The 55,898-nt window shown below is 35.5% G+C and overlaps 4 protein-coding genes across 4 annotated transcripts; 1 reads left to right on the top strand and 3 right to left on the bottom strand.

Moving 5' to 3' along the window:
• Positions 1-6,129: 6,129 nt before the first annotated feature.
• On the bottom strand, positions 6,130-17,490 carry LOC128015267 (protein-glutamine gamma-glutamyltransferase 5-like). Its single transcript, XM_052598971.1, has 13 exons — positions 17,410-17,490; positions 16,734-16,913; positions 15,793-16,035; positions 15,020-15,138; positions 14,808-14,936; positions 14,550-14,727; positions 10,633-10,768; positions 10,169-10,272; positions 9,714-9,982; positions 8,815-9,013; positions 7,625-7,788; positions 7,188-7,324; positions 6,130-6,335 (listed from the first exon to the last, which is right to left on the bottom strand). Exons 1-13 carry the CDS (start codon positions 17,414-17,416, stop codon positions 6,185-6,187), a joined length of 2,016 nt encoding a protein of 671 aa, XP_052454931.1. The 5' UTR covers positions 17,417-17,490; the 3' UTR covers positions 6,130-6,184.
• Positions 17,491-20,422: 2,932 nt separating this feature from the next.
• pxmp4 (peroxisomal membrane protein 4) lies at positions 20,423-24,231 on the bottom strand. The gene is made up of 4 exons (XM_052598969.1): positions 24,073-24,231; positions 23,716-23,778; positions 23,185-23,383; positions 20,423-21,634 (listed from the first exon to the last, which is right to left on the bottom strand). The coding sequence occupies exons 1-4, from the start codon at positions 24,183-24,185 to the stop codon at positions 21,374-21,376; spliced, it is 636 nt and encodes a 211-aa protein (XP_052454929.1). The 5' UTR covers positions 24,186-24,231; the 3' UTR covers positions 20,423-21,373.
• Positions 24,232-25,630: 1,399 nt separating this feature from the next.
• Positions 25,631-40,488, top strand: LOC128015263 (activin receptor type-1B). The gene is made up of 9 exons (XM_052598967.1): positions 25,631-25,795; positions 33,915-34,160; positions 34,247-34,495; positions 35,559-35,789; positions 35,866-36,033; positions 36,537-36,693; positions 36,768-36,892; positions 37,017-37,147; positions 38,062-40,488. Exons 1-9 carry the CDS (start codon positions 25,732-25,734, stop codon positions 38,185-38,187), a joined length of 1,497 nt encoding a protein of 498 aa, XP_052454927.1. The 5' UTR covers positions 25,631-25,731; the 3' UTR covers positions 38,188-40,488.
• An 825-nt stretch (positions 40,489-41,313) lies between these two features.
• LOC128015264 (5'-AMP-activated protein kinase subunit gamma-1) lies at positions 41,314-48,741 on the bottom strand. Its single transcript, XM_052598968.1, has 13 exons — positions 48,538-48,741; positions 46,571-46,622; positions 46,207-46,307; positions 45,387-45,468; positions 45,238-45,296; positions 45,114-45,159; positions 44,975-45,029; positions 44,765-44,891; positions 44,447-44,612; positions 44,297-44,334; positions 43,365-43,511; positions 42,724-42,823; positions 41,314-42,519 (listed from the first exon to the last, which is right to left on the bottom strand). The coding sequence occupies exons 1-13, from the start codon at positions 48,544-48,546 to the stop codon at positions 42,509-42,511; spliced, it is 993 nt and encodes a 330-aa protein (XP_052454928.1). The 5' UTR covers positions 48,547-48,741; the 3' UTR covers positions 41,314-42,508.
• Between the last annotated feature and the right edge of the window lie 7,157 nt (positions 48,742-55,898).

Genomic DNA, 55,898 nt, shown 5'->3' with positions numbered 1-55,898 from the left:
TTAAGTACAGATGCAAAAAAGAAGGGTTCTCAATCTGGTACACGGTTCTGGTACAATTTTCGTAGATGAATGGAAATTCTATTAGCTGATTCTACTGCAGAGGTACTTATTAACAACCATGTCTTGCAACCATTTAAATTAAGTCGTAGATCCCAACAAGGCTCACCACTTTCACATTTACTCTTTGTTTTATGCATGGAACCACTAGCAATAGCAATTAGATCCTATAAATTGAGGTATTCATTCAGGTGTTTTAGAACATCGTATTGCCTTATATGCTGATGATACTGTTGTATTTATATCACAGCTTGAAAAATCTATACCTTCCCTTTTTAAAGCTTATGGGCCTGTCTGGTGACTTTTCTGGTTTTAAGGTAAATAAGGATAAGTCATTAGTTATGTTTCTAAATGAGCAAGGGAGAATAAACCCAAAAGTAGTACACCCATTTGTTAACGCTGTTAATGGTTTTGATTATTAAATAACCCCCAAAATAAGTTCCCTTAGCTAACCTAACTAACCTTTATTATTGAAGGTTTCTGAGGAAACTACTAGATGGATGACACTTCCCCTGTCTTTAATGGGAAGAATAAATGTGATTAAGATGAACATATTACCAAGATTTTTATATATCTTTCAGTTGTTACCACTTGCCCCTCCTCCTGCTTTTTTTCCAAAAAGTAAGTAAGTGTCTTTCTAATTTTATCTGGAGTAATAGGAAGTCTAGGCTTCGACTTTCCCTTTTGTACTTGCCCTATGACAGGGGAGGGTTACAATTACAAAACTTATTATGGTATTATTGGGCTGCTCGAATGAGGACTGCAATGTTCTGGTTCTCAAAAGATACGAATATACCTTGGATACAGGTTGAAAAGTTGAACACAAAAGGCTTGACACTTGATAGCTTTTTATATTCAACAACCCTTAAGGAACTAAAAAAGAAGACGGACAATCTATTAGTAAAAAATACCATTATGATACGGTACGAAGTTCATACATTTCTTGGAGAGACCCCATTGTTGTCTTGTTTTTCTCCAATTTGGTGTAATGAATATTTCAGCCCAGCCAAAAATGACTTATGTTTTATGGTTAAATAAGAGTATTGTTAGATCGATGGATTTATATGAAAATAATATATTAATGTCAATTGACAAGCTGGTGTCTAAGTTCGATATACCCTGCAAACATTTATTTTTAAATACTTGCAGCTTAGAAGTTTTATTTTTTTGAAATTGAAAAATTCTGTACAACCCCCTTCGTTATCCACACTGGAAACTTTTTCCACACACGACTGTTTCAGTAAAGGGCAAATTACCCAGTTATATGATATACTGGTACAGAATCATAAAGAAAGTACTGAAAACAAAAGGCAAGCATGGATGATCTAAATAAAGCAAGATTTAAATAAAGACATTTCATTGGATGAGTGGGGTACAATATGTCTGAAAGCAAAAACCCAAACTATATACATATATATATATATCTATATTATAAAATATTAAAAGACTGCCAGGTCTATAGTGGAGGGGGAGAGATTTGAATAAGGTATGCTTGTATTGAAATGTATGTTATGTTATATTTGTTTGTTAAATGTGCAGTAAAATTCAATAAAAATGTGTTACAAAAAACAAAACTAAGAAGTTCATCTCTCTGAGGTTGCATGTAGATTTAATTCTAAATTGATATTTTTTTATAATTATAGTGTAGACTGAAGACAACATTTTAAGTCCATATCTGTATTGGTTTGAACAAACCAAGTGTGGATTGATTCTTAAGTTTAGTTTAGTTTATTGATTTATAAAGCACATTTAATAACAACAGAAGTTGAAAACAAAGTACTGTACAGGTAAAATAAAAGACTAGACTAAATGTAAAATACAACCAAGTGGAGAAACATAGAAAAAGAAGATCTGCTGTTCTGCAAAGTTCAGCTGCAAGAAGATCAACCCTTTCATCTGGACTGACATCAGAGAAAAAGTGTTGTAACAGCATTTAAGGTCTGGGTAGTTGAATACACATCATTAAAGGGGTGGGGTTTTTTCTAGGCTTTGTGTTTATGGGGTGCAGTCTAACATGTGTTCATGCTTTGTTTTTAAAATGGGTCATATGATGCAATTTAAATTTTTCCTTTCTCTATGGAGTGTTGCAAGCTCTTCTGACTCACAGCTTGTACATTATTTATATTTAAATAATTTGCCAATGATTATTCAGACACAAGTTTTGAGCAGTAGAGTAGGCTTGTTTGATGTTTCTCAGATCACAAATGCAGACATGGTTTTATGTTTACGAAGCACGATACACAATGCGTAAAAAGGCAAGTCATTATAATCAGTAATTATGTCCCAAGTGGATGCAACAAATGCCTCATTTTATCAACAGGAAATCTATATATGGCCCTGGTGGTCCAGGTTCCAGAGGAAGAGACACAATAGATTTATTTATACTTAAGCAGAAGTTTTTTTAATGAGTTAAACCTGTATCCTGTTTTCTGGGTAACATTGAGTATATCACTATATATTGTTGCAACACCTCCGCCACGACCAGTCTGACGGGGCTTATGCTTATAACAGTAGTTTGGTGGAGTCGACTCATTTAGACCAATATAATCATTTGGTTTTAGCCATGTTTAAGTCAAGCAAAGGACATCAAAACTATTATCTGTGATCATTTCATTTACAGTAACTGCTTTGGGTGTGAGTGATCTAATATTTATTAGCCCAAACTTTAAAAATTGCTTTTGTTCATTTACTTTACATTTTTCTGGTTTAATCACGATATGATTTTTATAGATCCTACATTAAATGTATATTTTGACCTCACTATTCAGGGAACAGACACAGTCTTAATAGATTGGACAGCACAAGTACTTCTATCATTTGAGCATGTAAAACAAAAGACATCATACTAGTTATTTGAGAATTGGCTTACTAGTCATATGGAGCGGAGTGTCCTTACGTTTGAACATTATTCTCAACATGACTTTATGAAGTTAATTGCACTCATGCAACCTCTGAGCCTTATTAAAAAATTCTGTAAATACCTACAAGCCACTATTGTGTTCTGTGCCACCTCTGTATTTGCAAATGAATTTTGTAAATACTGATTTCATTGAATTTGTCATGAAAGAGAACATACTTTGAAAAAAAAATGCCCCTGTAAATGACTTCGAATATTACTTTGTAAACGGAAATGCAAATTTTTGTTAATGTTAAGAATGTGCTCCTGAATTTTTTTCTGTGCTCTTAATTTTTATATATTTTTAATTAGCAGCAAATACAAATGAAATACAATACAATCTCACAAAATAAAAGATAGCTACATAAGCAGTTACTAGGGCAGTACTATTACAAAAGGTACATGTATGTACACTAGAGGTATTAATATATACAGGTGCATCTAAATAAATAAGAATGTCATGGAAAATATCATTTATTTCAGTAATTCAACTCAAATTGTGAAACTCATGTATTAAATAAATTCAATGCACACAGACTGAAGTAGTGTAGAATTCCTATTTCTATATTATTTTATATTCTTTTATAAAATAATTTTCTGATTTCCTCTCAGACCTTTTGGTTACAATTGATAAAGTGCTAATCGTCAAAATCGTAAAAAAGATTTTAATATTCACGTTGATAATACATATCCACACACTCATTGAAAATAAGCAAAACTATACAAGGTTTGTATTTAACACAGTGGCTAAATGAACAAATTACCCACGCCACCTGATTCAAATATTCCATTAACGTTTAATGGTATTAAATACTTAATGATTTTCTTAATGATTTAAGAACATAATGATTTTCTTCACTGATAAAATAGATAACAACAGAAATACAATAACTAATGTAGATTCCACAGCGTTTAATACTTCAGTTTCATCCATCCACCTGAAGGTAAACTGCAGTACTTTACAACTATAGGACAGGAAGAGCTCAATAAACCTATCACTGCATTTAAACCAACAACATGTTTATTCGATCCTGTACCCACTATATTACTGAAAGAGCTGTTACCTGTAGCAGAAGAACCGGTTCTCAATATCATTAACTCGTCTTTATCTTTAGCTCACTTCCCAAAACCATTCAAGCTGGCGGTTATTAAGCCTCTTATTAAGAAACCAAAACTAGATCCTAGTGAACTGGCAAATTATAGGCCTATTTCAAATCTTCCATTTATGTCTAAAATTTTAGAAAAAGTTGTGTCTGCTCAATTGAGCTTCTTCCTGTAAAAAAAATGATCTGTATGAAGAATTTTTGTCAGGTTTCAGGCCCCACCATAGCACAGAAACTGCACTTGTTAAAATTACAAATTACCTGCTTCTTGCGTCAGATCAAGGCTGCATCTCATTGCTGGTTTTACTAGATCTTGGTGCTGCGTTCAACATCATAGATCATGACATACTCATAGATAGATTACAAAACTATACAGGTATTCAAGGGCAGGCTCTAAGATGGTTTAGATCCTACCTGTCCAATCACTACCATTTTGTTTATTTAAATGGGGAGTCATCTCATTTATCACCAGTAAAATATGGAGTGCCACAAGGATCTGTCCTAGGCCCCCTTCTATTTTCAATATACATGTTGTCCCTTGATAATATTATTAGAAAATACAGGATTAGTTTCCACTGTTATGCTGAAGATGCTCAACTATATATCTCAACGAGACCAGATGAAACTTCAAAATTATCTAAGCTAACAGAGTGTGTTAAAAATATAAAAGATTGGATGACCAATAATTTTCTCATAAATTCGGACAAGACAGCAATATTACTTATTGGACCAAAAAAAAAAACAGTTCACAAAATCTAGTAGACTACAGTTTGCAACTAGACGGATGTACTGTTACTTCCTCTACAGTCAAAAATCTGGGTGTTATATTAGACAGCAACTTAGAAACATTGTCAAGCTACAAAACATGTTACCTGTTTCTGATGCAGAAAAGCTAGTTCATGCATTCATGACCTCTAGACTGGACTGTAGTAATGCACTTCTAGGTGGTTGTCCTGCATCTTCAATAAACAAGCTACAGGTAGTCCAAAATGCAGCGGCTAGAGTACTTACAAGGTCAAGAAAATATGATCATATTACCCCAATTTTACAGTCTCTGCGCTGGCTACCTATTAAGTTCCGTATCAGTTACAAATTATCATTACTTACCTATAAGGCCATTAATGGTTTAGCTCCTTTGTACCTAACTAGTCTTCTACCACGCTACAATACATCATGCTCCCTAAGGACACAAAACGCTTCGCATTTGATTCCCAAACTCTGGACTCCTTCCTGATAACGTTCGGTGATGAGACATACTCTCCCTGTTCAAATATAGATTAAAAACGCATCTCTTTCACCAAGGATTTGAATAATGCATCTCATAATTTGTGACTGCAGTTGTACCTGATCAACTGTGCATTGTTATTCTTTAGCTTCGGTTAAAACAATTTATTTTTACTTTGTTGGAACAGCAGCTATGCTAATGATGCCTCTTTTTGTTTCTATGCTTTGCCACAGGATTTACATCCCGTGGTAACTAGAATTACACAAGCTCCAGTCTGGATCCAGAACACCTGAGAAGAGATGATGCTTACCCCTCAGAGGACCCCATATGATGCCAACCCTGAATCAGCAAATAGAACTAACAAATATTGCTACAAGTGTGACTGCATCATATAATAATTCCTGTTAATAATGTTCATTGTCTGGTATACATAATTTTTGAAAATTCCTGTCATATGCACATAAACTGACAGTCACCACTCATAAGCTACTACTAAATATTGTAGAAACGTACTTTTCTGTAAAGTTGCTTTGCAATGATTTGTATCGTAAAAAGCGCTATACAAATAAACCTGAATTTGGGCAGGGACTTGTCAGCATTTTCTATATTTGTAATTTATCCTTTTCAACATGTTTCACTCAGTGACAGTGTCTGCTGTGAATGACTTCACTAGTCTGCCCTCTGCTGGAAAATGCATGTGAACAGATCACAAACAGTAAAATGCATGTTAAGAAATACTTTATTTTAAGGATTGTGCCTAAATAATATTGAATACACAATTCATTGGTTAATCAAGTCAAAAAAAAATTGTTTGTGAATAATTTAAAAGCATTAATTTCTAAATGTGTCTCAATCACAAGTGTGGCATTTCAAGTACACAATCATGTCTAGAAATGTTTCAATCTAAGATGCTTGAACATTGATGGTCTTGAATCCGTGAATGACGGTGGGTGGATTTGTCAGCACTAAACTAGCCGAAAGCATCTTGGAACCTGCCATCCTGGGAGTGAAATTTACGGGCCTCTTCATGGTTTCTCGAGGCTGGATCGTAATCCTGAAATATAAGGAACAGGACATTTAGAACAAAAACAGAAAAGCATCACTATTAACGCTGCTCATATTTAGGGTTAGTGATTTTTTTTTTAAGTGTGTATAATGGTGCAAATCTGGATGGTCACAAATGAACTGTAACATCATATGGTTACAGAAGTGCTTCAGAAATGCTGACTAACAAGTGTGTAGTGACTTTAGCATTGAAAATGATGTCTAAGATAATAATGCCAAAACTCTCAGAAACACCACTTTTTAAAACTGAATGTTTCAGACTCACTCATCATGTATGTGAACTAAATTTATCGTGAAAAGCACAGTTTCTTCCATGAGACCACTGTTACTACTGTAAAATCAAAATAATTGTAAATGGGATCTATTTTAAAACAGAGTAAGATTCGTTCTGTTATTTTGTTAATTACTTTTTTAATGACATTGCGGTATAATGTGGCTGAATTGTTCTATAAATCTCTATTCACGATGGCCTTTTCTTTGCAATGGTTACCATTGTAAATTCTGAAAGGGTTTTGCAGATGTAAGCCCAACTTGGGACACTTAAAATAACTGTATTTTCACAATAAAAGTACTGTGTGTAATTTTTTGTATGTTAAAATACTTTCTCTTATACAAGCTAATGATGATGAAACTGTAACACTGTGACTGATTCTAAACATTCTGTTTATTTGAGCATTCCAACCAGCCTGACACATTGTAGCAACCAATGGTGTGCATTTGGGGGCGGGGCTATCTAACCAATGGCAGAAAGGGGGAGTGTTTGGGAAAACCTGTTCGGAAACAGTTGATTTGAGTGAATTAATTTGTTTGATGCTCAGAAAAGAGCTTTAAAACTACGCACGTCATTTGAGCCTTCTCTTCCAAGAGTCCTGAACCGGATACAGTCAGTTCGCCGCTCACTGCAGCATTGAACGGGTTTGTGAAGGTCACCGTGGCAACTTGTGGTGTGTTGATGATGACCGAGAACTCATTCTGAATCTGGAAGAAAACACAAATAGCTTTGTTTGTTTAGTTTTTTTTTACTTGTGAATTAAGTTCTACAGAAAAAAAAAAAACTTATGTGTAATGCATTCTAAAGGTATTTCTAATGTGTACACACACACACACACACACACACATATATATAATAGATCATTAAAAAAATTGTTTTTACATATATTTATATTTAATTTTGTCTTGATATAACATCTTATTGTTTCTTACAGAGGGGCTCAAGGGTAGAGGAGGTCGTGTTTCTTTTAAAGCTTGTCTTAATGTCCATGTTGGGTCACTATATACCTGTACATTGAGGGCAGGGCTGCGGATGTTGAACTCTTCGGATGCCAGCACTCTCTCCTGAGACTCCACATCCTCCATAACCACTGCCAGGTTAACCATAAAATCCTCCGCAGCCTCCTTCAGCATGTAGTCTTTGAAGGAGATCTCATGTTTTATAGTCAGAGCTGGTGGAGTACAAGAAACAGGATTCAGTCTCATGACCTCGCAATTCCTAATGAATCAGGTCACCATGTTTTTGAGGTATTCAAAGTCATGTGGTCCAGATGGATGATTTAACAAGACTTGCAAGTAGAAGAATTTTGTTATGTATACCGGCTGTGTGCAATGTAATTCTACTCTGTCTACTATTATATAAACAGCATATGGTGTGCATTCCATGATAAATATTTCACAGTCCTATGCTAAATCTTGGTCACGTGATGAGAGATGTAATGATGCACACCGAACAGGTTGAAAATTTATAAAAAAAAAAAAAAAAAAAAAAAAAAAATTATAAATTAAATATGTGGGTTAAGATGTTAAACTATTTGTGATACAAATGGGTGTGGGAGTTTATATGAATGTATCTCTGAGTGGAACAAAGTGTTTTTTTTTTTCATCTTGCCTCTGTATAATGCATTTATGAAAGTATTTTATTTTATAAGACACTGCAAAGAAAACCCTGTATCACTGCTGTTCTGTAAGCGCCACCTGCTATCAGAGAGTGAATCTGCGTCTCATTCAGAGCTTCTGCTTTTTCTGTTTAATGCAGATGTTTTATAGTTACATAAAGCTAAAGTCAGACCATTCTGTTGTTTTCAAGATGATAAAATCTAATTTAAATCAAAGACTGCTCATGCTGTATGCAGGCAGCATCTTTGATTGGATCGTGATTAAAAAGTTGTGGTTGCCTTTAAATTTCTAACAGAACACCTTTTTCGCTTATAATTTTCTTAAATCTCATTTTGTTAAATTTTTATCGGGAAATCAGTATCATGAATCATATCGTATCACACAAACAAATTATGTTTTGTTACCTTATACGGCTTTATTTATATAATTAATTTTTATAGGAAAATAAGTTTCTTAAAAACCCAACATTATTTAAATAATTGTGATAAGACTGTGGAACAAATTGTAATATTTCTAACACTTTTTTTTTTTTTTTTTTAAGTACATTTTAAACTCATTTTGCAGGTTGCAAGACTCACTTTCTTTCGGGCCGATCTTCACGTCGTCATGAGCCTCCCAGAAGGTTCCAGTGGGATTGCGGTTGTACTCCTTGTTCTGAGCGTTCACGTGTTTTTTCAGCAGTTTTGGAGCGGCCGCATTGTTAGTGATTATGACATTGAAAGAAATGTTTTCTCCGACTACAGGGGCTTTCAGAAGCTGGAGAGAAACTGCAGTGCCCTTAGAAGCTGCATGGAAATAGATGTTAGATAACTGCTTTCATTTATATGACTCAAACAAACAAGGAACGGTGTTTATGAGGGGTGGAAAACCGAATGCTAGAACTCACCTTCACTTTCCATGCGTCGAATAGAGTAAGATCCGTCAACTGAGATGAATAACAAAATAATATTTAAAAGAAAATATTAAAAGGACATTTACATAAAAATATTCTCAAAATTGATTCAGTTGGTGTTTAGTTAATTAATGTTTGTCAATTTTATGATAAAATGTATCAAGAAACCTTTAAAAAAATATATATGTTTTAAGATAAACAAAGATTGGAGTGTTTTACAAAAAATTGAAAATTGTGTCAGTGTAATCCTTCACCAAAATGTTTTAACTTACATCCACCTTCTCCATCTCGAACAGGTTGTCTTATGCGACCTTAATTGAACAACAAAAAAATATTACAAAGAAAATCATAAAAAAATATTTACAAAAAAATATTCTCTAAACTGATTTTAAAATCGAAAATTTTTCATTGTCTTTAATAAAAAAAAGTATTGGTAAAGCTGATACTAGTCAACTGAATTACACACTTCAGCTTTAGACATTCTAAAGTTAAAATGACTTACCAGCATCTGCACTAGATGGGAGTTTATCTAAATGTGAAAGAATGAGATTTTTGAATTAAACTAACAGTATTTTAACAGAATGCTTCTCTTTCTCTCTCACTCTTTCTCTTACCCTTCTCAGTTTTGTATTCAGACGTGATGTCCTGCATAAGCATGGATCCTGGACGTTTGGTGGCGATCAGGGCTCCAACTCTTTTTTTATCAATGCTGTTTGATAATATCTTCCTGTCTTTGATGATTATTGTACGCACATCGGCATTCACTTCTGCGTAAACGAATGGCACGTCATATTGAGCGTCCACCTTCTGCTGATAAATGGCTTTAACAGCAGCAGGACCACAGCGGAAAATTCCTGTGACAGAATATTAATGTTTAAACATCAACATCAAAAAATAGCATGCTTTGTAGACAGCTCACTAGGTTTTAGAACAAAGCCCACAAGACCAGTACTAACCAACATAAACCCGCCTATATGAAACTGGTCTTTCAGCAAGTTTCTACATGTGTTAGCCTTGTAAACATCTCTGTAATGACAGACCTGCGCTCTTCTCTTGTGGCGTGGCGTCGAGAACCTGCCATCCGTCATAACCTTGACCCAGATCAGGCCTCTTCATCCAGCTCTCCACCCAAACATGGAAGTTCCTGAGAAAAGACCAAACACTTTTCAGTGTTCTGATGGATTAAACCTCAATGAATTATTCCTTTCCACAGCAATCATTCAAGTTTATCTGTATACTGTAGTGTAGAGATGGTGAAGATACTTTTACTGAAGTATGAGGAAAAACATTTAAGGACTACAGGAAAAGATTAAATTTTACAGTTCATACACATAGAAAAGAGTTATTTCAAATTGGAATAATATTTCACTGTTAGTTGATTAAATAAATGCAGCATTGGTGAGTAAAAGAGGCTGCTTTCAAAAACATGAACAATCCTACCATTAACTTAGCAGTAATGTATGTCTTAGGACCATAACTACAGACACTTTCTAGCATAACTCACCAGATGCTATCTTTGCTCATAGACAGCTTTTTTCCCATCTCATTGTAATGTTCCTCGATCACCATGTTCCCGTCTGAGTCGTGAGCGGAGTTGAAGTTGGTGATGACGCGAGTCGGAATGCCAAGGGCTCTCATTACTACACATTTGTCACACAAACAAACACATTTGTTCCCTTTCAGTCGGACACTCTCGACATCACAACGAAATTGGGATATTGCTTCAATAGACCAATCTACTTCGAGAGTGTACCAAATGAGCCAATGCACACTGGCATGCAATAATTGCATCCAGCGATGGATCGTCCTGAGACGTTGGATCGTCCTTATAAGGATGCAGTTTCACCCATGCGTTTCTGGGTGCGTTCGTTACCAGGCAACAGATGTTGGTCACGATCGTTGCCTCACGTGTTTTGGCATCGAGCACGCTGAGGTGGCCTTCGTGGATGAGTCATGTTCCCACTGCGGGAAGATTAACATCTCAAAGCAGTGAACCTGGCTCTGCTACATTCAGGGGGGCGGAGTCCAGCTGCCATGATCTGGGGCTCGATCTGGTGGCCGACAGACGTGGACCACTTCCGGCAGTAGCGCGGGTGGTTTGAGGATTACTGTGGTGGCAAACCCCCACAGGGAACCAACCCTCTGGGGACCATCACTCCTCTTGCATCTCTGATCCAGTGGAGGAACCCACGGAACGTGCTCTTGTTCCCCTCAGAGAGCAAGGTGTTCACTATCTAGATGATTGGCTGACACTAGCACAATCTTAGGATCAGTTGAGCGGGCACAGGGACCTGGTGCTCCGGCACCTCAGCCTGTTGGGCCTTCGGGAAAGGACCAAACTCTCGCCGATGCAGAGGATCTCTTTACTCGCTATGGAGTCAGATTTGGTCAAACAGAAAGTGGACAACACAGAGGAACAGAGGTGCATGGTTGGTGCTAGCCTGCTTAAATACGTTCAAGGGCAAACCAGCGGTCCCACTAAAAAAACATTTCAGAGGCTCCTGGGGCATATGACACCGCCCCAGCACTGGCTTTATGGCTGAGTCCCGAGGTAGGTGTGGAAGTGCGGCACTCAGTGGGTCCAAGTTACACCGGCCTGTCACCAAACCCTCAACCCGTGGTCAGATCTTACATTCCTCTGGGCAGGGGTGACAATAGAACAGATCTCCAGACATGCTGTTGTTTACACGGATTTACGGGCCACGTACCACGGTCATGCAGTCTCAGGGGTTTGGACGGGCCCGCAACTGCATTAGCACATTGTTAGCAGTGCACCTTGCCTTGAACCATCTCAAAGGTCACTTATGAGGCAAGCACATGCTGGTCTGAATGGACAACACAGCGACTGTGGCATGCATCAACCGACAAGGAGTTATGTGCTACCGTCGCAACTTGCCCGCCACCACCATTTAGAGTCAGAAGTTTCTGACGTCACTTTGTGCTGTTCACATTCCGGGTCTGCTCAACCATACAGCCGACGAGCTGTCTCAAGCAATGCTCCTGGGGGAATGGCAACTCCCTCCCCTGACAGTCCAGCTGATTTTGAGACTGTTCGGAGCTGCTTAGGTAGACCTGTTTGCTTCTCCAGAAACCTCTCACTGCCATACTCGGCATGGACGCAGTGGCACACAGCTGGCCCCAGGGCCTACGCAAATATGCGTAGTGGCGCTATATTGAACCACTCGGACCTGGTTTCCCACACTAGTGCTCCTCGCTACAGCCCCTCCTTGGTTGATTCGTCTGAGGAAGGATCCACTGACTCAGTGACGGGGCACCGTTTGGCACCCACATCCAGACATTTGGAAACTCCATGTCTGTTCCCTGGATGGGACGCGGAGGTTCTAGGTGACTTACCTCAGGAGGTAGTGAACACCATCACTTCGCCAAGAGCAGTGTCTACGAGACACACATATGCCTTCAAGTGGAACCTGCTTTTCGAGTGGTGTTCTTCTCGCCGAGAAGACCCCCGAAGATACCCGATTGCAGTCCTGCTTTCCTTTCTGCAGCAAGGTCTGGAGCGAAGGCTGTCTCCCTACACCCTCAGTTCCAGGTTGCCGCTATTGCTGCGTACCATGACCCCATGAATTGGAAGTCTTTAGGGAAGCATGACCTTGTCATCAGGTTCCTTAGAGGGGCCAGGAGGTTAAATCCTTCCCGGTCCCCCTCTATACCCTCTTGGGACCTGACTCTAGTGCTAAAATCACTACAGCAGGGCCCATTTGAGCCTTTGCATTCAGTTGAGCAGAAGTTTCTTTCATTGAAAACTCTGCTCCTGCTTGCACTGGCCTCCATCAAGAGGGTAGGGGACCTGCATGTATTTTCGGTCAACGATTTATGCCTAGAGTTTGAGCCGGCTGACTCCCAGGTAATCCATAGGCCCTGGGCCAGCTACGTGCCGAATGTTCCCCTCACACCCTTCAAAGACCAAGTGGTGAACCTGCAAGCGCTGCCCCTGGAGGAGGAAGATCCAGCCCTGGCTTTGCTCTGTCCCGTCTGAGCATTGAAATGCTACGTAAACCAGACACAAAGCTCCAGGAACTCAGACCAGCTCTTTGTCTGTTACAGAGGCCAGCAGAAGGGGAATGCCGTCTCTAAGCAGAGGATGGCCTGCTGGATTATTGACGCCATAACTCTATCTTATCAGGCACAGGGTGTGCCTTGCCCATTCAGGTTGCGAGCTCACTCAACTAGAAGTTTTGCATCCTCCTGGGCACTGGTTCCTGGCACCTAACTGACAGATATTTGTAGAGCTGCGTGCTGGGTAACCCCTAACACATTCACTAGTTTCTATAGCCTTCGTGTAGAGCCAGTATCCTCCTGTGTTCTCACCTCAAACGGGTAGTGGCACTGATTGTTGGCTTGCTAAAACTGCTCCCGAGTGTCCGTACTGTAGAACCTGTTGAGATCCTCCATACCCTAGGCATCTGGACTGGAATGTCCGGTGCCAGGCCTTCATGAGACCACCGGGTCTCCGGCTCGGCTCCTCAGTGAAAAGCTGTTATGCATTGCATCTGCTGCCTTATTATACTCACGCTTTGATCAGCGGCAGCTGGATGCAATAATTGCATGCCAATGTGCACTAGTTCATTTAGATTACACTCGAAGTAGATTGGTCTATCGAAGCAATATCCCAGTTTCGTCGGTCACCGAAGTGATTTCTCAATCACTAATTAAATTACCAACAACTCATTAAAGCAGCAATTCACAGATTAATTAAATAATATGCTCTTTCAACCAACTGTTTTATTCTTATTTTTATTTCATTTTATTATTATTATTATTTCTAAATTGTGTTTAAATTATCTTGTTATGATTGCACTTTGGTCAACATTCTTGATGTTTTAATTGTGCTATATACATAAATTTGACCTTGATCTTGACCTTTTAAAAGATTTTTGAGTAACACTTTAAAGCTCATATGCTAAAATTCAAAAATGTGGGGTCAGTAAGTCTCTTCTGTTCACTAAATATGCATTCAATTAATCTAAAAATACAGTACAATCAGTAATATTGTGAAATATCATTAGAATGTAAAATACCTGCTTTCTATGTGAATATATTTTAAAATTGTATTTTATTTCTGTGATCAAAGCTAAATTTTCAGCATAATTACACCAGTCTTCAGTGTCACATTATCCTTCAGAAATCATTTTAATGTACAGATTTGCTGCTCAAGAAACATTTCGGATTATCATCAATGTTTGAAACAGTCATATTTTTATGGAAACTGTGATATCTTTTATTTTTCAGGATTATTTGATGAATAGAAAGTTCAAAAGAACAGCATTTATTTGAATCAGAAATCATTTGTAATATTATAAATGTCTTTACTTCAACTTTTGTTCAATTGAATGCATAAAAAAAAAAAAAAATTCACACTGACCCCAAACTTCTGAATGTAATTGTTGATATGTGTCCCACCTGTACACATGACAGCAGCAAACACCCAGCACTGTCCGTATTTCACAGCCCTGAATTGTGTTTCTGCCCACTTCCTGAGAATATCTGCGCTGCCGGACCACTGTGAAGGGTTGACGCCACCACTGTAGTCACCTGACCAGTTTCCCATCAACACCCCTTTATCATCGTTAGAGTTCACCTGTTTAGAAAGACAGAGAGACTATATTAATGCATGAAGAGAGAGAGAGCAGAGGGGAGAGAACGAGAGCAGATCCTCACCATCGCTGAGATCACACGGCCGATGTAAACCGGACTGCTGCGGTTCTGCAGATCTGTTCTCATGTCCGCTTGATATTGAGGACTCAACTGCAGCAATTTCATACAGATGTCCAGTATCCCTTTTTCATTCTGAAAACACATTAATGCATCACAGGAGTTAATGTGAAGTCTTTTTCAGTGCTGTGCTGTCAGTCAGTGATCAAACATCTCACCTGATCGAACGACCAGGGTCTGGAGACCACATTACCAGGGCTGCCTTTAAACAGCAGGCCAATATCACTCCTAACATATTCATTCCTCAGATCCTCCGCCTGCAGGAACACCGAATCAGCTGCAGAAAAACACAATTTGTTTTATAGGTGATCTGCGTGTAATTACATTAAATGAAAGCAGTAAGCGACAAAAAGTTGTGCATTACTGTGATTTTAGAGGTGTTTAAAAGCAATTCGAAAGCAATGCAATTAAAGACACTGACTATTTTTCTTTCACCAAGGATGCATTAAACTAATCAAAAACTGAAGTCAAGAAGTGTATTATTCAAATAAATGCTGTTCTATTGAAAGTTCAATCCATTAGAGAAGACAAAAAAAATGTATCTAGATTTCCACAACAATATGAAGCAGCACAACTGTTTTAAACATAAGAATCATTACTAACAATTAAGTACCAATAATAATTGAGAGTAATTAATGAGCAATTCAGCATATTAGAATGATTTCTAAAGTAGTAAACACTAGGCGTTATTCTCAAATGTAAGTGTTCCATTGTAAATCTGAACATAATATTATGCATTTGCTTAGTTGTGTCCTCTCAAATCATATCTCTTGTTGGGAAGAGGTGTGCGCTTCATTTACTTTCCAAAGTGATCAGACTTTATGTGATTTGGAATAGCAAGCAACCACATACCAGCATGCTAAAAGCCAGAATTATTTTCAGCCTGCTTTCAAGGCATTCAGTTGTGTATGGATTCATAGGCAGCACTCACTTTGGCACCAGGGGTTGCAGAGGAGCGTGATCTGGCCGAGGGAGTGTGTTTTCACATTCAGGCGGGCCTCGACCCTCAGCTGGAGCGTGTAGACGCCGATTGAAGCAGACGCAGGGCTGGACAGTGATACAGACAGCACACGGGGTCCAGTTGGGTTCGGTACACGCCTCTCCAGGAAGGCACTCCATTGAGTCAGAGAGGGCTGTCCGAAAGAGGAGACCGGGACCTCCACAGACAGAGGACCTGCAGAGAGGAGAGAGGAGCGGCTGTCAGAATAGAGTACGAAAAGTAAAATACTATTCATTTTCCTCATAAAGAGATTGATTTTATAGGCAACTTCACTTTTAAATGCATTTAGTTTATACCAGGGCTGTAGTGAACTAACCATAAAAAAATCTTGCTATTTTGAATAAAATAAATGTTAACTTAATTAAAATATTTTTTTTTAATTACAGCTAGTTGCTAAGGCAACATGTATAATTTTCGTTCAGTTTAAGTATTAAATAAACTCAAACCAATAAAGAAAAAAAAAATTATAGACTTATTTTAAAAAAAACTAATAAAAATGATAAACTCAACAAAATTACTAAAATTAAAGGGAAAACAGAAAATACAATTAAAAATTGACAGATGAATGCACTGTAAAAAGTCGCTTTGGATAAAAGTGTCTGCTAAATGCATACATTTAATTTGTATTTTTTTTTAATTTAAAATAACACACAAACTACTTTTACATTATATTTGAATAAACCTAAAATATGTTGTTTTTTGTAGTTTCATCTCTGACATTTTCATAGCCATCATCATTTTTATTCAAAGTACTGCAAAGTACTGGATCTGACTAACTAATACTGATGAATTTCACCATCACAGAGGGAGGGTGATGTGAGATGCAGTTGCATTTTTAATTCACACACACACATGCAAGCACACAAACACACCTAAAGCAATTTGGAAGATCAGTTTTTCCTTCACTGGATCGAATGGTCGTCCTTCATAGTTGATGGTCACTGTGAAGGCCTGTCCTCTCCGCAGAACCAGCGTGCTGGAGCTCAGACCGTCAGTCTTGTGCCGGATCTGGTTTTGTGTCTGTTGCAGGTCAATGGATAGAACCTTGAACTCTGTGTAAAAATGAGCAAGTGTTATTATTTCCCAGAAAAATTTTTGGATAAATAACTAATATGAAGTTGCAAATTACTAAATATAAAAAGTAGAAACTGATTTATATTATCAATGTAATAAATATTAATATAAAATATACTTATTTAATATATTTATAATTATTTTAATAAAAATATTATACTTTTAATAGAATTTAAAACAAACTATTTTCTAAATCATCTGAAAAGCCATTTTATAAGCAAACAACTTAATTGTACAACTAGAAATATTTAAGTATTTAAAATAAAATAAAAATAAATTGTTATAAATCATTTTGTTAATAGTAAAATAATCTGAAATGTAAAAAGATTACATGCAATAGAAAAGATTAATGCAATAAATTCTTTAAATAGCAAAATAACTCAATTACTATGTTTTTTTTTTTTTGTAAAAGGTTTAACAAAATGCCTGCTAGTAAAGCAGTAAATATGATCAAAATAAAGACATGAAGCTTACGGTCCATGATGTGCTGCTGTGTTGTGGTTTGCTGTTTGATTCAGATTCTTGGTTTATTGTGCTTTTATACAGTATCCACCTCCCTTCCCTTCCCACTAAAGCTGCTTGACCACATTCAAATGAAGTTAAAACATGTCAAATGTTACAACCACAACCAACGCCTCAAATCACACGAGTGCTATTCAAATGGACTGTATTTGTTGTCTGAATATGTATATTAAAAAAAAGAATTATATTTCTGTGACAAAACATAAACAATTATTTATATTCATAAAATAAACATAAAAAAGGATTTTGGTAATCACCAATACTGTTAGTTTAAGTGTGTGTATACTGTATATATACTGTACAGTAAATATAATGCTATTTATTTATGAGAATAAAAATGTAACAATGTAATTAAATTATGGAATTATGTAATCCAGATTACATGTATTTCCAATTACAATTTATATACTATATACAGTGTATACGCACACACACACACACACACACACATATATATATATATGTGTGTGTGTGTGTGTGTGTGTGTACAAAAACAAAAACAAGCTTCCGATATAGATGTATATCATAAAAGGCAGGCTTAGTGCAGTTGTAAATATTTCTTATAACCAGATATGTGGAGTGCAATGTTTCAGACACATCTGGCAAACAATCCAACAAATAATCCAACAATTTAAGTCCATTACAAAATTCGATCTTAAAGTTCGAAACTGTGTATGTGCTTAAAGAAAAAGTAAAAGAAATATATATATATATATATATATATATATATATATATATATATATATATATATATATATATATATATATAAAATATATATATATATATATATATAAAGGCATAATTTCCTTTAAGCAAAAATAATGTGACTTATGCAATGCATCTTTCTTTTCAGCTTTTCCAGGGTCAAATATGAGATTCTCTTTACAGGTTTCGTGCAATTCCCGCTCACAGATGACTAATAATATAACTGATAATTTCCTTGTTTTCTAAGTGCGTAATTAACCTGCATTTAATGAAGGCTAAATAATCTATTCAAATGTACTGTATTTATTGTCTGTAATCGGGCATCTGAATATGTATAAAACAAGAATTATATTTTAGCAATATAAACACTCCTGTGTCAAAACATAAACAATTATTTATGTTCATAAAATAAACGGTTTAAATAGTTTAAGGAAACTGTTGCACAAATGACACACACAAGTGTGTATACTGTATATCTGCAGTATATATTATGTTATTTAATGATGAGAATTGTAAAATGTAATATAATCTAATTCCAAATTTTGGAATTACGTAATCCAGATTACATGTATTTCGAATTACAATTTAGCTACTATATAGTATATACGCACGCACGCACGCACACAAACACAAACACACACACACACATATATATATATATATATATATATATATATATAGATATACACACACACATAATTATTTTTTTTTTGTTTTGTTTTTGCATTACAGTTTGACAATTGTGGAATTATTCTAATCTTAATGGTTCTAAAAAAAAATAATAATAATAATACAAAAAAAGGAATAACTTCCTTTAAACAAAAATAATGTGACTTGTGCAATGCAGTTTTTCTTTTCAGCTTTTCCAGGGTAGAATATGAGATTCTCTTTACAGGTTTCGGGCAATTCCCGCTCACAGGTGACTAATAATATAACTGATCATTTCCTTGTTTTCTAAGTGCGTAATTAACCTGCATTTAATGAAGGCTAAATAATCTGGATTTACCAAACACAATGTCATGATGCACACTCACGGAAAGGGCTTGAGATCACACACCCTCACACACACCAGTGAGAGTGAATATTATATAAATCATCAGCGTGCAGAAGGTGCGGTGCTGTCCGACTCAGGCCTGGTCCTAGTTTCAGCTCACTCCTTTACTGAAGAGATTTAATCATGACTCTCTCTTTCAGTAGTGGGGTTGCAAAATACTGTGACAGCATCTGCATGTATAAGGAAAAACATTAGTGGGATTTCACAAGTCATGAGGAAACAAAAACTTGTCTGTCAGAAACTTATGAAAACGTTTTTGAAGTCGTTTGTGCAGTAGATGTCTGCATGAATAAATTATAAACATGCATTTATATTTATAGTGGTCTGAAGATGTTTTTATTAATCAAACGTGTGGTTTGATTTCAAATCCCAATTTTCATCCTGCACACAAACATTTAAGCGATTCAGTCTTATTTACAAAACAAATCGTTCTGGATGATGAATTTTGAAGTACAAGGAAATAATCAAAGTTATTTTTCCAAACACCGTTACTAGTTAGGCCCTTCCCAATAAAAACACACCTTTGGTGCAGGTTTCTGAAATGACTCATTCTTCACAAAGCCCTTAAATAATGAAGATATCTTATGATCAATGATAAGAACTGAAGTGTTAAACACAGTAGTGTACTAAAGCACTCTTACTCTTGACAGAAGCGGCTGCTCCAATAAAATCACACCAAAAGAGTCTGGTGCAAACAAAAAAGTCTTAATATCAAGTGTTTTGGGGAATATGTAGGGTGTCTTTACTGCCTTATGGTTTGAAATAAATAAGGGAACAATACATTTATCAACAAAAATATGCTTCTAGATATTACTGTAAGCATTATGAGAAGTATTTGCTTTCATAAAATCTGGTATATCTGTTTTATTGACTTAAAATTCAATGGACTAGACTTTTTTATTTAAAAAAAAAAAAAGCTAATATACATTTTAGATCATAATGTAACTGGTAGCCACTAAATGTTACTTAACAGGAAGATGCACTGTTACTTAATTTTGTTTACAAGTATTTCTAAAGCGAAAGTACTTTAAATTAAGTACAATTTTCACTCAGTACTTCCCTGCAGTTTCAATATTTTCTATGTACACCATTTTTACATAGACATGACTAAATTTCACAGTGAAGTGAAGCAGGCTAATGTGCGCATGATATGTGGATCTATGCAGAATACAAATATTTCAAACATTATTAATGACTCACCCAAACACTCTGGTTCTGTATTTAATCAATTAATACATACATTCCTACATCAAATCCACACTAACACAACACATTCCTATTGAATATAATGGCAGAAAATTATTTTTGTATTTCAACATACTGTTGATCATATTGGCCCATGCATTTTGATTAATAAAACTTTTTTTGCAATTAGCAAAAGTATAAAATATTTGAAGTTTCTATCCAATTTAGCAATGCTGCTGTGAGAATAAACTATTGACCCACATAATTAAATGTAATAAAGCATTAATCAACAGTATAGATTATGACAATCATTTTGTTTTAAGATTGTGATTTTAGTTAACTTTATAATGTAATATGTCTAAATAAGTGCTGTTTAACAAAACAGTAGTGAGATCTGCATCCATTAACATACACTACAGACATCGGTGCACACAAAAACACCAGCGACTGACTGCAGGACCTCCCCAAAATCATGCCCAGGTCATATTTCACCCCAACACAGCTAAAGAACAAGAAAAAAAAAGGGAATTGAAATTGCACATAGAAAATTAAGTTTCGACAGATTTCATGATTTACGATTCTCAAATGCAAAAAAGCATACGTTTTAAAAATGTTACGCATTTATACTTCATCACTTAGAGAAACTAACCAGCATGGTCCTAAAATTAAACATTTTCCTTATACTAAATGTAATGCTCCAAGCAAAATAATTGCTTTAGGATGAAATGTGGCCTGAAATAGTTTTTAAGAGAATTGAAATGAGTTTGTAAGTTTAACAAAGTTATCATGACGTGTAAATCTCATTTAAAGTGGAGCGAACACAATCTAGACAATGTGCAGAGAAGTCATTCAGTGCATCCTGTGACACGTGAGCAGCACGGTTTAGAGAACGGTCAATGTTATATATAGCTGTGAAACGTTCGATTCCTAGATTCTATGGTTTAATGCAAGAGCTCCGACTCGTCAGTATCTCATTTGGTTTTTGGTTTGTTATAGATGAGAAAGTCTGAGATGTCATGCCACGTGTTGCTGTCGTGGTAGAGGTAGTTCATGGAGGACTGGAGCGAGGGCTGAAGCGTGTGAGGATGATACTCAAACAACCAGAGCACGATTCCCCACACCAGCGCGCCGAACAGCGGGAACGGGTCTTTCCTGGGCTGCGGGACCAAGCCTTTCTCCACGGCCAGACGAGACAAAGCAAAGAGAATCCTGGACAGCAGGTACATGTTGATCTGGGGGAACAAGCCAAAATTAATCAAATCAAATAAGACATTTGTGACCCTGCAGCACAAAAGCAGTCTGAAGTCGCTGGGGTATATTTGTAGTAACAGCCAAAAATTCATTGCATGGGTCAAAATTATAGATTTTTCTTTTCAAATCATTAGTGTATTAAGTAAAGATCATGTTCCATGAAGATATTTTGTAAACATCCTACCGTAAATATATCAAAACTTAATTTTTGATAAGTAATATGCATGCATGGCTAAGAATTCATTTGAACAAATTTAAAAATGATTTTCTCAATATTTAGATTTTTTTGCACGCTCATATTCCAGATTTTCATATACCGGTAGATGTATTTCAGCTAAATATTGTCCGATCCTAATAAACCATACATCAATGGAAAGCATATTCAGCTTTCAGATGATGTATAAATCTCAATTTCGACTGGTTTGTGGCCCAGGGTCACATATTACAGTTCCGATGATCAATGATCATTTATCAATTATCAGGATAATTCTAATATGCCGATCTGCTGCTCTCAAAAGCATAGGGAATTTATTAGGGATGCTAGGGACTACTAATATGTAGTTACTACTTAAGCGACCGTAGCAATCATTTTTAAATAATTAATAATTAGAGTATATAAATATGTAACCATTGCTATAGTCCTTTTGGCCACATCTGAAACGAGTCATACTCGAGAAGTTAAAGTACACACTAGAGAACTGTGCTCTTTCAAGGATGTGCTCGAATGCATTGACAGGGTAAGAACATAATGTGTTTAAAACACAAGAAATATTAGAGAGGAAGACAATGAGAAGGCGAGACGTGTGAAGTTATAAGAGACGAATCCAAGCAAAGGTGCTTCAACTAAATACTGAATCTATCTATCTATCTTTTATCCCCACTAATGTCAACATCAAACCCTTGATTATTATTAATGTTGACAACAGTTGCGCTGCTTCAAAATTCTCTGAATAACAACATTACCATTCAGGTGTTTAGGAAAAGTATGATTCAAGGATGCAATAAATAGTTTAAAGTGAAAGTAAATACATTTATAATGCTTAAAAAAAGAATTCTACTTCAATAAAAGCTGTTCTTTTTAACTTTCCGTTCATCTGTGAATCCTGAAAAATAAAATGCTTCACAGTTTCCACAAAAACATTCAGCAGCACAACTGTTTTCAACATCGATAATAATCAGAAATGTTTCTTGAGCATTAAATCATCATATTAGAATGATTTCTGAAGATCATGTGACACTGAAGACTGGAGGAATGATGCAGAAAATACAGCTGTTCATCACAGAAATTATAATAATTTTGAAGAAATAAATCCAGCATTGGTGAGCAAAATAAATAAATAAATCATATATACAGTTGACGGTGCCCTCAAACATTATTAGAACACTTATAAATGCACTGTACGAATGTCTGTAGACAAATTATATAAAAGCAAGTGCAATTTATTTCAAAGAAATAATGTTTTCCAATAAAACATTTCACTAAGATAAAAGATTTAATGATGAATCTGATAATGCATTGAGTTCCACTAACCTGGCTGTTGATGTTGTTATTTTCTCCGAACACCAGCCAGCCTCCGACACAGGCAGCGAGGAACGAGTGCGTCTGCAGTGGTCTTCCCTGTAAACGCTGCTGGAGCGCCTGCAGACCTTTATACGTGAACACAAAGCAGGCCAGATTCCTGGAGTGAGTGTACGTGGCCTGAGCGATCGCCCTCAACTTCTCTCTCAGACTGAAGATCATGTGCAGAGACAAAGCAAAGGTTAGATTTCATTTATTATTGTCCAGACTAAAATGCATGTTTGAGCCACTGTAAATGAATATGAAAGTTGCAACGGAATATCTTAAAATATGCAAGTGCACTGATTTTTTTTTTTCCGTTTTTTTCTAATGCACGTTTACAAAAAAATAAAAAAATAAATAAATAAATAAATGCATTAATTTCACTACAGCTTCATGCTGGATTAATATATCTGTTGCAAGTCATGGTATATCTGAATATTATAGAACTATTTCGACATTAAAGCGGGATGGAGTTATCTGAGAGGTCAAAGTTCACTTCACCTGCCACTTCTGAATAGAAACGTCATCACTAGGGCGTGAGGGGCACGGATTTTAGCCCCATACCTGAAAAAAATACAAAATAAAGAAAAAATTTACTCTCTTTATATGAGCAGTAAATAATTACTTAACTTTTCATTTATTTGAATATCTAGCTAGCAATATACAGACCTATTACTTGAAGTTGATTGATTATAACACTCATAACACTCTATATATCTATATAATTTCAAAACGCACAATTCATTATAATTAAAATTGCTGCATGTTCAGACGTAAACAATATTAGAATTACAACAGTGTCCTTGCATTAGTTACCAAACACGCATAAAAGGCCGTTTAAAGGTCATTCAGACTCACACAGCTCCATTCCTGAAGCCTTTGACGACTGCCAGAGCAGATTTATATTTGTGTTGTTGCAGGAGATTGTTGAGTGTGTATAATAAAGTTTTGAAGAGATCTGAAGATGCCATGACTCTCCTTCTGGACGGACGCCTCTCAGTGTAACACACGCGGAAACATTCCGGCTCAAAACACTTCCGCTTACGAAGAACGCTTGTATAAAACATCACAACTGAATTTTTTATTTATTTTATTATTTTTTTTTATTTTTTATCTGTGCCTAGGTAAGATTACTGAAGTCTTAATAAATAAAATCTGAGAAGGGGTTTATGAGGTTTTTTTTTTTTTTTTTTTTCATTGAAGTAGGTCAGAGAGGGTCATTACTGAGGTTTAGCACGAGAGGGCGCTGCTGCAAGCTTTATATTTATTTCCTCACACACAATTTTAACTTCATATTTCATCCCTTTTAACTTTAGGTCTGAAACTATAATGCTATAATAAACAGAAAAGATGAATTCATTGTTTACCTGGGTCTCCAGTCTATGATTACCTCACCTCAGCTCATACCCTGGCAACAAATCTGTGTGTATATTATTTTTATTATTATTATTATTATTATTTTAAGTGTACTGCCTTAATATAATAATAATAAATAAATAAAAAACACTGTAATAAAGGCCTTAACCTATCGTTCGTTCTTTTGTCACGTAACGTGACAGCATTGGATAGAGAAATTAATTTACAAACTTCCTTACAAACGGATGCATAGTCATTATTATAATCATAATCATTAGCATCATTATAATTATTTATTCTTACAGTTTCTGGTCTCAAATTGTAGCTTTTTACTTCTTACAGTTTATAAATGTGTGAATTTCTGTCAGGATGGTTATTTCCATACACTGAAGATTGTAACAAAGGTAATAAAGAGTTGGCTATTATCATTATTAAGTCTCTTTTCGGCTCAGACTGCATTGACTGAAACCAGAGACAGGTGCATCTCAATGTTCATATACTGTTCATCCTAAATAGTGTGTGAGATGAGAATAAGTGTGTCCCAAAGCATAGTATGTTGAAAAGAGTATACCAAAAGTCCCCGGATGGTCTAGTATTTCAGGTCGATTTTTGAAGTGTGGATCCATGAACGCTCTAATGGCTAAAATTGACCACAATCCATAAGTCCAGAACTACAAAAATAAAATGCGTTATAAAAACTACAAACATGACGGATGCGCATGATCGACGGTTAGGTAGAGAGAGGGTTACAAAAAGGGGTTTGAGTTACTAATAATCAACATTTAACTTGGTAAAAACTATTTATTTATTATTTGGTATTTGTATTTCATCTGCAACAGCAAAGCGAGTTTGTATAAACATCCATTTGGGTGTTAACTTTTAAAAACACCAGTTGTTAAAAACCCGAAAGAGTACGTACTATAAGGGCGTAGTATTAGTATGAACACTGAGACTAGACCATAGACTGTTATGCGGGCTAGACTAATTCCAGTACAAAACCTGTATGCGCATGCGCGACTGAACGAATCACTCGAGATGACTCGTTCTTCCCGAGTCACATTAAAGATTCGTTTAAAATGAACGAATCGTTCAAGAACGACCCTTCTCTAGTTCTCAGTGCGAAGGGAGTCCTGTGAAGATGAGTAACGTTACTCGGTGAGGATGGACACACAGCAAATCCTGCGACTCTTGTTCGTTTTATCAGGACTGACCGGGGCGTGTGATGGTAAGTATGACGTGTTTGTTTATTTCAGCAGTGTTTTGTTTACAGCTGTGTGTCGGCTAAACGTTAGGTGTTTTAAATACAACAACAACATGGCGCTGGGATTTAATGACTGGCACCATAAACTCTCTGCCTTTTCGCTGACTTTCTCTCTGTCTAAAACATTAATTTATGGTGTGCGTGACGTTATATTTCATATACGTGCTGTTTTAAAAACAGTAATAAAGCAGGATGACTGTGTTTTATGATCTCAAAGGTGAAGGGCTAGCATGCTAACAGGCTAACTTAATTTAATACGAGGCTTCAGAACAACTAAAATCAGATCAAATGCTCGTGTTTAACTTCAGATGTGTGTCAATATGTTTTAAAAGAGTTCATAAATTGTGAATTGTTACATTTGACATTCACTTGGGTTTAATTTTCTTTAAAAGCTGCTTTCATTGAGCTGCTGCACAATCGTTGCATACCTTACTTTTCCTTGTTTTTGTGTACGTTTAGAATCTGGTTTTCATTTATTTTTGTATCTAGGAGGTAATATGAGAGATTTATATATATATATTTTTACATGATCGAAAAATCAGATACAGTTAACAGAAATGGGTTTAATTGGATCCTGGCAGACTGTTTTATCTAAACTTATTTAACTTACTTGAGTCTGAATATGATTTTTAGTCTATATAAACACATCTGTATTTGCGGACCTGTTGCACATAAACACAGGTGCAAGTTCCTCCAAATGTGTACTGTTATTTTTGTTATTAATATTAGGTTTATGTGTTGTATTTAGCTAAGTAGTAGCTCTCAGTTCACTATAAGTACAGTGGAAAATCAAGTCAATGGATGCTCTCAGTATGAAATGACATAGAAGGTCTGCAGATTGAAGATTTCCTTTTGAGTGATGATGATATGGTTTTGAAGAAGAATAGCATAGGTTATGATGATGGTTGGGTGTTGTGTGGGTTGAATCTCAGTTCTTTGTGAAGAAGGGACAAAATAAGGATATGACTAAACTGTAACCCGATTTCTCTTTCTTTTTCCCCGCATTATATAGAAATACAGCATGTCTTTGTTCGTGTTTGGTTTGATAACTCATAGCCGGGGTTTTTTCTTTATTACTGTTGAGGTTTCTTCTTAACCCGCTGTAAAAAGGCCTTTCATGTTTTCTGCATATTAAAAGCTGCAGGTTTGGACATGCACATTAGTTGAAGAGCCCCGCGTTTCCCCTCAAGGTTCAATAAAGTGCATCTATCTGTCTGTCGATCTGGTGATTAATAAGATTAAGTTAATTGTGTTCTCTAATTATCTTCAAAAGCATAATACTGTACTTTTCTTTATGTAAAATGCTTTAAAATGTATGGTAATAAATGCTGTTACTTGATGTTCAGTATTTTGGTTCATACTAGTGCTTGGCGGTTTGACCAAAAATCTGTCACATTATTTATATTTTATTTGTATGTTGTTGTTTTTTTGGATTCTGTCTTTTTTTTTTGGTCTATAATATGAATCAGAATGCATGAAACGGTTGCAGAACCACTGCATTTTAATCATGATCCAAACCAACATGCTACATATAGGATCAACAGTTTTCAACAATTTAGATTAGTAGTATCATTTCCAATTTTAAGCAAAAATAGAATAGTGTGACTTTAGTTTTGTGAAATTAAAACATCTACACCAAACAGTTTCTGAGTTAAAATGGATTCTAAACCAAACTTATTCAGTTTATTGTTGCTCACCTAGTTTTGCAACCGCATGAATAATATTAGTGATCCTAAGATAGAAGCTAATGCTTTTCCCGCCTTGACTTAGTCTTTAACAGAGATTGTTTATCATATTCAATGAGAGCAGTGAAAAGCTTATCTGAACACACGACTGAAGCTTGAGAGCGATTACTCCGCTTGAGATACAAAGCATTAATGGACATTGAGCAAATCTAAAAAAATTGCTCGGTACAGAAAATGTTTTGCCTCATCTGCCAATGGCAGTGCATTCGTTAATGTAAATGTGTATAATACAGTTAGCATTTTACTGAATATGCATTTGTTGAATGTAACTATTTAGCAGTTTTATCCTTGCTTTGTGGTGTACAGCAGAGGTCACTAGAGATGAACTGGTCTGTAGCCGGGTTTCCATCTAAAGTTGCGAATTTAACTTTAGCGCAAAATTGAACATCGCACAAAATATTTGTGAACAAGCTCCATTTCCATCCAACGAGTCAAAGAAAACAAACGCGTCACTGCTGATAAACTGGCACTATACATTACTAAGAAAACTAGGAGAAGCTAATTAATATTATAATCTTCATGTATAATAATTTACTTGCACTTTAGAACGAGCAGACGAGACACAATGAATGTGATTATTGCTTTCGGAGGTGGATGCTACTGTCTGGGAACGCAGTCGTTTAACAGTTCTGGGAGGCAATTATACAGAAATACTTTGACAGACTTTACTCTGCGTTTCCGAATGACCATATAACATTTCAGATACTGTGGAACAAGATCGATCTGCTGGTTAGTCAGGATTTACCGTCCCATTGCGCAAAGTCACATTACTTTTTTGATGCACTTAGAGGAATTTATTTGCAAAATGCATTTTTTTTCCCATTATTCACCTTAACCCTTTTTTGCAAAAGTCAAAAACCACCTCAAGTGACCGTAAACTTTTTTGTGAATGAGGAATTCGAAATTCAGCGTTTCTATGTCTTGATTCTGTTGCGATACTTCAAGATACACATAAAAGCAGAGTGATGGAAACCCAGCTAATGTCTCATTGCTGCACCAAGTGGTTTTTGTTTTGATGAAAATATAATATAATTCTATCAATGAAGGTAGTTTTAGTAATTTTGTTGCATCTTTTTATTACAATTTTATTTTGTGTCTATTAGGGCTGCATGATTGTCAAATCATAATTTTAATTGCGTTTATTAAGATTACCACAATTTACATTGAATGATGTTTTGAGTAGTTTTATACCATTTTTTTAAGCAACTGTAAGCAATATTTAATATGAAAATCGACAAGCTGAAAACACTCAAATGTCAAGAATACATTGGTTTGATTTCTTCTTTAAATAATAAAAAAGGTGAAAATGTTAGTATAATGTTATCCTAAAATTAAAACAATGGGAAAAACCTTTAGATAACATGTAGAAAGAGAAAAAACAAACAAACATCTTAAACTTGCTAAATAATGCAAGTGAATAAAAAAAAAAAGTGTATTTAATTTTTTTAATGTAATTTCGCCTTTGAATGATTAGTGGTATCCGTAATTGTAATCAGGCTTCCATTAATGGTCCAGCACTAACCACTAGACAGTTTTTAATTGTAGTTAGTACTTCAGCTTGAACTAAATAAAAATGAGAAATGATTCCTTGGCAGTTAGCTGAAATAAACTGCATGTATTTTATTCAATTTTAGCTTTTTATTTCAGTTCAGTTAGTGTTTATTTTATTACATGTAATAAAATGCTTTTTAGTAGTTTAGCTCAACTATCTGCTGACCATTTATAATTTTTTTAAACCACACATTATGTTGTAGTCCCATATAAAATCACTGGCAAGTAACAAGTTTTGTTTACTCAAACTCACTTTTGTCACATGTTGAGGGTTAATTTTTGACCTCCATGTATGTAATAAATAAGTATTTTTATTGTCTTAAAGATACATTTTAACATATGACATTTTTAATGTCTTGTAAAATACCCTTGAAAGAGTGAAGTACCTTCAGTTAATGAGATGAAGATTTTGTTAATGATTATTTTAGTCATAGTTGTGTTTTCACAGAAGTTTAACAGTTTGTGCTCTACACAGTTAAGAGATTTAATCGTTCTCTTCGGTGTGTGTTGGATTGAGTCTCAGGTGTATAAATTACATCAAATAAGTAAGTGTTAGTCAGTTCGAAACTGTCATTGGCTGAAGCTGGAAGATGTGGTTTGCGTCTGAAAGTCATTTGAGTTTCAGTGTCTTGCGTTATAAAAAGCAAATCTGACATCAGTACCATAGTCACCTGTCAGATCTCAAACTAGTAATTCATTCACATGGAATCATTTTAATGAGAACAAATCATTAGTTTTCAGTTTCAAATTTTTTGTGGCATAAAAACTGATTCATTGTCAGCTGAATAACCAGAACTGGGCTGACAACATGCAACTTGTAGCTTCAAAGTCACCAATGGTGTGAAGTGTGAACAACTTTAGACTCCGTGTTTGTATCTTAGTCATACCTTTCTCATGCTTTGCAGTCATACAGTGAGCTGAAAGGAGTACATTGAAATGTTATAGCTGTTCTTTGAGTAAAAGCATGAGCTTAGTTTAGATGTTTGCCATGCTAAAACAGTCATATGATGGCATTGGATATTTGTGTCTGGTATAGTTTAGAAACAGCGTGACTTCTTTTGCTTTTCATGGAGCTGTATGTCATTTGTTGACAGTGAGAGTAAGCACATTGTTGATCAAGAATCTTTTAGGACTGATGGATATGGCCAAAAAAATGATCACAGTAAAAAATTTCATATCAGTCAATATCGTTAATTATCACTATACATTTTCAGATCTTTATTTCTTTCAAATTTAAAGACAGTTTTGTGCCCCCAAGTGGAAGTTGTAGAAACCAGAAGCCATTAAACTGTGGTGTGAAACTACACTTTAAAGGGGGGGTGAAATGCTCGTTTTCACTCAATATCCTGTTAATCTTGAGTACCTATAGAGTAGTACTGCATCCTTCATAACTCCAAAAAGTCTTTAGTTTTATTATATTCATAAGAGAAAGATAGTCTGTACCGATTTTTCCCGGAAAAACACGACCGGCTGGAGGCGTGACTTGTGGGCGGAGCTAAAGAATCACGAGCGCGAGTAGGCTTTTGGGTTGAGAGCGTTTGGAAGCTGTGACATTACCGTGAGGAAAAAAAACATCATCCAAAACAAACCATGGCTAACAGTCAGATTCAGCGTATATTTGTGATCCAGAATCAGATCCAGAAGCTGAAACTGAACGAGAGCAGCAGCAGCAACGACTCGCTCCGAGCGGGGCTCGAACCCGGGTCTCTGGCATGGGAGGGGACGCACTAACAAGGAGGCAGAGATATTTGAAGCAGTTTTACTCACCGCCTGCGGTTCCAACACACGATCGTGACCCTTTTTCGTTGGGATTGCATCATCCTTAAGAAATAAACGATACGCAAATCCGTCGTTAAACTGGGCCTTGTTTGTAAAACAAGCATCTTCGAAATGCAGGGAACAAACACAAACACTTGCACAACTCCGTTGATGCTCTGTAAAAATAAACTCCATCCACTGGTCCCTTAATGCTGTTTCTCTTTTGGTAATCTGTGCAGGGTTGTCTTGCCCTGGCAACCAAAAACACACTCCTTTTGTGACATTTGGCGCCGCTCTCGCTCTGATCAGTGAAGTCTGTTGTGCTCTCAGTGCTCTGCTATACGGGAGCGCGCGCTCTTCCGGCAGAAGCGCCTCAGGACCCATATAAGGAAATTCCGCTCCATCTAACGTCACCCAGAGCCATACTCGAAAAAAACTTTCCGAAACTTGTGACAAACCGGAAGGAGTATTTTTGGAACATAAATACTCCTTCAAACGTACAACTTAATTTTTGAGACTTTGTCCATGTTTAGCATGGGAATCCAACTCTTTAACAGTGTAAAAAACTCAGTATGCATGAAATTCATGCATTTCACCCCCCCCCCCCACCCCTTCAATGTCAGAACATGACAAACACTTCACATTTTTTTAATTCTTTACACTTTCCAATATTTTTTTTTTCTTAACAAAATAAATATCTCAAAAAAAAAAAATATTGGGATAATATTCCCATCTGGAATTGAATGGTTTCCTGTTATTAACCGGTTGAGTTCCGATGTTGTTTTCCATTTAGCCAAAGGCTATTGCATTATATTTAGTAGAAATTAGAGCAAAAGCTGTAGAAGAGGAATATGAGGACCAAGGACTTCTTTATTCACCGCAGATCATTTAATTCAGGAAACCATTGACAAACACATTTTCTATGATATTGTGTAGAGATGGTCTCAAGACCTGCCCTCATGACTTTAAATGACTAACACTGAGTCGTATTGTCTCATATTTACTAAAAATGCTGTTTATGGAGTTCAGACTTCACTACGGTTCATCTTGTCTAATCAAATAAAGTGTCAGGGATGTTTTCATGAGATTTCATCAGCTTCTGTTTTACTTTACAATTTATTGTAGACCTATTGTAAAGTAAAACAGAAGCTAAAGCTAATGAACAAAAATAGTATACTATTATATATGCACTTCCTTGCATTAGCCTAACTTTTAGGCTACAGTTATTTTCCAAATGTGTTTTTTCGATTTTGATGTTTTTTAAATTGGTTTAGACAGAATAAAAAATAAATAAAAAAAAAACCTACCACAATACTAAAATTGATTAGTAAGTAATTAAATTGCATTTAATTTGCAGAGGCATATTTTGGCAGCATCCAAAAAGATTAATTGCATATGATATAATAAATGGGAAAACACACAGTTTTGCTCCTAACTGTACACCAAATTGCACTTAAACGATTTTTTGGGGACTTTGAATCCAAGGACACGGGGGGATGAGAAGTGTTGTTTGCTTCTTGTTGGTAAACCTAATTATTTTTGCTTTCCTAGATGTGTGATTTATATGAGTAAGGTGAATTGTCTTGTATTGGCATTTAGAATGATTTTTTTTTTTTCTTCTTCTGTCGCAATAAGAAAAGACTCATCCGTTAAATCTCTGTCATCAAATGCGGCATGGACCACAAACTACAGCGTCATAACATCTGTCCTGGAGTAGTTTGACTCCGTTCCTTGACCAAAGGGGAAGCTCCCATGATGGTGGCACATCTCTTTACGTCATATTCTGTGAATGGGTGTAAATGACAGGAAATCCTGTCTATCAAATAATATGCCACCTTACATGCAATAATGAAACGAGTTCAGTGGAAAACCAAGCTCACATGCTAAATTTATACATTCTGCAATGACCTACATACATGAAAACACTTAGATTAGTAAAGCAGACTTCCTGTGCTGTATGTTGCTGTGAGCGGATGCTGTAATGTAGGAACAGCCCGGGTGACAAGAGTATACCATAAAACTGGATCCTCTTAATGTCAGTTGATCACACAGGCTTAATTTGTTTAATCACTCTGCGTTTTTGGCTTGAAATGAGTCCTGCTGGCATTAGCTGGAGCTGTGTTGAGTCTCGCCACGAATGAACACGCCGCAGCCTGCACTCAGCGCTGTGAAAACACAACATTTTGTACACAATTGCAGCCTTTTCTGTTTCTATTCACACTTTCTAATTATCCAAATGCCATGAAAAATATCTCATTGTGCAGGAGCTTCACCAGAAAGTGAATGAAGCGGAAAATGTATGTTGCACTTCAGAGATGCGCAGCAGTTACGTAACTCCTTTACACAACTTGTTACATGACTTCTAGGACTGCCAGTATTTAGTCAAGCCTGCTTTACAGATTGGTAGCAAAAAAAAATTCCCTGTGAAATTTCTAGTCATGTCTGTTAGTCATGGTTTCCTGTAGCGAAAACAGTTTATATCCGCTGACCCTTGCACTAAAACAAGCTGTTTTTGCAGTACTTTTAAAATGTCTATATGCAAATCTTTCGTCATTATTTTATTTTCTATAAATGTAATATTCTTATTGGATCAGTGTACTGGAATAGTTCACATTGTTATATATCAGGGCAGGCAGATGCTGAAAATAAATGGGTGTTGTGTAAATATTGGTGGTTGATTTAAAAATCCAGTTCTGGGTCGAGATGCTCCGTAAGGACAGCAAGTGAGTATTATTATCTTTAGCTTTCGTGTTCATTAAAAAGGGATTTGGAGACATGACATCTTGGAGAGAGTTTATAGCTTGTAAAAGTAGCTGTAGAATAGTGCTTGATGCATACTTTCATCCCCAATATGCATATTGTGTGGCTTTTAATAATAAACAACTTTCCATTGCTGGCTGCTCAATCATGTCTACAATATATTGCGATATATTTATAAACTGATCTCTGTCTCCCCCTGCTGTTGAAAAGACACATCTGCTGCTCCATCCAGCAAATGTAAATATATACATTTGTGCTTCTCTGTGCAGCTCTGTTGTGTAACTGCAGCACACAACCGTGTGAGAAGGATGGGTATAAGTGCGAGACCACGGGGGCGTGCATGGCCTCCACCTCAGTCATTGAAGGACAGGAGCAGCATGTGCGGCTCTGCATCAAGAAAGAGGACCTGGTTCCTCCGGGACAGCCGTTCTACTGCCTCAGCGCCGAGGGACTGATGAACACACACTGTTGTTACTCTGATTACTGCAATAGCATCGACCTCAGATTACCAACCGGTGAGCATCAGTATTTTTAATCAATAGCAGAAACAATTGGTGACTCCCTCCCAGATGAGGATCTAATGCAGCGTGTTCTCTGTCAGTGACTCACGGAGCGGGCTCAGGGCAGGACTGGGGGCCGGTGGAGCTCACTGCTGTGGTGGTGGGGCCGGTGTTTGTGGTGTGTGTGCTGGTTCTGCTGGGTCTCTTCCTCTTCCATCATCACCAGCGAGCTTACGGTCACCGGCAGAGACTGGAGGTAGAGGATCCCAGCACTGAACACATGTTCCCGGCCAAGGACAAGAACTTACAGGACTTCATCTACGACCTCTCCACCTCAGGATCAGGGTCGGGTTAGTATCGCAGGAGAAGTGTGCTGGATGGTTTGTTTATGCATGTGTTGTTTTAGGATTGTTTATCTACTATTACAGTTTTTATTAATATTTTGAGTTTGCTTTTATTATTTATTTATTTTTTGCTTTTGTGATTTTTGTTCATTTATATATATATATATATATATATATATATATATATATATATATATATATATATATATATATATATATATATACATTTATTATTTTTTATTTTTTTGATGGATACAAAGATTAATTAATATACCATTATAGTTTTGTTATTATTTTGAATCTTATTTTTATATTTTCAATTTGTTATATATTTTTTGTTAAATATTTCTTGTTTCTTTTAAAATTTTAAGGTTTTATATATTTTAATTTGTTTTAGTCGCGTTCATTTTTTTTTCTCTTCCAGTTAGTAATTTTAATGCTTCAGCTTAAGCTTATTTATTTGCATTTTTTTTTTTCGTTTTAATCGCTTAATCAAGTTTAATTTGTGTAGCTTAATTTGACGTCACATGGAGTTTGGGAGGAAAAACATTCTACATTATGGAATAGTATTGTATATTTATTTCTACTTGTGCTCAGTGTTATTTTACTATTATTTATATATATATGGTTTGTTTATGCATGTTTTATTTTAGTATTGTTTATCTACTATTACAGTTTTTATTAATATTTTGAGTTTGCTTTCATTTTTATTATTTTTTTTTTTGCTTTTGTGATGTTTGTTTATATTTTGTTTATTTTTTTATTTTTATTTTTTTGACGGATACAAAGATTAATTAATATACCATTATAGTTTTGTTATTATTTTGAATCTTATTTTCATATTTTCAATTTGTTATATATATTTTTTTTGTTAAATATTTATTTTTATTTTTATATATTTTAATTTGTTTTAGTCACATTCATTTATTTATTTTTATTTTTCAGTTAGTAATTTTTAATGCTTAAGCTTATTTTATTTGCCTTTTTTTATTTTTTTTATTGCTTAATCAAGTTTAATTTGTGTAGCTTAATTTGACGTCTTCTGATAAAGTCTTTCTCTCTGATGCAGGTCTGCCGCTGTTCGTCCAGAGGACCGTGGCTCGTACCATAGTGCTGCAGGAGATCATCGGTAAAGGCCGCTTTGGGGAGGTGTGGAGGGGGAAGTGGAGAGGAGGAGACGTCGCGGTGAAGATCTTCTCCTCTCGTGAGGAGCGCTCCTGGTTTCGTGAAGCTGAGATCTACCAGACCATCATGCTCCGCCACGAGAACATCCTGGGCTTCATTGCAGCCGACAACAAAGGTAAACTAATGTGCTAATATACTATATAACATAGTGTTGTCCTCGAGGTTTAATAATGTTTAATTCTCTGTCGCAGATAATGGCACATGGACTCAGTTGTGGTTGGTGTCAGACTATCATGAGAATGGATCCCTGTTCGACTATCTGAACCGATATTCAGTCAGCATCGAGGGCATGATCAAACTAGCGCTGTCGGCTGCTAGCGGCCTAGCGCATCTGCACATGGAGATACTGGGCACTCAGGGTGAGCGTTTCAGGGTTATACTCCTGAAGCTTTATGGAAAATGGTCAGATACACAGATTATTATGTTTTGGTGACGGTACCATGAACTAATCTTATTTAAAAATAAATAAAGGTTATCGGTTTGTATGTAAACCAAGTTATTTCTTAGGTATTTCATTTAAGTGGTTTGCAAGAAAAGTTAACTGAACACTCACCATCGATTCCAGGAGACTCTAATAAACACCAACATGGAGAGAGCACAAATACTGGGTCGATTAACAATTTTGAATCAATACTTTTCAGAACAGAATTGAATATTTGAACTTCTGTGTTGAATGCATTCTGGGCTGGTCCTCTCTTGGCTGTGTTCCTGTGCAGCCCACTGTTTGAAACCATAATGATGCCTAAAGATGTTGTGTATGTGGGCGCTCATGAGGACGTGGAACACTTTTCTTCTGTGCTCAGAGAGTTCATATCAGATGTGTGTGCGTATGTAGCTGAAATGGTTTTGTTTTGGTCTGCAGGGAAGCCTGGCATCGCTCACCGTGACCTGAAGTCCAAGAACATCCTGGTGAAGAAAAACTGCACATGTGCCATCGCTGATCTGGGGCTGGCGGTTCGTCACGAGTCCATCACTGACACCATCGATATCGCCCCCAACCAGCGCGTCGGCACTAAGAGGTGCTAACAGCAAAGAAAAACACATGCATGTTACAATAATCTGACCTAACTGTGATCCTGTGTGTGTGTTTCAGGTACATGGCACCTGAGGTTCTGGAAGAGACTATTAACATGCATCACTTCGACTCGTTTAAATGCGCAGACATCTACGCTCTGGGACTCGTGTACTGGGAAATCGCTCGCCGCTGCAATGCAGGAGGTGCTGAAATATATATATATATATATATATATATATATATATATATATATATATATACCAGAAGGGCCTTTAAGATAAAAGTTCAGCTGAGAATATTTTTTGTTCTTATTTGTTTTGCATTCAGGTATTCATGAAGAGTACCAGCTTCCCTACTATGACCTGGTGCCCTCTGACCCGTCCATAGAGGAGATGAGGAAAGTGGTGTGTGATCAGAGGTTACGACCCAACATCCCCAACTGGTGGCAGAGCTATGAGGTGAGAGAGAGAGAGAGAGACCCTCTACAGCTGCTTTACTGGACGTCTCTACATTTTCATTTTTACTGATTAAAGTCCGATTAAAACAGCCTGGCATATCTTTGCAAATATAGTGATTTCTGAACTGCCGTTTTTGATGTTTTATTTATATGATCTTTTCAGATTAGGAAGGGAGAGTTGAGTTCTGAAAGATTAGATTTCCACAACTGTTTTTAACATTTTTGGTCTTTCAACAAACTTTTTTTTTTTTTCTATCAGTAAACAAAACAAATAAGCATATGTATCTTATAATATGCTTTTTTTTTGTTTGTTTGTTTGTTTGTTTTTTACATATTTATATTATGTATAAAGTATGTAGTTTATTAACTTTATATATTCTTTAAATTTGTATATATGTCTGTTATTAATGATAAATATTTTTTTCTGTTTATATATATATATATATATCTATCAGGGCTCGGCATTAAGCTTTGACGTGCTTTTCCTTCGGACAAGTAAATCAATAATTCACTTTTGATGTTTTTTTGTGTGTGCTGTTGCGTTTATAGTGTTGATTTCTCCGTGACTCAGGCTGCAAGAGCCTCAACTGACTCGACCTTGATACTGTCAATACATATTCTGTCATTAGTCACCGTTTACACTGAAAATAATAAAATCCGAATCATTCTCGCCAAAAGTTTCCATGCTGCCCTAGTTACTGTTTGCTATAAAAATTTGAATCCGGTTGCTTTTCCAGTTAGGCAAGTAAAATTCTCTTTCACCTGCCCCTTCACAAAATCCACTGTCCCGGACAAGCATTAATGTCAAGCCCTATATATATATATATATATATATATATATATATATATATATATATAAACATCAAGTCTGTAGTCTGTGTTGTGCCTGTGGTGAATGTGCTGTTGTTCCCGCAGGCGTTGCGTGTGATGGGGAAGATCATGCGGGAGTGCTGGTACACTAACAGTGCTGCGCGACTGACGGCTCTCCGCATCAAGAAAACCCTGTCTCAGCTCAGCGTGGACGAAGACATGAAAATCTGAGTCCAACACTACCTTCTGCCAGACGTGTGTCCCCTCTGAACTATCCTGCCAGTTCAAAAGTATTTCTGTCCTACCTCACCCCAACGCCAAAACTACTGAACCATCGCCCCCCAGCAGCCCTCTGTGCTGTCCTCCTCCTCTCTACATCTCCCACTACCGCTCCGCTCCAGCTCATGTGACTTTAAAGACTCTATTCAAATCAGTGTCACCCCAAAGATCAGTTTTCCAACATATGTAACCAGTTTCCACTGGCTTGTTGCGTTCATTTACCTTGGTTAACTCACTATGTGTGATACACAGCCTCCAGTTCAGAGGTGATTATGTCTGGGTTCAACTGGAAACACAGCGATTTGGTGCAAGATGGCACTCTGACTCCGTTCATTACCACGTCAAAGCTGTTAGCAAAACAACCTTATTTGCACTTTATTCCGGAGGTTTTGTGAGCGTGAAGTGGCACACACACGTCTAATCTTACTACTGAATGGTACGGAGATATCTATTTATTTTAGCTTGTAGATCCTTCATACTTCCTTATTTTTTTATCGCCGTTAGATGTCCTCCTCTCCTCCATGTCCAAACAAAGCTACTGTACATAGTATATTTTTTAAGAGTATGGAAATGTAAATAGCTGACCCTTTTTTTAATTTCCAGTCGCTTTGACTAAGCTAAAGGTTTGATCGTGTTTTGACATCCAGGAACATCAGAGATGTGAAGCTGTACTGGTTAGTTTTGTTAGAGTTTGTTTTTCATAGCTGAAGCTGTGTTTTGCGTTACACTGTAGCATTAAATGACACTGAAATGATGCACATTTTTTAGCTGAGGAGTGTTAGGATTGTTTTGTATGGACTTTTAGCTCTTGTTTTTAAGGAATAATTCATGCAAACATAAGAATGCTCATCATTTATTACCATCATGTTGCTCCAACCCTTTTATATATATATATATATATATATATATATATACTGTAAAACACAAAAGGAGATATTGAGCAGAATGTGCAAGCTGCACTCAAGAAGCTCACCAAAAAGGATCAGTATGACTTTAAGCTTTATTCAGAGTCATCTGAATTCATATGAACTACATCTATTATACTTTGTCTTATTTTGGAGCATAGAATTCATGCAGTTTTATTGTAAATCAAAAGGTTGCATGAACTTGTCCAGCGCGAGAAAGAAAGCAATGCAGGTTTGGAGCAACCTGATTGTGAATAATGACAGGGTTTTAATTTTTGCATTAACTCCACATCACGACACGATTCTAGGAAATCGATCCGATTCTTCTTCATGCACTGGGTCTGTATTGAGAAGAACGACTTGAAAATGTAACTTGACTTGAAAAGTTTGGTGTTGAAGTGCACTGCTTCATTCACACTGTATTTATGACTCCTCTCATACTCCATGGATAAATACTACTGCCCTTCTGTCCCTCTCCGCTTAATATGCAAGATGTAAATATTGTTTCTATAATGTATGACCTTTTTTATTAATCAGATTTAATTCAGTAGACCGTTTGTTTTTAATGTGTTTTCATTCAGGTGTATTTGTATAGCGCTTTTAAGGGTAGGTTTTGAAGCAGCTGTACAAGGGTTTTAGTCTCTGGTCTTTTATTCGATTTTTTGATTTTATCTCCCAGTTTCACTGGATTGATGTCTAGAGTCTGTGTTTTGACAATCTGAAGAAGTGTTGTTACTCTCCTTCATCCATTCGCAACAATTAAATCACCTTTCACTATTAAAATGTCCAGAAAAGCCAAAAAGATTATTGCATATAGTTGGAAGAACATGCTTTCATTTATTTTCATGTTGTTTAGACCCAAAATGACAAGCTATGATGTGAAATGCATTTGTTACACTGGATTGACACTACTGCGTAATATTAGACGACTGACACACGTCAGCTGCTGATTGAGAAATCGGTGTGTATCTTATGGGAAATCTTCTTGAATTTCGGGTTTGATCTGTATTTGTTTCTACTGTGGCGTTCAGTTTGTACACATGTTGATCGCTGTTGGCAGGATTTAGGCTTTTTAAACATCTGCTCTCTCTCTGGCTGCAGTGAGACATCCGTCGCCTGGTTAATTATAAGAGCTAAACGACGGCCACAGTGTGATTTACGGCTGTGCAAACGGTTTGAGTCTGGGTTTAGCATAATGAGGTTTCCTCAAACCTCTGATGTCACAGCAGAACCGTGTAGTCGGAGTGCATTTCCCAAATCTACACGGAGAGAGACTTTTCAGGAATTTCAGTTTCCATTCATGTACATGGGTAATTATTAAATGGTAATAAATACAGATTTTCCTACATTTGTCATGTTCATTTGTTTTCCTTCTGAATTTTGTGATGTAATGTAAATACGGCAAGTGTTATTCAATAGTAAACAAGCAGTATGTTGTCAATCATGACTTTCACAGTAGACGTTTGCTCAGATGTTTACTGAAACCTGATTGAAAAGTTTATCAGATGGGAAATTAGAAATATAAAGACATCTGCTAAAGGTGCATAATACACTTTTTATTTGGAAATGTTCTAGAGCCAAAGAACTTAATACAGCCAGATCACAGACTTTAAATACTAAAAACTGATGTTAAAATAAAAGTGGAAATGTTCTCATTCATGTTTTAAAATTAGTGCTGTCAAATTATTAATTGCATATAAAATACGTTTTTGTTTACATATGTTAATTTATTTTGTATATATAAATACACACTCACTATATATTTTGAAAAGATTTACATGTATATATATATATATATTATTATATATACCTATATTTAATATAAACAATATCTTAAATACATTTTATCTTAAATGTAAACCTGCATCCGTGTCTATATATATATATATATATATATATATAGACACACACACACTAAATGTATACAGAACACACTCATATATTATGTAAACAAACTTTTATATTGGATATGATTAATCGTTTGACAGCACAATTCATTGTTTTTCAACGACGGCACATTCATTTGATCGAAAGTGGAAGTAAAGTTTTTTTATAGATTTATATTTCAAATAAATGCTGTTCTTTTCAACTCCATTCATAAAAGAATCTGAAAAAAAAAATTATCAGTTTCCACAAAAGTTGTTTACCTCCAACATAAGAATTGCAACACAGCTGATTAACATTACATTTTATTTTGCTTGTGCCTCGAATAAAACATCTTTGACATGAGAGAATAAGAAAACAGCTCAGGTGTATTTAAATATGCATAATGTATGGCATAAAAATGATTACAGAGAGAATAATTCCAGCCAAATATATAACAATAAAATGATGGAATGTTTTTTTTTTCTTTCTCCAAGAAAACAAGCTACAATAAAAACAAGAAAAGTGCAAGTTCATCCAGAGCCAATCTCATGTTTCTCATCTTGTGTTACAACGGTTTAATCCTATGGTACATGTTTGTCAAATTACATGGAAGCACTTTTAAGATATGACAATCTAATGATATCTAGAAAAACACGCTCCGCTTCCTCGTCACATTTCTAAACGCTGATAAAAGAAATCCAGATCATGGCGCTAAAAACAACTGAAGCAGAATAAAATCAGTAGCAAGTGTTAGTAAAACACACGTTCTGTTCAGTCCAAAACAACCAGGGAAAATCAAAGATAGACACAATGCATGTTAGAATATACTAAATATATATGATGATAATATTATGGAGCTGTATTGTTGTTTCCAATGCTATAAATATTCAATGGTTAATATAAAACATTTTAGCAAAGCACTCCATGTTCACATTATAAAGGAAGTTGAAATGGCTCTTAGTGCTGAACTGGTTTGATGTTTGCTGAAACTGGATCAGAATGAACCAATGAAACTTCCTCTGCATGCTTCTGGAGAGAGTGTGTGCGTGTGTGTGTGTGTGTGTTTAGTGCAGAAACATTCGATTCAGATGAAACGCTACCCTGCAAACCTGTGCCCGGATCAATAAGAGAAAGTTTCAGTCTCTCAGTATGAAGTCACACTCCGTTTCTTCTCCACTGACACCTGCACAAAAACTACATGATCATTTCTGCTTCAAGCTTCACCTCAATCGCATTTGATTTCCTTCGAAAGTCCTACAGTGTGCCGGCCGGGTGACATAACTAAAATCATTTGAATTCTGTCCAATTAACATCGGAAATCATTTTCTTGCTGACTCGCTGAAGTGGTACGGAGGCTCTATTATTAAAATAATTTGTTCTTAGAAAAGCGAAGCATCTCTTTCTTCACTCTGTGCTTTTTTATCTCCTGTGTTTGGGATGGCTTCTGCTTTATTGAGAGATGAGGAAATATAGAGACACTCCTTCACTCTTCTCTACTTTCATCAAGCACTTCCTGAAAAGCAAGAAAACAAGTAAAGGCTGTCAACATTAATTCTATTGTATAATAATAATAAATTCAATCTGTAGTCATACGCTCAACTCTGTTTTTTAGAGGTTGACAGACCTTCATCTGTCATTTGGACTAGTTTCGTAAGAAGATTCTTTAGTGTCCCGCAGAAGTAAGAGAATAGGAGCATGAATCGTTATGTGGTCTTACCGTCGTCTCCATTGGTCAGCACCAGCGCCTGCAGGATATCAGACAGAGACACGATGCCTTTCACAACCTCCTGCTCGTCCACGATCACTAACCTGTGAACCTGAAGATGAAGCACACTCATCAGGGAGCATGTCCACGTGATCAGATACTGAGTTACAGACATGACAACATGCACAGCCCAAGGTTTCATTCATCAGAAATCACACTTTAGTACAGGGACCAACTCTCACTATTAAATAGTTGATAGTTAACATGCCTATTATTATTAACATATAGTTTGTTTATTAGTACTTATAAACACATTCTGCATCACCATATTCTGAACTCAATTCATAAAATTCATAAACCTCACTAACTATTAATAAGGAGACAATTAGGAGTTTGAAGCCAAAGTTTAATTTTTTTTTTGGTCATGCTTTCTAAATGACCCCAAAAAAATAAAAAAATAATATATATATATATATATATATATACACACACACACACACACACACACACACATCAAGTTAAAAAAGATTTCTATATTATATAAATACTGCGGTTTTAAACTTTCTATTCATCAACTTTCTGTTCTTTCTATTCTATTCTATTCTGAGCAGAACACACACACACACACACACATATTCAGGTGTGTTCCTCACCTCGGCCTCCACTAGTCGGTCGATGATGGCCTTTAGTGTCTCATTGGCTCGGCAGGTGAGCACACCCTCAAAACACTGCGAGCGATGCTGGAGGGCTTTAGTCACAGTGATGTCCAGGTTATTGTACGTCTTCTCAGCGGCCAGATTCTGTGTAATGACATGAAAACCATATGAGATACACACACACATACGTCATTCAACAAAATGGGTGCCTTATTCATTTTGAAAATGTTTTTGTTGAATAGTTTATCCAAAAATTAAAACATCTACTCATAATGTTGCTTTCTCAAGTGAGCCGTCTTGTTTGAACCAGGAGAGAAATATGCACAGATCAAGCACAAGCCAAAACTGTTCGAAACTAATATGTGGGTGGATTTTGATGCGAGAGATAACACTGGAAGCGTTTTTATGGATAATACTCATATTTTGGCAACAGAAGCAACAGTTTGAATATAAAAACGTTTTAATGATGGATTTGTTTCTTATAAACACACAGCTTTCTGCTTCACAATATGTTAACTGATGATGCTGTGGATTATTGTGATGTTTTTATCAGCTGTTTGGACTCATTCTGACGGCACCCATTCACTGCAGAGCATCCTTTGATGCAATGCTACATTTCTACAAACCTGATGTAGAAAAACTCATCTATATCTTTGATCAGAATTCAATTTTTGGGTGAACTATTTCTTTAAGATAATAAATTAAGTACATACTGTTAAAAAAAAAAAAAAAAGATTATGAATTATGATTATGCATCCACTCAAGCTGATAAATATGACAAACACTAGAGGCTTTAAATACATGGAGTCCAATCAAAACAGAAACACACACACACACACACACACAATTATCTCACTCCTCCAGCACAGCTCAATGTCTACTGCTCAAGTTAGAAACAACACACACACACACACACACACACAACTTACTATAACATCAAACTTGGAGTAGATGTCAACCACACGTCCTGTCAGAATAAACGAGAGAGAAAACACATCAAGTGAGGAGGGAGAAAAAAAAACTGATTTGTAATTTATATTATATATATATAAAAAAAGATCACATTAATTTCCACTCACCATTTTCATCCACCACAGGAAGAGCAGACACTCTCTGATCCACGAAGATGCCGAGCGCTGAGTAGAGCGGTGTATCCGAGTGAACTACTGCGATGTTGTCAAACGTTCCCACGTTCAACTCCTCCAGAGTTTGAGACAGAAACCCAGGCTTTGGCATCTCAGATATCTGATAGAGAACAAAAACTTAAACCTGAAGACAGTGTTTCTAGAAAGAAAACTAAATTACAAGTTGTGCTGGGAAATGAAGCAAAATGACTACACTCAAGGTCATGTGTCACAAGAAGCATTCAGTGAGTGTTTCCAGGGCAAAAAACTTACAAAGAGCTTCAGGAATTTGAGGATCCTCTTGTGTGTCAGGATGTAGAGTGTGTTTCCTGTGAGAGGATCAATTACGGGTAATCTGTGGATCTTATGCTTCAGTAGAGATGAGACGGCATCATATAGACTGAGACCGAGAGAAAAATAACATCAGACATTATCACAGCTCTCTAACAAAACCATTCGATATGCACTCTTCCAAGCTCTTACCTGGCATTGGGCGATATGCTGACCAGAGGTTTGAAGGAGTCTTGTAAGTAGAGCTCTAGAAGAAAATGAACAGATCAGTCACAGGCTGACATATCAAGAGAGGAAACCTCACATGAATACACATGAAGATCATTCCCACCTCGCCAGGTTTCTATTTTGTGCTCTTCTAACTCGTATATCTGGACCTAAAACAGACAAAAATACATGACATCTTTAAACTCCAAAAAACGGATGAAAGACTTCAATGGGAAGAGGAGACTTACCAGAGGTGACTTGTAATAGCGGTGAAGTATGTTGATGAAATCTGTGATGGTCAGCATACCTACAATTGAAAAATGCAGTAAGAAAGACACACATAGGCTGAATCTGAACGATTATGTATATATACACACACAAAAATAAGTTTGCTTACCAACAAAGCATTGCTTCGTGCTGTCCCAGAGAGGCGCAGCTCTCACCCCATTAGACACTAGAGCAAAGAAGGCCTTCTTCACCTGGGAACCATACGGTCATAAATAAAGCAGCAGGCTCTCAAACAGCTTAAGTGTCATGAATGTTGACACAAAGTACAGAGCAAATATACCCAACCCATAAAGTCAACATGAAATCAATACTGACCCCATTTCTTCATGCATGTGTCTGGTCCTAATATCAATTATTCATATCATTTCAAATATTGTGTGTGTGTTTATCAAAAAGTAATACTCTGTTCCTTGTCTTAAACAATTTACCTTTCCAGCTAACATCACTTGTTACATAAATAATGTAAAAAAAAATAGTCAAAATGCTATTTAGCCATTGCATTAGCAAGTCTGGCTGTGTTATGGACACTTTACATGATCTAATTAATTATGGGAATAGTTAATCCAAACATGAAAATGTCCTCACCTTCAGGTCATCCAGGATGCAGATGAGTTCGTTTCTTCATGGGAACTGATTTAGAGAAATGTAACATTGCATCACTTGCACACCATTGGATTCTGACGGCACCCATTCACTGCAGAGGATCCAGTGGTGAGCAAGTGATGCAATGCTACATTTCTCTAAATCAGTTCCCATGAAGAAACAAACTCATCTACATCTTGGATGACCTGAAGGTGAGGACATTTTCATCAAGCTTTCATTTTTGGCTGAACTGTTGCTTTAATGATAATTTAAATCAAACAAAAAACAGAAATTATATTCTGGAAATGCATGGGTTGTAAACAATGTTGCTTCTTCTGAGTACTCACCTGTAGAGAAGTGTCGAAAACCACTAACTTGGAGCTGGTGGGCACCAGGTCATAACAGCGGTGGGACTTCATGAAGCGTGTGTACACATTATACTCAGGATCTGGATTGAAAGAGAGCGAAAAAACCATACATGAAAAAACATTAAATCATGATCAAGCATCAATGAAACACCCAATGAAAATATGAGAGAAAAGGTGTCAGAGAACATAGTGTCACAGGACACTTTTGCTGTCACTTTAGTCTCAGATTTCACTGCAAACACTTTCAGTCGGAGCCCTGCTCGGCTCTGCTTTCACATCTCTCACATGAGCTGCAGGTGATCGCAGGACTACGGTCTTGTTTTTATTCACTACACATTCTTACCCTCTATGTACGCCTCCTTTTTACCATCCAACTCATCTAGAACAGCAGGAACCTGAAAAACAGATGTCAATGTGTGAACATTCAAAGCTCACTTTCCTTTTTACCCTTAAAAGTGTGATCATTCCTGATTAACCCTTTAAATCCTGACAGATTAACTAATAATTATAAGTTTTAAAGGGAAACTTAGTGAACCCTTTAGAACACATGTAACAAAATTCCTCAAAAGCCTGATGATCATAATTGATACTAACAGATCTTTGCAAAAAATGATGCATGCACTGTATACTGAAAGTGTTTAAATTAAAACTAGCAGTTTATCAAAGTTATTTTTATGCTTACTATTTAAAAAAAAAAAGTGAAGATAAGTGAAGACACTGAACAACCTGAAGGTGGACTTTGTACAGTGATACTGAAAGGCCTTTAACTTGCTATGAAAGTTTAAACTATTTATCAGACGAAAGAAGACATGTAGCAGATTTAGTGCAACAGAGTTTCAGAAACGTTTTGATCATTTAGAGGCCTCTGAAACTTGTCTATCAAATATAACACAGAAGAGTTAGGAGAGGGTTAACAATAATCCGTTGAATTTGAGTTGTTATTCTAGATTGACCAAAGGCCAGAATGTGTCTAGTAAATACATATTAGCCAGAGAAGTTCAGCTCGCTTTAACCCTCCTGTTGTGTGCAAATTTCAACCAAGTTTTTATGTTTAAATATTAATAATTACTCAAACTGATAATATTATTATTATTTCTTTGACTTAAATTTTTCCTACCCAATATGTTTTAATAAATTCTTAGGACAAAGCATAACTTTTAGTTTTTTTTTTTCCTCCAAATCATCCAAATATTGCCCTAAAACCTCACTCAGAGTGTATCATACAGTCACTTTCTTTAGACAGAGAATGACAGTCAAATCATGTCCCCAAGAGGACAGTAAAACCTGACATTTGTTTACATGCAGTTGGTCCACATTACAAACAGCTTGTGCAAAACATTTTGTGTTGGGATTGGTTAATAAAAAATACAGTAAGTACAGTATATAAATTATTGTGTCTATGGAAAGTCCCCATATTATATGGAAACAGTTTTGAAAGATGCTTTTAAAAATGTGTGCATAGTGTTTATAAGCACATTATTGTATGCAAGAGTATAAAGCTACATGAAAACATGTCAAAATGTGGCTTTCATATTCAGTACAGTAACAGTTAAATGTACACTTATGCCAAAGCATAAATTCTATTTATTCATTAGGTATTTTGTCATGAGAGGGAAAAGAGCCTATCATGAGAGATATAAAACACAAAAGACATTTATTCTGCATTTAAGGTTTAGACAGGGATGAAGACAGCAGACATCACCAAATGGGTCAAAATTTCTAGCAAAATCAAAGTTGCTCTAGGTTAGATTTGACCACAGACATCACAGAAGGGATAAAGTTAAAGTATTCAAGTTCTTAAACATGAATAAACTTGTTTTAACTTCATAGCTTCAGAGAGCCGTATAGTATGTTCCTCTACAACAGAGAAAGCTGACAGATGATCTGAGAAACTTACTAAGGTTAGCTCGAATATTATGTGAAGATAAACAATGATAATGAGATAAAGTGTAACAGAAAGCTGACACTATACTCAAATATCAAGGGCAGATATTGTTACAGCGGTAAAATAACCAAATACTAGAGTAACGTTAGCAGCTGTGACGTTACATTTGTGCGATATTACAGAGACTTCAGTAACGTTACTACTTTAACTGCCCTAAGCATCACAACATTAACATTAACATTAACGTATAACTGACTTCATATACATGGAAAATACTACACGATACAACAGTCGTCTACTAATAACACGTATGCTCTATCTCAACATTTAAACCGATGTTAGCTATTTTGCCGTTAACCGCCGTTAGTTGAATTTCTCTCGTCTGTCAGATCAACTCTGTCTCAGTTTAAACTCGCTCTACTTACACACTCCATGATCCATTCACTGTCTGAAGACGCTGATGGTGTTTACTTTAAATTCTGAATGCGCAAATTTAGTTTAATTCGATCTCCGAGAGCTAAAGTGGTGTTTAATTTGTTGAAGGTCCGGATACTTGCTGAATGACTCCTTCTAGGATGAGGAAGACCGCTGTGGAGGCCGCGACCGGATGTGACGCCACAGAACGTGTGCGCGCGTCTCCGTAGTAATAATAATAATAATAATAATAATAACAACAACAACAACAATAAATAACCGTACAAAATAATCACTCCTGCTAATAAACTTTTATTATTATTATTATTATTATTATTATTATTATTATTATTATTATTATTGTCGTTATTATTATTATTTATTGTAAAATTATTATTGTTATTATTATTATTATTATTATTATTATTGTTGTTGTTGTTGTTGTTGTTATTTATTGTAAAATTATTATTATTATTATCATTATTATTATTATAATTGTTGTTGTTGTTGTTGTTACAATAGATTTAATATGTATTATATAACGTTTGTCCTGTTTTTAGGTGTTTGGGCAAATGCCTCTATATATGCTCAGAGAAAACAAGTGGTTAATGTGGCCAAATGTGCCTTTTGCTCGGGTAGGATGTTATTTATGAGAATATTAACCAGACCTAACTGTTGGCCAGAAGATTAATATCTGTAAATATGTTTACTGTCAGGTAAACACTGGAGCATTTCTTCAATGGTTAGAGATGCATCGGTTGATTTTCTTCAAACAAACTAAGCTCTATCACAATTTAATTCTCTGCACAGATCCTTGACTTTGTATCCTCTAAATAATATTTAATAAAAAAGTACAATATATTTATAATGTTACAAAATATTTCTATTAAATAAAATGCTTTTGTATTCATCAAATAATCCTAAAAAAAATCTAATATATAACAATAAAACAAAAAATTAAATACTGGGCAGCACAATTGTTTTCAACACTGATAATAATCACAAATGTTGCTTGAGCAGCAAATGCTGAAAATTCAGCTCTGATCACATGAATAAATTATATTTTTATAGATATTCACATACAAAACATTTATTTTAAATGATAATGGATCCGACAGTCACAATAGAGAGTGATATTACAACACACCTCGCTCAAAGTACTAAAAATTGCAAATATTTCATCATTACTAAGGCTCCTTACATGGTGTTCCAGATGTGCCTGTATTTAAAGCCATGCAATCCTCTGATATCAGCAGCGATGGAGACAAGTTTAAACCTAAGATACTTTATCAACAAAACTTTTTTTGTGGACTTCTTTGTCAATGACCTTTCCTTCTACCTGGAGTGAGAGAGGTCAGGACCTGACCAGCAGAGGGCTCTCCATACTCACTATTAAACAGCAGCACAAACCCTCTCTTCTGTTTGTGTTTGGTGTCTCTAAAAGCAGCATCTGTGATTGAGGGAGTGTATTGATCTGTTCTGTGTTTCTAGGTTCAGACATCTGGCAGACGCAGGTGATATAATGGCATCAGAAGGCATGTATAGCGAGAATGATTATGCCATACTTCACCAGAAATCTGAACTGATCATCAACATATTCCTCCACTCAAATTTCTCTCCAAAACTCATGCTATACACTTATCTATAATAAAAAGAAAAGTCCTTTATTAACCAGCATAAGTGAGCTGATTGTGTTTTATAACTAAATGTATATCAAAAGAAAATGAGACTAATTTGATAATACTTGAATTTGGTGAATTGCCTTGAGGAGCAGTAAAGTTATATTATATATGACAGGACACATCAAAATATAAAATTGCCCAAAAAAGAAGCAGTAAGATTAGAATGAAGTCTTTTTCTTACATGGCTTTTCTGTAGTTCAAGGTTGCTTTAAAAATATAATTAATAAGGCATAAAATTGGCATACAAAAAAAAAAAAATTAACAATAAAGCTGGCTATTATTAGGATTATAATTTTTAATAATAAAAATTGAACATGCATAAAAATAATACAAAACATAAATCAAACTTGGACAGAATGCAATCTTGTTGAAGCTATGGAAAGGATCTATTGAGAGGCGGTTTAATAAAGTAAAAAAAAAAAAAAAAAAAAACACTAAACGCCAATATAAAGAAACTAAACATGGGCAAAATAACAACCATTATGATCAACAAATGATCAAGATCGAGAGCTATATATACATGGGGTTTAAATATATAAACTACTTAACAAGGCACACCTGAGGAGCATAATCAAGGGGAACCAGTGGACTACAAACTGACTACAAAAACCACAGGCAAGAGGAAGTGGCATAAAAGTCCTAAACAAGACACAGAGAATGTGTAACACATAAAAAAAAAAAAAAAAACATAAATCTGAACGAAAAAGCTTGCAATTAATATTAGCTGGCTAGTAGGAAAAAGATTGTTATTAATAACTTGATAGTGTTCAGGTTATCATTTAATAATAATACACAATAATCCGCAAGTAATCCACACCACTCCAGTCGAACGTCACATGAAGTGTAAAGCTACATATTTGTAATAAACAAATCCATAGATTTTAACTTTAGACCCTTGCTTCTGGCCAAAATACGAGTCCTCTATCCATAATACTGGTTTCTTCCAGGAGAAAATCATCTAATCTGAATCAGGAAAGAAATCTGCACAGATCAAGCAATGTTTAAGAAAATACAGTTCAAAACAGTTCAGCAAATATGCTGATGGATTTTGATGTGAGAGGACAACAGGAGATGGTCTTTTTCACTGGAGGAAGTGTTATTATTGATTATGGACTTGTAGCTGGACAAAAAGTAAATAAAGGTTAATTTTTGGGTCTTTGGTGTTCTCACTGCTGCCTCTAGATGACAGTGTAATATTAGAGGAACCTCTATGCTTTAGTTCTGCTGAAGTCACTATAAAGCCACACATCTGCTCTCAGTGTTACACTTTATTTTCATGTGATTAAACAAGAGCACGTCAATTTAAAATGTGCAGATATGTGATTAAAATGTGAAACTGAATGTGAGCGATGGAAAAGAGTGAACACATTCCAGAAGTGCAAAATAAAAATGATTTTTAGATTAATTGGTTCAACATGTTCAGAGGTGTTTGTGTGCATCTCCTGCTTCTTGTTATCTTTTCACACACACACACACACACACACACACACACACACACACACACACGCACGCACACACACACACACACACACAAAGAAATTTAATAATGTCATATATGTATCTAAATATTAACAAATCTGAACATAAAGGATTGCTTTTAAATGATTTTCACTTTCATTAATAATCTCATGTTGACAGCTGAGAAAATATATACCCAAAACATATTTTGCACATTAATGCAGAAACCGTTTTGTAATTCTGGTGTTAAAATAACCTATTAATAATAATAATAATAATAATAATTCTTAAGTTTGTGATAAAGAAAATAGCAAATGACAAAAAAATCTGAGCACAATTACAATAAAAATATCACAAATATCAAACAAATAAAAATAAATAAATAAAATGACCGGTACCTGTGTGATATTGTTGATCTCACAGCTTTTGAAAAATGGAAAAAGGTAAAGAGAAGAAGACCAGCAGTCAAAAGTTACTTTGACATTATTTTTTCAAATAATGAATGTTAAAACGTAGCCCATTTAAAGAAAAAAAGAAAGTATAAATTAATGCAGTTTAGTAGTATTCATTCCCTCTATTGAACATAAATCATGATTACATCTACAACATGTTCCTTCAAAAATGAAGTAGCTATAGTAGCTTTCATTACTTATCATGAACTTTCTTTATTGTATAAAAATATAATCTCATATTAGTATGCAGGGCAATGTTTTACATATCAAAAAATTAATTTAAACTGGTAATTTGAACTGAACTTTCTGTAAGTAGGACAGGTCAGTGGAGGATCGTGTGTGTGTGTGTGTGTGTGTGGAGATTTATTCTGAAATTACTCTTTTGTAAAACACCACAAAAGCAATTATAAGGAAGTGAGAGTGTTTTCTGTCCTTCACCGTCCGTGACACTGCGGCTCTGCAAAGAGGAAGAAACCATGAAAGAACATATTTCATGCCAAAATCTATAAGTAAATAAGAAACTACTACATGTATTACTCATATTTTGCTGAAAACCTAATCATTTTAATACGATAATGGATAAATCTCATCATTCTCATTAATATAACATGAAAATGTGCAAACTGAGCATTATTTAAAAAGCAACATAGCAGTATTTGTTTTATGCTGATTGACAAAAAATTACAGAATGATTCAAATATTCATATACCATGAAAGTTAACAGAATTCATCACTGTTTTTCAGAAATACATATTGCATTTAACATTTAATAACTAGAAATGACACATTTCAGAAGGTCACATTCTTATATGTCATTTGTTTAATATGATTGTTCTGATATTTAATTATAATTAACATTTTCAAATGAATAGAAATTGTGGGGACAGTTGTTACACTGTTTAATTGTTGCAGGTTTGCATAGTTTTTGTAATGTTTGTACTCAGGTATTTTTTTATTTTAATTATTATTTTTGTAAACTGGTAAGATAAGTACTGAAAAACATGGTACCTGCATGATTAGCTAAATCAATTACCATGGTATTTACACAGTAAACAACTGTCAAAAATAAAAATAAAAAACATGGTAATATCTTAACCATACTTTAATATTTACCATGGTACTGAATGATTATCATATCAATATACAACACTCTATATTCATTTCATGACTCAAGAGATTTATTTATAGATGTCTGTGTATTTAACTGTAATAGGAGAACGTTTTTAAACCCACTTCAACTTCAACATTTCACTATTCACTATTAAAGTATATTTTAATGCAGTAGTGAATTGTGTTTGATTGCCATGTTTAATTTCTGTGCACCTCATCAGACTGCTATGGGTCTGTTTGGATGATTCTGTCGAAATCTCATTTCATGAGGATCATATTGAGTTCAAACGATCTCTGATCCTGGACATCAGCATCACTGAAACACACACACACACACACACACACACACACACACACACACACACAGACAGAGAGAGAAAGCCGTTGGCTGAATGTCATCACAGCTAAGCTCGTGTGAGAGTGGAGCCAGAGGCAAAAGCCAGCAATTAATTTCTCGAAAAAGTACTCTTTTAATTAAACAAATGGTCCTGAAAAATGGTGAGTGAGAACTAGTGTCAGAATTCCCACATGTGGAGGAGTTCATTACTGTTCACGGGTGAACCGACCCCTGCTCAAACACACACACACACGTTTGTTTTTGTGTAAAGTGTGTTCATCCCATAGGTGTAATGGTTTTTATTCTGTACAAACTGTATATTCTATGTCCCTTCACCAACCCTACACCTAACCCTAACCCTCACAGGAAACTTTGTGCATTTTTATTTTCTCAAAAAAACTCATTCTGTATGATTTATAAGCGTTTTGAAAAATAAGTCACCCTCTCCTTGTAATACCTGTGTCATACCCATGACATTATACAGAGTTGTGTCCTGATATGTCACAAAAACAAGAGCACACACACACACACACACACACACACACACGTATGCAGTTCACACCTTTAAAAGGACAACTCGTTCATACATGTCCAGGCTTTATTATATTGAAGAAAATATTAAACTCACCATTTTAAATCATTTAATACTGTTAATCAATACTGAAGCATAGATGATCATTTGGTCATATATATGTTTAATTTTCTTTTCAAACAAAGTATTTTTTCTTCCTAATGTTAGTTTATTAATAATCAATTTATAGCCTTTTCTGTCCTCATTCTAACTTTTACATTCTTTGCTTTTATATTGCCTTTTCTTTTTTAATTGTTAATTTATGAGATGCACAAATATAAATTAATGATGGATTTCTTTCTTACAAACACACAGCTTTTCTCAAGTCATTCACTGATGGACTGGAGTGACGTGGATTATTGTGATGTTTTTATCAGCTGTTTGGACTCTCATTCTGACGGCACCCATTCACTGCAGAGCATCCATTGATGATGACACTGATGCAATGCTACATTTCTCTAAATCTGTTCACATGAAGAAACTAACTCATCTGCATCTTGGATGATTTGAGGATGTGGACAATTTCAGCAAATTTCCATTTTTGGTGAACTATTCCATCAATGTGTTCAACTAAGCACAGATTTCACTTATTTTGTCTTTAATAACAGCAATGGTAATGCAAAGTCCAGATTGACTGTAATATGTCCATGTGTCCACTGCTGAAACGAGACAGCATCGTCTGCATCTGTCTGAAACATGCCTAACGAGTCTTTCATCCGACAGCTCGACTTACTGTATCTGTTAACAGCTGCCTGACATATGTGACGCCTTTACATCACGATTCTCCAAGGATTCAACAATTCTCCACACAAACAACATCTCTGCATCTCACTGTGGAATATTAGTTAGACTATAAAGTCAGTTTTCCAGGGAAGTCTGTCATTCTGCCGGTTTGTGTTACAAATAAAATCTGTAATAATCTTTCAAACAAGCAGAAACAAACATCATATATGGATGACAACAAATAAACTAAATGATTAATGAAGTGAGATTTATTAATGTAACTTTCTGATTCATTTGCATGCACTGTTAATTAAAATTCGCTGCATAAAATGGCTCAGACATTAATTTCAGTTCTGAGAAAATCCCCTTTCATTACGTAATGGGGACAAAAATAAGTGTTCGACAATATAATATAATATAATATAATATAATATAATATAATATAATATAATATAATATAATATAATATAATATAATAGATTTCCCCCATAAATGCCCCCAATAATCTCATTATCATTACTGTAATATGGGAATATATATATATATTCATTTTAATTTGTAATTTTTTTTATATTTTAAAAATTTCATTTTCATTTTAGTTTATGTTTGGGTTTGTCATTTTATTATTATTATTATTATTATTATTATTATTAGTAGTAGTAGTAGTAGTAGTAGTAGTAGTAGTAGTAGTATTATCATCATCAGTTTTAGTGTTTGGACTAATTTTATTTAATTTAGAATCCAAGGCAACATTGAAATGTATTTTTATTATAATTAGATAAAAAAAAATGTAATACTTATTGATATTGTATTTTATTTCAGCTTTATTGGAATGAACAGAATGATTTTTATAGTTTTAGTTTTAGCTCATAATGTTTCTCTCACATTAGCAGCGTGAGGCCTGAGGTTTTGTCACATCAAGACGCAGCGGGTCCGGTGGCCCTCAGGGACCTCCAGCTGTCTGTCACCCTACACACACACACTCACACACACACACCAACACACACACAGACCAGCACTCAGCAATACGCTACATTTA

The sequence above is a fragment of the Carassius gibelio genome, chromosome A6 (assembly GCF_023724105.1).
Source record: "Carassius gibelio isolate Cgi1373 ecotype wild population from Czech Republic chromosome A6, carGib1.2-hapl.c, whole genome shotgun sequence".
NCBI lineage: Eukaryota > Metazoa > Chordata > Actinopteri > Cypriniformes > Cyprinidae > Carassius > Carassius gibelio.
Note: the sequence above shows the minus strand (reverse complement) of the source record. Positions and strands in the feature narration are given on the sequence as shown.

Coding starts and splice junctions, on each gene's coding strand:
- LOC128015263 (XM_052598967.1), top strand. CDS start 25,732: ATGGACACACAGCAAATCCTGCGACTCTTGTTCGTTTTATCAGGACTG. Junction 25,796..33,914: donor ACTGACCGGGGCGTGTGATG/GTAAGTATGACG, acceptor TTCTCTGTGCAG/CTCTGTTGTGTAACTGCAGC. Junction 35,790..35,865: donor CATTGCAGCCGACAACAAAG/GTAAACTAATGT, acceptor TCTCTGTCGCAG/ATAATGGCACATGGACTCAG.
- pxmp4 (XM_052598969.1), bottom strand. CDS start 24,185: ATGGCATCTTCAGATCTCTTCAAAACTTTATTATACACACTCAACAAT. Junction 23,779..24,072: donor GGCTTCAGGAATGGAGCTGT/GTGAGTCTGAAT, acceptor TATTTTTTTCAG/GTATGGGGCTAAAATCCGTG. Junction 21,635..23,184: donor ATAACAACATCAACAGCCAG/GTTAGTGGAACT, acceptor TTGTTCCCCCAG/ATCAACATGTACCTGCTGTC.
- LOC128015264 (XM_052598968.1), bottom strand. Junction 45,160..45,237: donor GCTATTACAAGTCACCTCTG/GTAAGTCTCCTC, acceptor TGTCTGTTTTAG/GTCCAGATATACGAGTTAGA. Junction 42,824..43,364: donor ACCGACTAGTGGAGGCCGAG/GTGAGGAACACA, acceptor CTTCATCTTCAG/GTTCACAGGTTAGTGATCGT.
- LOC128015267 (XM_052598971.1), bottom strand. Junction 15,139..15,792: donor CTGCAACCCCTGGTGCCAAA/GTGAGTGCTGCC, acceptor GTTTTTCTGCAG/CTGATTCGGTGTTCCTGCAG. Junction 7,325..7,624: donor GCCCTGCCCTCAATGTACAG/GTATATAGTGAC, acceptor GTTTTCTTCCAG/ATTCAGAATGAGTTCTCGGT.